This window comes from Schistocerca piceifrons, chromosome 2 (genome assembly GCF_021461385.2).
Source record: "Schistocerca piceifrons isolate TAMUIC-IGC-003096 chromosome 2, iqSchPice1.1, whole genome shotgun sequence".
Lineage (NCBI taxonomy): Eukaryota > Metazoa > Arthropoda > Insecta > Orthoptera > Acrididae > Schistocerca > Schistocerca piceifrons.
In genome coordinates, this window is record NC_060139.1 from 1109360181 (window position 1) to 1109432269 (window position 72089).

Genomic DNA, 72089 nt, shown 5'->3' on the forward strand with positions numbered 1-72089 from the left:
GGATGCAGTTTCTGTGTTTCATCGACAATAAGAAGGTCCAAGGGATACAGTAAACCTGAAGTGGAGCATCGGAATCTGAAACTATACTCAGAGGAGTGGTTCAAATCATAGAAAGTTAGAGACTCACTCCTATTGTACTTCAGTCGGTATTGTGCCTTTTGAATTTAATTCCGATGCAATTTCTATGTTTCATCGTCAATAAGAAGGTCTAAGAGATACAGTAAACCTTAAGTTAAGCATCGGAATCTGAAACTGGACTCACAGGAGACGTTCAACTCATAGAAAGTGAGAGTGTCAGTCGTCTTGTACTTAAATCGGCATTGTGATATTTGTATTAAATTCGGATGCAATTTCGGTGTTTAATTGTCAATAAGAAGGTCCAAGGTCCACATTAAACCTGAAGTGAAGCATCGGAACCTAAAACTGGACTCACACGAATGGTTTAAATCATAGAAAGTTAGAGTGTCAGTCATTCTGTACTTAAGTTGTCATTGAGCCTTTTGTATTAAATTCCGATGCAATTTCTGTGATTCATCGTCAATAAGAAGGTCCAAGGGATACAGTAAATCTGAAGTGAAGCATCGGAATCTAAAACTGGACTCACAGGAGAGGTTCAAATCATGGAATGTTAGAGTATCAGTCCTCTTTTACTTAAGTCGCATTGTGCCTTTTGTATTAAATTCTGATGCAATATCTGTGTTTCATCGTCAATAAGAAGGTCATAGGGATACAGTAATCCTGAAGTGAAACATCGGAATCTAAAACCATACTCACAGGAGAGGTTCAAATCATAGAAAGTGAGAGTGTCAGTCTACTTTTACTTAAGGCGGCATTGTGATTTTTGAATTTAATTCCGATGCAATTTCTGTATTTCATCGTCAATAAGAAGGTCCAAGAGATACAGTAAACCTGAAGTGAAGCATCGGAATCCAAAACTGGACTCACAGGAGACGTTCAAATCATAGAAAGTGAGAGTGTCAGTAGTTTGTACTTAAGTCGGCATTGTGCCATTTGTATTAAATTCGGATGCGATTTATGTGTTTCATTGTCAATAAGAAGGTCCAAGGGATACAGTAAACCTGAAGTGACGCATCGGAATCTAAAACTGGGCTCACAGGAGAGGTCCAAATCATCGAAAGTTAGAGTGTCAGTCCTCTTTTACTTAAGTCGGCATTGTGCCTTTTGTATTAAATTCCCACGCAATATCTGTGTTTCATCGTCAATAAGAATCTCCAAGGGATACAGTAAACCTGAAGTGATGCATCGGAATCTAAAACTGGACTCACAGGAGAGGTTCACATCGTAGAAAGTGAGTGTGCCAGTCGTCTTTTACTTAAGTCGGCATTGTGCCATTTGTATTAAATTCGGATCCAATTGCTGTGTTTCAACGTCGATAAGAAGGTGCAAGGTATACAGTAAACCTGAAGTGAAGCATCGGAATCTAAAACTGGACTCACAGGATAGGTTCAAGTCATAGAAAGTTAGAGACTCACTACTCTTGTACTTAAGTCGGCATTGTGCCTTTTGAATTTAATTCCGATGCAATTTCTGTGTTTCATCGTCAATAAGATGGTCCAACGGATACAGTAAACCTCAAGTGATGCATCGGAATCTAAAACTGGACTCACAGGAGAGGTTCAAGTCATAGAAAGTTAGAGTGTCACTCCTCATGTACTTAAGTCGGTATTGTGACTTTTGTATTAAATTCGGATGCAATTTCTGTGTTTCATCGCCAATAAGAAGGTCCAAGGGATACAGTAATCCTGAAGTGAAGCATCGGAATCTAAAACTGGACTCACAGGAGAGGTTCAAATCATAGAAAGTTAGAGTGTCAGTCCTCTTGTACTTAAGTCGGCATTGTGCGTTTTGAATTTAATTCCGATGCATTTTCTGTGTTTCATCGTCAATAAGAAGGTCCAAGGGATACAGTAAACCTTAAGTGAAACATCGGAATCTAAAACTGGACTCACAGAAGAGGTTCAAATCATGGACCGTTAGAGTATCAGTCCTCTTTTACTTAAGTCGGCATAGTGCCTTTTGTATTAAATGCCGATGCAATTACTGTGTTTCATCGTCAATTAGAAGGTGCAAGGTATACATTAAACCTGAAGTGAAGCATCGGAATCTAAAACTGGACTCACAGGAATGGTTCAAATCATAGATAGTTAGAGTGTCAGTCCTTCTGTACTTAAGTCTGCATTGTGCCTTTTGAATTTAATTACGATGCAATTTCTGTGTTTCATCGTCAATAAGAAGGTCCAAGGGATACAGTAAACCTGAAGTGAAACATCGGAATCTAAAACCATACTCACAGGAGAGGTTCAAATCATAGAAAGTGAGAGTGCCAGTCTTCTTTTACTTAAGTCGGCATTGTGATTTTTGAATTTAATTCCGATGCTATTTCTGTATTTCATCGTCAATAAGAAGGTCCAAGAGATACAGTAAACCTGAAGTGAAGCATCGGTATCTAAAACTGGACTCACAGGATAGGTTCAAATCAGAGAAAGTTAGAGAGTCACTCCTCTTGTACTTAAGTCGGTATTGTGCCTTTTGTATTAAATTCGGATGCAATTTCTGTGTTTCATCGTCAATAAGAAGGTCCCAGGGATACTGTAAACCTGAAGTGTAGCATCGGAATCTAAAACTGGACTCACAGGAGAGGTTCAAATCATAGAAAGTTAGAATATCAGTCCTCTTGTACTTAAGTCGTCATTGTACCTTTTGTATTAAATTCGGATGCAATTTCTGTGTTTGGTCGTCAATAAGAAGGTGCAAGGTATACAGTAAACCGGAAGTGAAGTATCGGAATCTAAAACTGGACTCACAGGGGAGGTTCAAATCATAGAAAGGTGGAGTGTCAGTCCTCTTGTACTTCAGTCGGCATTGTGCCTTTTGAATTTAATTCCGATGCCATTTCTGTGTTTCATTGTCAATAAGAAGGTCCAAGGGATACAGTAAACCTGAAGTGAAGCATCGGAATCTAAAACTGGACTCACAGAAGAGGTTCAAATCATAGAAAGTGATAGTGTCAGTATTCTTGTACTTAAGTCGGCATTGTGCCATTTGTATTAAATTCGGATGCAGTTTCTGTGTTTCATCGTCAATAAGAAGGTCCAAGGGATACAGTAAACCTGAAGTGAAGCATCGGAATCTAAAACTGGAGACAGAGGAGAGATTCAAATCATAGAAAGTTAGAGTGTCACTCCTCTTGTACTTAAGTCGGTATTGTGCCTTTTGTATTAAATTCGGATGCAATTTCTGTGTTTCATCGTCAATAAGAAGGTCCAAGGGATACAGTAAACCTTAAGTGAAGCATCGGAATTTGAAACTGGACTCACAGGAGAGGTTCAAATCATGGAATGTTAGAGTATCAGTCCTCTTTTACTTAAGTCGCATTGTGCCTTTTGTATTAAATTCTGATGGAATTTCTGTGTTTCATCGTCAATAAGAAGGTCCCAGGGATACAGTAATCCTGAAGTGAAGCATCGGAATCTAAAACTGGGCTCACAGGAGAGGTTCAAATCATAGAAAGTTAGAGTGTCAGTCCTCTTTTACTTAAGTCGGCATTGTGCTTTTTGTATTAAATCCCGATGCAATTACTGTGTTTCATCGTCAATGAGAAGGTGCAAGGTATACATTAAACCTGAAGTGAAACATCGGAATCTAAACCTGGACTCACAGGAATGGTTCAAATCATAGAAAGTTAGAGTGTCAGTCCTTCTGTACGTAAGTCGGCATTGTGCCTTTTGAATTTAATTACGATGCAATTTCTGTGCTTCATCGTCAATAAGAAGGTCCAAGGGAAACAGTAAACCTGAAATGAAGCATAGGAATCTAAAACTGGACTCACAGGAGAGGTGCAAAACATAGAAAGTGAGAGTGTCAGTCGTCTTTCACTTAAGTCGGCATTGTGTTTTTTGAATTTATTTCCGATGCAATTTCTGTGTTTCATCGTCAATAAGAAGGTCCAAGGGATACAGTAAACCTGAAGTGAAGCATCGGAATCTAAAACTGGACTCACAGGAGATTTTCAAATCAAAGAAAGTGAGAGTGTCAGTCCTCTTGTACTGAAGTCGGCCTTGTGCCATTTGTATTAAATTCGGATGCAGTATCTGTGTTTCATCGTCAATAAGAAGGTCCAAGGGATACAGTAAACCTGATGTGAAGCATCGGAATCTGAAACTGGACTCACAGGAGAGGTTCAAATCATAGAAAGTTAGAGACTCACTCCTATTGTACTTAAGTCGGTATTGTGCCTTTTGTATTAAATTCGGATGCAATTTCTGTGTTTCATCGTCAATAAGAAGGTCCAAGGGATACAGTAAACCTGATGTGAAGCATCGGAATCTAAAACTTGACTCACAGGAGAGGTTCAAATCATAGAAAGTTAGAATGTCAGTCCTCTTGTACTTAAGTCGGCTTTGTGCCTTTTGTATTAAATTCGGATGCAATTTCTGTGTTTCATCGTCAATAAGAAGGTGCAAGGTATACAGTAAACCAGAAGTAAAGCATCGGATCTAAAACTGGCCTCACAGGAGAGGTTCAAATCATAGAAAGTTAGAGTGTCAGTCATCTTGTACTTAAGTCGGCATTGTGCCTTTTTAATTTAATTCCGATGCAATTTCTGTGTTTCATCGTCAGTAAGAAGGTCCAAGGGATACAGTAAACCTGAAGTGAAACATCGGAATTTAAAACCATACTCACAGGAGGGGTTCAAATCATAGAAAGTGAGAGTGTCAATCTTCTTTTTACTTAAGTTGGCATTGTGATTTTTGAATTTAATTCCGATGCAATTTCTGTATTTCATCGTCAATAAGAAGGTCCAAGGGATACAGTAAACCTGAAGTGACGCATCGGAATCTAAAACTGGGCTCACAGGAGAGGTCCAAATCATCGAAAGTTACAGTGTCAGTCCTCTTTTACTTAAGTCGGCATTGTGTCTTTTGTATTAAATTCCGATGCAATTTCTGTGTTTCATCGTCAATAACAATGTCCAAGGGATACAGTAAACCTGAAGTGATGCATCGGAATCTAAAACTGGACTCACAGGAGAGGTTCAAATCGTAGAAGGTGAGTGTGTCAGTCGTCTTTTACTTAAGTCGGCATTGTGCCATTTGTATCAAATTCGGATCCAATTTCTGTGTTTCAACGTCGATAAGAAGGTGCAAGGTATACAGTAAACCTGAAGTGAAGCATCGGAATCTAAAACTGGACTCACAGGATAGGTTCAAATCATAGAAAGGTCGAGACTCACTCCTCTTGTACTTAACTCGGCGTTGTGCCTTTTGAATTTAATTCCGATGCAATTTCTGTGTTTCATCGTCAATAAGAAGGTCCAAGGGATACAGTAAACCTGAAGTGAAGCATCGGAATCTAAAACTGGACTCACAGGAGAGATTCAAATCATAGAAAGTGAAAGTGTCAGTCCTCTTTTACTGAAGTCGGCATTGTGCTTTTTGAATTTAATTCCGATGCAATTTCTGTGTTTCATCGTCAAAAAGAAGGCCTAAGGGATGCTGTAAACCTGAAGTGAAGCATCGGAATCTAAAATTGGACTCACAGGAGAGATTCAAATCATAGAAAGTTAGAGATTCACTCCTCTTGTACTTAAGTCGGTATTGTGCCTTTTGCATTAAATTCGGATGCAATTTCTGTGTTTCATCGTCAATAAGAAGGTCCAAGGGATACAGTAAACCATAAGTGAAGCATCGGAATCAGAAACTGGACTCACAGGAGAGGTTCAAATCATAGAATGTTAGAGTGTCAGTCCTCTTTTACTTAAGTCGGCATTGTGCCTTTTTAATTTAATTCCAATGCAATTTCTGTGTTTCATCGTCAATATGAAGGTCCAAGGTCCACAGTAAACCGGAAGTGAAGCATCGGAATCTAAAACTGGACTCACAGGAAAGGTTCAAATCATCGAAAGTTAGAGTGTCAGTCCTCTTGTACTTAAGTCGGCATTGTGCCATTTGTATTAAATTCGGATGCAATTTCTGTGTTTCGTCGTCAATAAAAAGGTCCAAGGGATACAGGAAACCTGAAGTGAAGCATCGGAATCTAAAATTGGACTCACAGGGGAGATTTAAATCATAGAAAGTTAGAGATGCACTCCTCTTGTACTTAAGTCAGTATTGTGCCTTTTGTATTAATTTCGGATGCAATTTCTGTGTTTCATCGTCAATAAGAAGGTCCAAGGCATACAGTAAACCTTAAGTGAAGCATCGGAATCTGAAAGTGGACTCACAGGAGAGGTTCAAATCATAGAATGTTAGTGTGTAAGTCCTCTTTTACTTAAGTCGGCATTGTGCCTTTTTAATTTAAATCCAATGCAATCTCTGTGTTTCATCGTCAATAAGAAGGTCCAAGGGATACAGTAAACCTGAAGTGAAACATCGGAATCTAAAGCCATACTCACAGGAGAGGTTCAAATCATGGAAAGTTAGAGTGTCAGTCCTCTTTTACATAAGTCGGCATTGTGCCTTTTGTATTAAATTCCGATGCGATTTCTGTGTTTCATCGTCTATAAGAAGCTCCAAGGAATCCAGTAAACCTGAAGTGAAACGTCGGAATCTAAAACTGGACTCACAGGAGATTTTCAAATCATAGAAAGTGATAGTGTCAGTCCTCTTGTAATTAAGACGGCATTTTGCCATTTGTATTAAATTCGGATGCAATTTCTGTGTTTCATCGTCAATAAGTAGGTCCAAGGGCTACAGTAAACCTGAAGTAAAGCATCGGAATCTAAAACTGGACTCACAGGAGCGGTTCAAATCATAGAAAGTTAGTGACTCACTCCTCTTGTACTTAAGTCGGTATTGTGCCTTTTGTATTAAATTCGGATGCAATCTCTGTGTTTCATCGTCAATAAGAAGGTCCAAGGGATACAGTAAACCTGAAGTGAAGCATCGGAATCTAAAACTGGAGTCACAGGAGAGATTCAAATCATAGACAGTTAGAGTGTCACTCCTCTTGTACTCAAGTCGGTATTGTGCCTTTTGTATTAAATTCGGATGCAATTTCTGTGTTTCATCGTCAATAAGAAGGTCCAAGGGATACAGTAAACCTTAAGTGAAGCATCGGAATTTGAAACTGGTCTCACGGGAGAGGTTCAAATCATGGAATGTTAGAGTTTCAGTCCTCTTTTACTTAAGTCGCATTGTGCCTTTTGTATTAAATTCTGATGCAATTTCTGTGTTTCATCGTCAATAAGAAGGTCCCAGGGATACAGTAATCCTGAAGTGAAGCATCGGAATCTAAAACTGGACTCACAGGAGAAATTCATATCATAGAAAGTCAGAGTGTCAGTCCTCTTTTACTTAAGTCGGCATTGTGCGTTTTGAATTTAATTCCGATGCAATTTCTGTGTTTCATCGTCAAAAAGAAGGCCCAAGGGATACAGTAAACCTGAAGTGAAGCATCGGAATCTAAAACTGGACTCACAGGAGAGGTTCAAATCATAGAAAGTGAGAGTGTCAGTCCTCTTGTACTTAAGTCGGCATTGTGCCATTTGTATTAAATTCGGATGCAGTTTCTGTGTTTCATCGTCAATAAAAAGGTCCAAGGGATACAGGAAACCTGAAGTGAAGCATCGGAATCTAAAATTGGACTCACAGGAGAGATTCAAATCATAGAAAGTTAGAGATTCACTCCTCTTGTACTTAAGTCGGTATTGTGCCTTTTGTATTAATTTCGGATGCAATTTCTGTGTTTCATCGTCAATAAGAAGGTCCAAGGGATACAGTAAACCTTAAGTGAAGCATCGGAATCTGAAGGTGGACTCACAGGAGAGGTTCAAATCATAGAATGTTAGTGTGTCAGTCCTCTTTTACTTAAGTCGGCATTGTGCCTTTTTAATTTAATTTCAATGCAATTTCTGTGTTTCATCGTCAATAAGAAGGTCCAAGGGATACAGTAAACCTGAAGTGAAACATCGGAATCTAAAACCATACTCACAGGAGAGGTTCAAATCATAGAAAGTTAGAGTGTCAGTCCTCTTTTACTTAAGTCGGCATTGTGCCTTTTGTATTAAATTCCGATGCGATTTCTGTGTTTCATCCTCAATAAGAAGCTCCAAGGAATACAGTAAACCTGAAGTGAAACGTCGGAATCTAAAACTGGACTCACAGGAGAGGTTCAAATCATAGAAAGTGAGAGTGTCAGTCCTCTTGTAATTAAGACGGCATTTTGCCATTTGTATTAAATTGGGATGCAATTTCTGTGTTTCATCGTCAATAAGTAGGTCCAAGGGATACAGTACACCTGAAGTGAAGCATCGGAATCTAAAACTGGAGTCACAGGAGAGATTCAAATCATAGACAGTTAGAGTGTCACTCCTCTTGTACTTAAGTCGGTATTGTGCCTTTTGTATTAAATTCGGATGCAATTTCTGTGTTTCATCGTCAATAAGAAGGTCCAAGGGATACAGTAAACCTTAAGTGAAGCATCGGAATTAAAAACTGGACTCACAGGAGAGGTTCAAATCATGGAATGTTAGAGTATCAGTCCTCTTTTACTTAAGTCGCATTGTGCCTTTTGTATTAAATTCTGATGCAATTTCTGTGTTTCATCGTCAATAAGAAGGTCCCAGGGATACAGTAATCCTGAAGTGAAGCATCGGAATCTAAAACTGGACTTACAGGAGAGGTTCAAATCATAGAAAGTTTGAGTGTCAGTCCTCTTGTACTTAAGTCTGCATTGTGCGTTTTGAATTTAATTCCGATGCAATTTCTGTGTTTCATCGTCAATAAGAAAGTCCATGGGAAACAGTAAACCTGAAATGAAACATCGGAATCTAAAACTGGACTCACAGGAGACGTGCAAATCATAGAAAGTGAGAGTGTCAGTCGTCTTTTACTTAAGTCGGCATTGTGCTTTTTGAATTTATTTCTGATGCAATTTCTGTGTTTCATCGTCAATAAGAAGGTCCAAGGGATACAGTAAACCTGAAGTGAATCATCGGAATCTAAAACTGGACTCACAGGAGAGGTTCAAATCATAGAAAGTGAGAGTGTCAGTCCTCTTGTACTGAAGTCGGTCTTGTGCCATTTGTATTAAATTCGGATGCAGTTTCTGTGTTTCATCGTCAATAAGAAGGTCCAAGGGATACAGTAAACCTGAAGTGAAGCATCGGAATCTAAAACTGGACTCACAGGAGAGGTTCAAATCATAGAAATTTAGAGACTCACTCCTATTGTACTTAAGTCGGTATTGTGCCTTTTGTATTAAACTCGGATGCAATTTCTGTGTTTCATTGTCAATAAGAAGGTCCAAGGGATACAGTAAACCTGAAGTGAAGCATCGGAATCTAAAACTGGACTCACAGGAGAGGTTCAAATCAGAGAAAGTTAGAGTGTCAGTCCTTCTGTACTTAAGTCGGCATTGTGCCTTTTGAATTTAATTCCGATGCAATTTCTGTGTTTCATCGTCAATAAGAAGGTCCAAGGGATACAGTAAACCTGAAGTGAAGCATCGGAATCTCAAACTTGACTCACAGGAGAGGTTCAAATCATCGAAAATTAGAGTGTCAGTTCTCTTTTACTTAAGTCGGCATTGTGCCTTTTGTATTAAATTCCGATGCAATTTCTGTGTTTCATCGTCAATAAGAATGTCCAAGGGATACAGTAAACCTGAAGTGATGCATCGGAATCTAAAACTGGACTCACAGGAGAGGTTCAAATCAGAGAATGTTAGAGTATCAATCCTCTTTTACTTAAGTCGCATTGTGCCTTTTGTATTTAACTCGGATGCAATTTCTCTGTTTCATCGTCAATAAGAAAATCCCAGGGATACAGTAATCCTGAAGTGAAGCATCGGAATCTAAAACTGGACTCACAGGAGAGGTTCAAATCATAGAAAGTTAGAGTGACAGTCCTTCGGTACATAAGTCGGCATTGTGCCTTTTGAATTTAATTCCGATGCAATTTCTAAGTTTCATCGTCAATAAGAAGGTCCAAGGGATACAGTAAACCTGAAGTGAAGCATCGGAATCTAAAACTGGAGTCACAGGAGATATTCAAATCATACAAAGTTAGAGTGTCACTCCTCTTGTACTTAAGTCGGTATTTTGCCTTTTGTATTAAATTCGGATGCAATTTCTGTGTTTCATCGTCAATAAGAAGGTACAAGGGATACAGTACACCTGAAGTGAAGCATCGGAATCTAAAACTGGAGTCACAGGAGAGATTCAAATCATAGACAGTTAGAGTGTCACTCCTCTTGTACTTAAGTCGGTATTGTGCCTTTTGTATTAAATTCGGATGCAATTTCTGTGTTTCATCGTCAATAAGAAGGTCCAAGGGATACAGTAAACCTTAAGTGAAGCATCGGAATTAAAAACTGGACTCACAGGAGAGGTTCAAATCATGGAATGTTAGAGTATCAGTCCTCTTTTACTTAAGTCGCATTGTGCCTTTTGTATTAAATTCTGATGCAATTTCTGTGTTTCATCGTCAATAAGAAGGTCCCAGGGATACAGTAATCCTGAAGTGAAGCATCGGAATCTAAAACTGGACTTACAGGAGAGGTTCAAATCATAGAAAGTTTGAGTGTCAGTCCTCTTGTACTTAAGTCTGCATTGTGCGTTTTGAATTTAATTCCGATGCAATTTCTGTGTTTCATCGTCAATAAGAAAGTCCATGGGAAACAGTAAACCTGAAATGAAACATCGGAATCTAAAACTGGACTCACAGGAGACGTGCAAATCATAGAAAGTGAGAGTGTCAGTCGTCTTTTACTTAAGTCGGCATTGTGCTTTTTGAATTTATTTCTGATGCAATTTCTGTGTTTCATCGTCAATAAGAAGGTCCAAGGGATACAGTAAACCTGAAGTGAATCATCGGAATCTAAAACTGGACTCACAGGAGAGGTTCAAATCATAGAAAGTGAGAGTGTCAGTCCTCTTGTACTGAAGTCGGTCTTGTGCCATTTGTATTAAATTCGGATGCAGTTTCTGTGTTTCATCGTCAATAAGAAGGTCCAAGGGATACAGTAAACCTGAAGTGAAGCATCGGAATCTAAAACTGGACTCACAGGAGAGGTTCAAATCATAGAAATTTAGAGACTCACTCCTATTGTACTTAAGTCGGTATTGTGCCTTTTGTATTAAACTCGGATGCAATTTCTGTGTTTCATTGTCAATAAGAAGGTCCAAGGGATACAGTAAACCTGAAGTGAAGCATCGGAATCTAAAACTGGACTCACAGGAGAGGTTCAAATCAGAGAAAGTTAGAGTGTCAGTCCTTCTGTACTTAAGTCGGCATTGTGCCTTTTGAATTTAATTCCGATGCAATTTCTGTGTTTCATCGTCAATAAGAAGGTCCAAGGGATACAGTAAACCTGAAGTGAAGCATCGGAATCTCAAACTTGACTCACAGGAGAGGTTCAAATCATCGAAAATTAGAGTGTCAGTTCTCTTTTACTTAAGTCGGCATTGTGCCTTTTGTATTAAATTCCGATGCAATTTCTGTGTTTCATCGTCAATAAGAATGTCCAAGGGATACAGTAAACCTGAAGTGATGCATCGGAATCTAAAACTGGACTCACAGGAGAGGTTCAAATCAGAGAATGTTAGAGTATCAATCCTCTTTTACTTAAGTCGCATTGTGCCTTTTGTATTTAACTCGGATGCAATTTCTCTGTTTCATCGTCAATAAGAAAATCCCAGGGATACAGTAATCCTGAAGTGAAGCATCGGAATCTAAAACTGGACTCACAGGAGAGGTTCAAATCATAGAAAGTTAGAGTGACAGTCCTTCGGTACATAAGTCGGCATTGTGCCTTTTGAATTTAATTCCGATGCAATTTCTAAGTTTCATCGTCAATAAGAAGGTCCAAGGGATACAGTAAACCTGAAGTGAAGCATCGGAATCTAAAACTGGAGTCACAGGAGATATTCAAATCATACAAAGTTAGAGTGTCACTCCTCTTGTACTTAAGTCGGTATTTTGCCTTTTGTATTAAATTCGGATGCAATTTCTGTGTTTCATCGTCAATAAGAAGGTACAAGGTATACAGTAAACCTTAAGTGAAGCATCGGAATTTGAAACTGGACTCACAGGAGAGGTTCAAATCATAGAATGTTAGAGTATCAGTCCTCTTTTACTTAAGTCGCATTGTGCCTTTTGTATTAAATTCGGATGCAATTTCTCTGTATCATCGTCAATAAGAAGGGCCCGGGGATACAGTAATCCTGAAGTGAATCAGCGGAATCTAAAACTGGACTCACAGGAGAGGTTCAAATCATAGAAAGTGAGAGTGTCAGTCCTCTTGTACTTAAGTCGGCATTGTGCCATTTGTATTAAATTCGGATGCAGTTTCTGTGTTTCATCGTCAATAAAAAGGTCCAAGGGATACAGGATACCTGAAGTGAAGCATCGGAATCTAAAATTGGACTCTCAGGAGAGATTCAAATCATAGAAAGTTAGAGATTCACTAATCTTGTACTTAAGTCGGTATTGTTCCTTTTGTATTAATTTCGGATGCAATTTCTGTGTTTCATCGTCAATAAGAAGGTCCAAGGGATACAGTAAACCTTAAGTGAAGCATCGGAATCTGAAGCTGGACTCACAGGAGAGGTTCAGATCATAGAATGTTAGTGTGTCAGTCCTCTTTTACTTAAGTCGGCATTGTGCCTTTTGTATTAAATTCCGATGCGATTTCTGTGTTTCATCCTCAATAAGAAGCTCCAAGGAATACAGTAAACCTGAAGTGAAACGTCGGAATCTAAAACTGGACTCACAGGAGAGGTTCAAATCATAGAAAGTGAGAGTGTCAGTCCTCTTGTAATTAAGACGGCATTTTGCCATTTGTATTAAATTCCGATGCAATTTCTGTGTTTCATCGTCAATAAGTAGGTCCAAGGGATACAGTAAACCTGAAGTGAAGCATCGGAATCTAAAACTGGAGTCACAGGAGAGATTCAAATCATAGACAGTTAGAGTGTCACTCCTCTTGTACTTAAGTCGGTATTGTGCCTTTTGTATTAAATTCGGATGCAATTTCTGTGTTTCATCGTCAATAAGAGGGTCCAAGGGATACAGTAAACCTTAAGTGAAGCATCGGAATTGGAAACTGGACTCACAGGAGAGGTACAAATCATGGAATGTTAGAGTATCAGTCCTCTTTTACTTAAGTCGCATTGTGCCTTTTGTATTAAATTCTGATGCAATTTCTGTGTTTCATCGTCAATAAGAAGGTCCCAGGGATACAGTAATCCTGAAGTGAAGCATCGGAATCTAAAACTGGACTTACAGGAGAGGTTCAAATCATAGAAAGTTAGAGTGTCAGTCCTCTTGTACTTAAGTCTGCATTGTGCGTTTTGAATTTAATTCCGATGCAATTTCTGTGTTTCATCGTCAATGAGACGGTCCATGGGAAACAGTAAACCTGAAATGAAACATCGGAATCTAAAACTGGACTCACAGGAGACGTGCAAATCATAGAAAGTGAGAGTGTCAGTCGTCTTTTACTTAAGTCGGCATTGTGCTTTTTGAATTTATTTCTGATGCAATTTCTGTGTTTCATCGTCAATAAGAAGTTCCAAGGGATACAGTAAACCTGAAGTGAAGCATCGGAATCTAAAACTGGACTCACAGGAGAGGTTCAAATCATAGAAAGTGAGAGTGTCAGTCCTCTTGTACTGTAGTCTGTCTTGTGCCATTTGTATTAAATTCGGATGCAGTTTCTGTGTTTCATCGTCAATAAGAAGGTCCAAGGGATACAGTAAACCTGAAGTGAAGCATCGGAATCTAAAACTGGACTCACAGGAGAGGTTCAAATCATAGAAATTTAGAGACTCACTCCTATTGTACTTAAGTCGGTATTGTGCCTTTTGTATTAAATTCGGATGCAATTTCTGTGTTTCATCGTCAATAAGAAGGACCAAGGGATACAGTAAACCTGAAGTGAAGCATCGGAATCTAAAACTGGACTCACAGGAGAGGTTCAAATCAGAGAATGTTAGAGTGTCAGTCCTTCTGTACTTAAGTCGGCATTGTGCCTTTTGAATTTAATTCCGATGCAATTTCTGTGTTTCATCGTCAATAAGAAGGTCCAAGGGATACAGTAAACCTGAAGTGAAGCATCGGAATCTCTAACTTGACTCACAGGAGAGGTTCAAATAATCGAAAATTAGAGTGTCAGTCCTCTTTTACTTAAGTCGGCATTGTGCCTTTTGTATTAAATTCCGATGCAATTTCTGTGTTTCATCGTCAATAAGAATGTCCAAGGGATACAGTAAACCTGAAGTGATGCATCGGCATCTACAACTGGACTCACAGGAGAGGTTCATATCGTAAAAAGTGAGTGTGTCAGTCGTCTTTTACTTATGTCGGCATTGTGCCATTTGTATTAAATTCGGATCCAATTTCTGTGTTTCAACGTCGATAAGAAGGTGCAAGGTATACAGTACACCTGAAGTGAAGCAACGGAATTTAAAACTGGACTCACAGGAGAGGTTCAAATCAGAGAAAGTTAGAGTGTCAGTCCTTCTGTACTTAAGTCGGTATTGTGCCTTTTGTATTAAATTCGGATGCAATTTCTGTGTTTCATCGTCAATAAGAAGGTCCAAGGGATACAGTAAACCTTAAGTGAAGCATCGGAATCTAAAACTGGAGTCACAGGAGAGGTTCAAATCATAGAAAGTTAGAGTGTCACTCCTCTTGTACTTAAGTCGGTATTGTGCCTTTTGTATTAAATTCGGATGCAATTTCTCTGTTTCATCGTCAATAAGAAGGTCCAAGGGATACAGTAAACCTGAAGTGAAGCATCGGATGAAATTTCTGTGTTTCATCGTCAATAAGAAGGTCCAAGGGATACAGTAAACCTTAAGTGAAGCATCGGGATTTGAAACTGGACTCACAGGAGAGGTTCAAATCATAGAATGTTAGAGTATCAATCCTCTTTTACTTAAGTCGCATTGTGCCTTTTGTATTTGACTCAGATGCAATTTCTCTGTTTCATCGTCAATAAGAAAACCCCAGGGATACAGTAATCCTGAAGTGAAGCATCGGAATCTAAAACTGGACTCACAGGAGAGGTTCAAATCATAGAAAGTTAGAGTGACAGTCCTTCGGTACTTAAGTTGGCATTGTGCCTTTTGAATTTAATTCCGATGCAATATCTAAGTTTCATCGTCAATAAGAAGGTCCAAGGGATACAGTAAACCTGAAGTGAAGCATCGGAATCTAAAACTGGAGTCACAGGAGATATTCAAATCATACAAAGTTAGAGTGTCACTCCTCTTGTACTTAAGTCGGTATTGTGCCTTTTGTATTACATTCGGATGCAATTTCTGTATTTCATCGTCAATAAGAAGGTCCAAGGGATACAGTAAACCTTAAGTGAAGCATCGGAATTGGAAACTGGACTCACAGGAGAGGTTCAAATCATGGAATGTTAGAGTATCAGTCCTCTTTTACTTAAGTCGCATTGTGCCTTTTGTATTAAATACTGATGCAATTTCTGTGTTTCATCGTCAATAAGAAGGTCCCAGGGATACAGTAATCCTGAAGTGAAGCATCGGAATCTAAAACTGGACTTACAGGAGAGGTTCAAATCATAGAAAGTTAGAGTGTCAGTCCTCTTGTACTTAAGTCTGCATTGTGCGTTTTGAATTTAATTCCGATGCAATTTCTGTGTTTCATCGTCAATAAGAAGGTCCAAGGGATACAGTAAACCTGAGGTGAAGCATCGGAATCTAAAACTGGCCTCACAGGAGAGGTTCAAATCATAGAAAGTTAGAGACTCACTCCTATTGTACTTAAGTCGGTATTGTGCCTTTTGTATTAAATTCGGATGCAATTTCTGTGTTTCATCGTCAATAAGAAGGTCCAAGGGATACAGTAAACCTGAAGTGAAGCATCGGAATCTAAAACTGGACTCACAGGAGAGGTTCAAATCAGAGAAAGTTAGAGTGTCAGTCCTTCTGTACTTAAGTCGGCATTGTGCCTTTTGAATTTAATTCCGATGCAATTTCTGTGTTTCATCGTCAATAAGAAGGTCCAAGGGATACAGTAAACCTGAAGTGAAGCATCGGAATCTCAAACTTGACTCACAGGAGAGGTTCAAATCATCGAAAATTAGAGTGTCAGTCCTCTTTTACTTAAGTCGGCATTGTGCCTTTTGTATTAAATTCCGATGCAATTTCTGTGTTTCATCGTCAATAAGAATGTCCAAGTGATGCATCGGAATCTAAAACTGGACTCACAGGAGAGGTTCAAATCGTAGAAAGTGAGTGTGTCAGTCGTCTTTTACTTATGTCGGCATTGTGCCATTTGTATTAAATTCGGATACAATTTCTGTGTTTCAACGTCGATAAGAAGGTGCAAGGTATACAGTACACCTGAAGTGAAGCAACGGAATCTAAAACTGGACTAACAGGAGAGGTTCAAATCAGAGAAAGTTAGAGTGTCAGTCCTTCTCTACTTAAGTCGGTATTGTGCCTTTTGTATTAAATTCGGATGCAATTTCTGAGTTTCATCGTCAATAAGAAGGTCCAAGGGATACAGTAATCCTGAAGTGAAGCATCGGAATCTAAAACTGGAGTCACAGGAGATATTCAAATCATACAAAGTTAGAGTGTCACTCCTCTTGTACTTAAGTCGGTATTGTGCCTTTTGTATTAAATTCGGATGCAATTTCTGTGTTTCATCGTCAATAAGAAGGTTCAAGGTATACAGTAAACCTTAAGTGAAGAATCGGAATTTGAAACTGGACTCACAGGAGAGGTTCAAATCATAGAATGTTAGAGTATCAGTCCTCTTTTACTTAAGTCGCATTGTGCCATTTGTATTAAATTCGGATGCAATTTCTCTGTTTCATCGTCAATAAGAAGGGCCCGGGGATACAGTAATCCTGAAGTGAATCATCGGAATCTAAAACTGGACTCACAGGAGAGGTTCAAATCATAGAAAGTGAGAGTGTCAGTCCTCTTGTACTTAAGTCGTCATTGTGCCATTTGTATTAAATTCGGATGCAGTTTCTGTGTTTCATCGTCAATAAAAAGGTCAAAGGGATACAGGAAACCTGAAGTGAAGCATCGGAATCTAAAATTGGACTCACAGGAGAGATTCAAATCATAGAAAGTTAGAGATTCACTCCTCTTGTACTTAAGTCGGTATTGTGCCTTTTGTATTAATTTCGGATGCAATTTCTGTGTTTCATCGTCAATAAGAAGGTCCAAGGGATACAGTAAACCTTAAGTGAAGCATCGGAATCTGAAGCTGGACTCACAGGAGAGGTTCAAATCATAGAATGTTAGTGTGTCAGTCCTCCTTTACATAAGTCGGCATTGTGCCTTTTTAATTTATTTCCAATGCAATTTCTGTGTTTCATCGTCAATAAGAAGGTCCAAGGGATACAGTAAACCTGAAGTGAAACATCGGAATCTAAAACCATACTCACAGGAGAGGTTCAAATCATAGAAAGTTAGAGTGTCAGTCCTCTTTTACTTAAGTCGGCATTGTGCCTTTTGTATTAAATTCCGATGCGATTTCTGTGTTTCATCCTCAATAAGAAGCTCCAAGGAATACAGTAAACCTGAAGTGAAACGTCGGAATTTAAAACTGGACTCACAGGAGAGGTTCAAATCATAGAAAGTGAGAGTGTCAGTCCTCTTGTAATTAAGACGGCATTTTGCCATTTGTATTAAATTCGGATGCAATTTCTGTGTTTCATCGTCAATAAGTAGGTCCAAGGGATACAGTAAACCTTAAGTGAAGCATCGGAATTGGAAACTGGACTCAAAGGAGAGGTTCAAATCATGGAATGTCAGAGTATCAGTCCTCTTTTACTTAAGTCGCATTGTGCCTTTTGTATTAAATTCTGATGCAATTTCTGTGTTTCATCGTCAATAAGAAGGTCCCAGGGATACAGTAATCCTGAAGTGCAGCATCGGAATCTAAAACTGGACTTACACGAGAGGTTCAAATCATAGAAAGTTAGAGTGTCAGTCCTCTTGTACTTAAGTCTGCATTGTGCGTTTTGAATTTAATTCCGATGCAATTTCTGTGTTTCATCGTCAATAAGAAGGTCCATGGGAAACAGTAAACCTGAAATGAAACATCGGAATCTAAAACTGGACTCACAGGAGACGTGCAAATCATAGAAAGTGAGAGTGTCAGTCGTCTTTTACTTAAGTCGGCATTGTGCTTTTTGAAGTTATTTCTGATGCAATTTCTGTATTTCATCGTCAATAAGAAGGTCCAAGGGATACAGTAAACCTGAAGTGAAGCATCGGAATCTAAAACTGGACTCACAGGAGAGGTTCAAATAATAGAAAGTGAGAGTGTCAAATCATAGAAAGTGAGAGTGTCAGTCCTCTTGTACTGAAGTCGGTCTTGTGCCATTTGTATTAAATTCGGATGCAGTTTCTGTGTTTCATCGTCAATAAGAAGGTCCAAGGGATACAGTAAACCTGAAGTGAAGCATCGGATCTAAAACTGGACTCACAGGAGAGGTTCAAATCATAGAAATTTAGAGACTCACTCCTATTGTACTTAAGTCGGTATTGTGCCTTTTGTATTAAATTCGGATGCAATTTCTGTGTTTCATCGTCAATAAGAGGGTCCAAGGGATACAGTAAACATGAAGTGAAGCATCGGAATCTAAAACTGGACTCACAGGAGAGGATCAAATCAGAGAAAGTTAGAGTGTCAGTCCTTCTGTACTTCAGTCGGCATTGTGCCTTTTGAATTTAATTCCAATGCAATTTCTGAGTTTCATCGTCAATATGAAGGTCCAAGGGACACAGTAAACCTGAAGTGAAGCATCGGAATCTCAAACTTGACTCACAGGAGAGGTTCAAATCATCGAAAATTAGTGTGTCAGTCCTCTTTTACTTAAGTCGGCATTGTGCCTTTTGTATTAAATTCCGATGCAATTTCTGTGTTTCATCGTCAATAACAATGTCCAAGGGATACAGTAAACCTGAAGTGATGCATCGGAATCTAAAACTGGACTCACAGGAGAGGTTCAAATCGTAGAAAGTGAGTGTGTCAGTCGTCTTTTACTTATGTCGGCATTGTGCCATTTGTATTAAATTCGGATCCAATTTCTGTGTTTCAACGTCGATAAGAAGGTGCAAGGTATACAGTACACCTGAAGTGAAGCAACGGAATCTAAAACTGGACTCACAGGAGAGGTTCAAATCAGAGAAAGTTAGAGTGTCAGTCCTTCTGTACTTAAGTCGGTATTGTGCCTTTTGTATTAAATTCGGATGCAATTTCTGTGTTCCATCGTCAATAAGAAGCTCCAAGGGATACAGTAAACCTTAAGTGAAGCATCGGAATCTAAAACTGGAGTCACAGGAGAGGTTCAAATCATAGAAAATTAGAGTGTCACTCCTCTTGTACTTAAGTCGGTATTGTGCCTTTTGTATTAAAGTCGGATTAAATTTCTGTGTTTCATCGTCAATAAGAAGGTCCAAGGGATACAGTAAACCTTAAGTGAAGCATCGGGATTTGAAACTGGACTCACAGGAGAGGTTCAAATCATAGAATGTCAGAGTATCAATCCTCTTTTACTTAAGTCGCATTGTGCCTTTTGTATTTAACTCGGATGCAATTTCTCTGTTTCATCGTCAATAAGAAAATCCCAGGGATACAGTAATCCTGAAGTGAAGCATCGGAATCTAAAACTGGACTCACGGGAGAGGTTCAAATCATAGAAAGTTAGAGTGACAGTCCTTCGGCACTTAAGTCGGCATTGTGCCTTTTGAATTTAATTCCGATGCAATTTCTAAGTTTCATCGTCAATAAGAAGGTCCAAGGGATACAGTAAACCTGAAGTCAAGCATCGGAATCTAAAACTGGAGTCACAGGAGATATTCAAATCATACAAAGTTAGAGTGTCACTCCTCTTCTACTTAAGTCGGTATTGTGCCTTTTTTATGAAATTCGGATGCAATTTCTGTGTTTCATCGTCAATAAGAAGGTACAAGGTATACAGTAAACCTTAAGTGAAGCATCGGAATTTGAAACTGGACTCACAGGAGAGGTTCAAATCATAGAATGTTAGAGTATCAGTCCTCTTTTACTTAAGTCGCATTGTGCCATTTGTATTAAATTCGGATGCAATTTCTCTGTTTCATCGTCAATAAGAAGTGCCCGGGGATACAGTAATCCTGAAGTGAATCATCGGAATCTAAAACTGGACTCACAGGAGAGGTTCAAATCATAGAATGTTAGAGTGTCAGTCCTCATGTACTTAAGTCGGCATTGTGCCTTTTGAATTTAATTCCGATGCAATTTCTGTGTGTCATCGTCAATAAGAAGGTCCAACGGATACAGTAAACCTGAAGTGAAACATCGGAATCTAAATCTGCACTCACAGGAGAGGTTCAAATCATAGAAAGTGAGAGTGTCAGTCCTCTTGTACTTAAGTCGGCATTGTGCTTTTTGAATTTTTTTCCGATGCAATTTCTGTGTATCACGTCAATAATAAGGTAAAAGGGAAACAGTAAACCTGAAATGAAGCATCGGAATCTAAAACTGGACTCACAGGAGAGGGTCAAATCATAGAAAGTGAGAGTGTCAGTCCTCTTTTACTTAAGTCGGCATTGTGCTTTTGAATTTTTTTCCGATGCAATTTCTGTGTTTCATCGTCAATAAGAAGGTCCAAGGGATACAGTAAACCTGAAGTGAAGCATCGGAATCTAAAACTGGACTCACAGGAGAGGTTCAAATCATTGAATGTGAGAGTGTCAGTCCTCTTGTACTGAAGTCGGCCTTGTGCCATTTGTATTAAATTCGGATGCAGTTTCTGTGTTTCATCGTCAATAAGAAGGTCCAAGGGATACAGTAAACCTGAAGTGAAGCATCGGAATCTAAAACTGGACTCACAGGAGAGGTTCAAATCACAGAAAGTTAGAGACTCACTCCTATTGTACTTAAGTCGGTATTGTGCCTTTTGTATTAAATTCGGATGCAATTTCTGTGTTTCATCGTCAATAAGAAGGTCCAAGTGATACAGTAAACCTGAGGTGAAGCATCGGAATCTAAAACTTGACTCACAGGAGAGGTTCAAACCATAGAAAGTTAGAATGTCAGTCCTCTTGTATTTAAGTCGGCATTGTGCCTTTTGAATGTAATTCCGATGCTATTTCTGTGTTTCATCGTCAATAAGAAGTTCCAAGGGATACAGTAAAACTGAAGTGAAACATCGGAATCTAAAACCATACTCACAGGAGACGTTCAAATCATAGAAAGTGAGAGTGTCAGTCCTCTTGTACTTAAGTCGGCATTGTGCCATATGTAATAAATTCGGTTGTAGTTTCTGTGTTTCATTGTCAATAAGAAGGTCCTAGGGATACAGTAAACCTGAAGTGACGCATCGGAATGTAAAACTGGGCTCACAGGAGAGGTTCAAATCATCGAAAGTTAGAGTATCAGTCCTCTTTTACTTAAGTCGCATTGTGCCTTTTGTATTTAACTCGGATGCATTTTCTCTGTTTTATCGTCAATAAGAAAATCCCAGGGATACAGTAATCCTGAAGTGAAGCATCGGAATCTAAAACTGGCCTCACAGGAGAGGTTCAAATCATAGAAAGTTAGAGTGTCAGTCCTTCTGGACTTAAGTCGGCATTGTGCCTTTTGAATTTAATTCCGATGCAATTTCTGTGTTTCATCGTCAATAAGAAGGTCCAAGGGATACAGTAAACCTGAAGTGAAGCATCGGAATCTAAAACTGGAGTCACAGGAGAGATTCAAATCATAGAGAGTGGGAGTGTCAGTCCTCTTGTACTTAAGTCGGCATTGTGCCATTTGTATTAAATTCCGATCCAGTTTCTGTGTTTCCTCGTCAATAAGAAGGTCCAAGGGATACAGTTAACCTGAAGTGAAGCATCGGAATCTAAAACTGGAATCACAGGAGAGTTTCAAATCATAGAAAGTTAGAGTGTCACTCCTCTAGTACTTAATTCGGTATTGTGCCTTTTGTAATAAATTCGGATGCAACTTCTGTGTTTCATCGTCAATAAGAAGGTCCAAAAGATACAGTACCCCTGAAGTGAAGCATCGGAATCTATAACTGGACTCACAGGAGACGCTCAAATCATAGAATGTGAGAGTGTCAGTCCTCTTGTACTTAAGTCGGCATTATGCCATTTGTTTTAAATTCGGATGCAATTTCAGTGTTTCATTGCCAATAAGAAGGTCTAAGGGATACAGTAAACCAGAAGTGAAGCATCGGAATCTAAAACTGGACTCACAGGAGAAGTTCAAATCATCGAAAGTTAGAGTGTCAGTCCTCTTTCACTTAAGTCGGCACTGTGCCTTTTGTGTTAAATTCCGATGCAATTTCTGTGTTTCATCGTGAATAAGAAGGTGCAAGGTATACATTAAACCTGAAGTGAAGCATCGGAATCCAAGACTGGGCTCACAGGAGAGGTTCAAATCATAGAAAGTTAGAGTGTCAGTCCTTCTGTACTTTAGTCGGCATTGTGCCTTTTGAATTTAATTCCGATGCAATTTCTGTGTTTCATCGTCAATAAGAAGGTCCAAGGGATTCAGTAAACCTGAAGTGAAGCATCGGAATCTAAAACTGGACTCACAAGAGAGGTTCAAATCATCGAAAGTTAGAGTGTCACTCCTCTTGTACTTAAGTCGGCATTGTGCCATTTGTATTAAATTCGGATGCAATTTCTCTGTTTCATTGTCAATAAGGAGGTCCAAGGGATACAGTAAACCTGAAGTGAAGCATCGGAATCTAAAACTGGACTCACAGGAGAGGTTCAAATCATCGAAAGTTAGAGTGTCAGTCCTCTTGTACTTAAGTCGGTATTGTGCCTTTTGTATTAATTGGGATGCAATTTCTCTGTTTCATCGTCAATAAGAAAATCCCAGGGATACAGTAATCCTGAAGTGAAGCATCGGAATCTAAAACCGGACCCACAGGAGAGGTTCAAATCATAGAAAGTTAGAGTGTCAGTCCTTCTGTACTTATGTCGGCATTGTGCCTTTTGAATTTAATTCCGATGCAATTTCTGTGTTTCATCGTCAATAAGAAGGTCCAAGGGATACAGTAAACCTGAAGTGAAGCATCGGAATCTAAAACTGGACTCACAGGAGAAGTTCAAATCATAGAAAGTGAGAGAGTCAGTCCTCTTTTACGTAAGTCGGCATTGTGCTTTTTGAATTTAATTCCGATGCAATTTCTGTGTTTCATCGTCAATAAGAAGGTCCAAGGGATACAGTAAACCTGATGTGAAGCATCGGAATCTAAAACCGGACCCACAGGAGAGGTTCAAACCATAGAAAGTTAGAATGTCAGTCCTCTTGTATTTAAGTCGGCATTGTGCCATTTGCATTAAATTCCGATCCAGTTTCTGTGTTTCATCGTGAATACGAAGGTCCAAGGGATACAGTAAACCTGAAGGGAAGCATCGGAATCTAAAACTGGGGTCACAGGAGAGATTCAAATCATAGAAAGTTAGAGTGTCACTCCTATTGTACTTAAGTCGGTATTGTGCCTTTTGTATTAAATTCGGATGCAATTTATGTGTTTCATCGTCAATAAGAAGGTCCAAGGTATACAGTAATCCTTAAGTGAAGCATCAGAATTTGAAACTGGACTCACAGGAGAGGTTCAAATCATAGAATGTCAAAGTATCAGTCCTCTTTTTTCTAATTCGCATGGTGCCTTTTGTATTAAATTCGGATGCAATTTCTCTGTTTCATCGTCAATAAGAAGGTCCCAGGGATACAGTAATCCTGAAGTGAAGCATCGGAATCTAAAACTGGACTCACAGGAGAGGTTCAAATCATAGAAACTTAGAGTGTCAGTCCTCTTGTACCTAAGTCGGCATTGTGCCTTTTGAATTTAATTCCGACGCAATTTCTGTGTATCATCATCAATAAGAAGGCCCAAGGGATACAGTAAACCTGAAGTGATACATCGGAATCTAAAACTGGACTCACAGGAGAGGTTCAAATCATAGAAAGTGAGAGTGTCAGTCCTCTTGAACTTAAGTCGCCATTTTGCCTTTTGAATTTAATTCCGATGCAATTTCTGTGTTTCATCGTCAATAAGATGGTCCAAGGGATACAGCAAAACCTGAAGTGAAACATCGGTATCTAAAACTATACTCACAGGAGAGGTTCAAATCATACAAAGTGAGAGTGACAGCCCTCTTTTACTTAAGTCGGCATTGTGATTTTTGAATTTAATTCCTAAGCAATTTCTGTGTTTCATCGTAAATAAGAAGGTCCAAGAGATACAGTAAATCTGAAGTGAAGCATCGGAATCTAAAACTGGTGTCACAGGAGAGGTTGAAATCACAGAAAGTTAGAGTGTCAGTCCTCTTGTACTTAAGTCGGCATTGTGCCTTTTGAATTTAATTCCGATGCAATTTCTGTGTTTCATCGTCAATAAGAAGGTCCAAGGGATACAGTAAACCTGAAGTGAAACATCGGAATCTAAAACTATACTCACAGGAGAGGTTCAAATCATACAAAGTGAGAGTGACAGCCCTCTTTTACTTAAGTCGGCATTGTGATTTTTGAATTTAATTCCGATGCAATTTCTATGTTTCATCGTCCATAAGAAGGTCCAAGAGATACAGTAAACCTGAAGTAAAGCATCGGAATCTAAAACTGGACTCACAGGAGACGCTCAAATCATAGAAAGTGAGAGTGTCAGTCCTCTTGTACTTAAGTCCGCATTGTGCCATTTGTATTAAATTCGGATGCAATTTCAGTGTTTCATTGTCAATAAGAAGGTCTAAGGGATACAGTAAACCTGAAGTGAGGCATCGGAGTCTAAAACTGGACTCACAGGAGAGGTTCAAATCATGGAAAGTTAGAGTGTCAGTCCTCTTTCACTTAAGTCGGCATTGTGCCTTTTGTGTTAAATTACGATGCAATTTCTGTGTTTCATCGTCAATAAGAAGGTGCAAGGAATACATTAAGCCTGAAGTGAAGCATCGGAATCCAAGACTGGACTCACAGGAGACGTTCAAATCATAGAAAGTTAGAGAGTCAGTCCTTCTGTACTTAAGTCGGCATTGTGCCTTTTGAATTTAATTCCGATGCAATTTCTGTGTTTCATCGTCAATAAGAAGGTCCAAGGGATACAGTAAACCTGAAGTGAAGCATCGGAATCTAAAACTGGGGTCACAGGAGAGATTCAAATCATAGAAAGTTAGAGTGTCACTCCTCTTGTACTTAAGTCGGTATTGTGCATTTTGTATTAAATTCGGATGCAATTTATGTGTTTCATCGTCTATAAGAAGGTCCAAGGTATACAGTAAACCTTAAGTGAAGCATCAGAATTTGAAACTGGACTCACAGGAGAGGTTCAAATCATAGAATGTCAGAGTATCAGTCCTCTTTTTTCTAATTCGCATTGTGCTTTTTGTATTAAATTCGGATGCAATTTCTCTGTTTCATCGTCAATAAGAAGGTCCCAGGGATACAGTAATCCTGAAGTGAAGCATCGGAATCTAAAACTGGACTCGCAGGAGAGGTTCAAATCATAGAAACTTAGAGTGTCAGTCCTTTTGTACTTAAGTCGGCATTGTGCCTTTTGAATTTAATTCCGATGCAATTTCTGTGTTTCATCGTCAATAAGAAAGCCCAAGGGATACAGCAAAACCTGAAGTGAAACATTGGTATCTAAAACTATACTCACAGGAGAGGTTCAAATCATACAAAGAGAGAGTGACAGCCCTCTTTTACTTAAGTCGGCATTGTGATTTTTGAATTTAATTCCGATGCAATTTCTGTGTTTCATCGTCAATAAGAAGGTCCAAGAGATACAGAAAACCTGAAGTGAAGCATCGGAATCTAAAACTGGACTCACAGGTACGCTCAAATCATAGAAAGTGAGAGTGTCAGTCCTCTTGTACTTAAGTCCGCATTGTGCCATTTGTATTAAATTCGGATGCTATTTCAGTGTTTCATTGTCAACAAGAAGGTCTAAGGGATACAGTAAACCTGAAGTGAAGCATCGGAATCTAAAACTGGACTCACAGGAGAGGTTCAAATCATAGAAAGTTAGAGTGTCAGTCCTCTTTCACTTAAGTCGGCATTGTGCCTTTTGTGTTAAATTCCGATGCAATTTCTGTGTTTCATCGTCAATAAGTAGGTGCAAGGAATACATTAAGCCTGAAGTGAAGCATCAGAATCCAAGGCTGGACTCACAGGAGAGGTTCAAGACATAGAAAGTTAGAGTGTCAGTCCTTCTTTACTTATGTCAGCATTGTGCCTTTTGAATTTAATTCCGATGCAATTTCTGTGTTTCATCGTCAATAAGAAGGTCCAAGGGATACAGTAATCCTGAAGTGAAGCATCGGAATCTAAACTGGACTCACAGGAGAGGTTCATATCATAGAAAGTGAGAGTGTCAGTCCTCTTTTACTTATGTCGGCGTTGTGCTTTTTGTATTTAATTTCGATGCAATTTCTGTGTTTCATCGTCAATAAGAAGGTACAAGGAATACAGTAAACCTGAAGTGAAGCATCGAAATCGAAAACTGGACTCACAGGAAAGGTTCAAATCATAGAAAGTAAGAGTGTCAGTCCCCTTGTACTTAAGTCGGCATTGTGCCTTTTGAATTTAATTCCGATGCAATTTCTGTGTTTCATCGTCAATAAGAAGGTCCAAGGGATGCAGCAAATCCTGAAGTGAAACATCGGAATCTAAAACTATACTCACAATAGAGGTTCAAATCATAGAAAGTGAGAGTGACAGCCCTCTTTTACTTAAGTCGGCATTGTGATTTTTGAATTTAATTCCGATGCAATTTCTGTGTTTCATCTTTAATAAGAAGGTCCAAGAGATACAGTAAACCTGAAGTGAAGCATCGGAATCTAAAGCTGGACACACAGGAGACGTTCATATCACAGAGAGTGAGAGTGTCAGTCCTCTTGTACTTAAGTCGGCATTGTGCCATTTCTATTAAATTCGGATGCAATTTCTGTGTTTCATTGTCAATAAGAGGGTCTAAGGGATACAGTAAACCAGGAGTGAAGCATCGGAATCTAAAACTAGACTCACAGGAGAGGTTCAAATCATCGAAAGTTAGGGTGTCAGTCCTCTTTTACTTAAGTCGGCATTGGGCATTTTGTATTAAATTCGGATGCAATTTCTGTGTTTCATCGTCAATAAGAAGGTGCAAGGTATACATTAAACCTGAAGTGAAGCATCGGAATCTAAAACTGGACTCACTGGAGAGGGTCAAACCATAGAAAGTTAGAGTGTCAGTCCGTCTGTACTTAATTCGGCATTGTGCCTTTTGAATTTAATTCCGATGCAATTTCTGTGTTTCATCGTCAATAAGAAGGTCCAAGGGATACAGTAAACCTGAAGTAAAGCACCGGGATCTAAAACTTGACTCACAGGAGAAGTTCAAATCATAGAAAGTGAGAGTGTCATTCCTCTTTTACTTAAGTCGCCATTGTGCTTTTCGTATTTAATTTCGATGCAATTTCTGTGTTTCATCGTCAATAAGAAGGTCCAAGGGATACAGCAAACCTTAAGTGAAGCATCGGAATTTGAAACTGGACTCACTGGAGAGGTTCAAATCATAGAATGTTAGAGTATCAGTCCTCTTTTACTTAAGTCGCATTGTGCCATTTGTATTAAATTCGGATGCAATTTCTCTGTTTCATCGTCAATAAGAAGTGCCCGGGGATACAGTAATCCTGAAGTGAATCATCGGAATCTAAAACTGGACTCACAGGAGAGGTTCAAATCATAGAATGTTAGAGTGTCAGTCCTCATGTACTTAAGTCGGCATTGTGCCTTTTGAATTTAATTCCGATGCAATTTCTGTGTGTCATCGTCAATAAGAAGGTCCAACGGATACAGTAAACCTGAAGTGAAACATCGGAATCTAAAACTGCACTCACAGGAGAGGTTCAAATCATAGAAAGTGAGAGTGTCAGTCCTCTTGTACTTAAGTCGGCATTGTGCTTTTTGAATTTTTTTCCGATGCAATTTCTGTGTTTCACGGCAATAAGAAGGTAAAAGGGAAACAGTAAACCTGAAATGAAGCATCGGAATCTAAAACTGGACTCACAGGAGAGGGTCAAATCATAGAAAGTGAGAGTGTCAGTCCTCTTTTACTTAAGTCGGCATTGTGCTTTTGAATTTTTTTCCGATGCAATTTCTGTGTTTCATCGTCAATAAGAAGGTCCGAGGGATACAGTAAACCTGAAGTGCAGCATCGGAATCTAACACTGGACTCACAGGAGAGGTTCAAATCATTGAATGTGAGAGTGTCAGTCCTCTTGTACTGAAGTCGGCCTTGTGCCATTTGTATTAAATTCGGATGCAGTTTCTGTGTTTCATCGTCAATAAGAAGGTCCAAGGGATACAGTAAACCTGAAGTGAAGCATCGGAATCTAAAACTGGACTCACAGGAGAGGTTAAAATCACAGAAAGTTAGAGACTCACTCCTATTGTACTTAAGTCGGTATTGTGCCTTTTGTATTAAATTCGGATGCAATTTCTGTGTTTATCGTCAATAAGAAGGTCCAAGGGATACAGTAAACCTGAGGTGAAGCATCGGAATCTAAAACTTGACTCACAGGAGAGGTTCAAACCATAGAAAGTTAGAATGTCTGTCCTCTTGTATTTAAGTCGGCATTGTGCCTTTTGAATGTAATTCCGATGCTATTTCTGTGTTTCATCGTCAATAAGAAGTTCCAAGGGATACAGTAAAACTGAAGTGAAACATCGGAATCTAAAACCATACTCACAGGAGACGTTCAAATCATAGAAAGTGAGAGTGTCAGTCCTCTTGTACTTAAGTCGGCATTGTGCCATATGTATTAAATTCGGTTGCAGTTTCTGTGTTTCATTGTCAATAAGAAGGTCCTAGGGATACAGTAAACCTGAAGTGACGCATCGGAATGTAAAACTGGGCTCACAGGAGAGGTTCAAATCATCGAAAGTTAGAGTATCAGTCCTCTTTTACTTAAGTCGCATTGTGCCTTTTGTATTTAACTCGGATGCATTTTCTCTGTTTCATCGTCAATAAGAAAATCCCAGGGATACAGTAATCCTGAAGTGAAGCATCGGAATCCAAAACTGGCCTCACAGGAGAGGTTCAAATCATAGAAAGTTAGAGTGTCAGTCCTTCTGGACTTAAGTCGGCATTGTGCCTTTTGAATTTAATTCCGATGCAATTTCTGTGTTTCATCGTCAATAAGAAGGTCCAAGGGATACAGTAAACCTGAAGTGAAGCATCGGAATCTAAAACTGGAGTCACAGGAGAGATTCAAATCATAGAGAGTGGGAGTGTCAGTCCTCTTGTACTTAAGTCGGCATTGTGCCATTTGTATTAAATTCCGATCCAGTTTCTGTGTTTCCTCGTCAATAAGAAGGTCCAAGGGATACAGTTAACCTGAAGTGAAGCATCGGAATCTAAAACTGGAATCACAGGAGAGTTTCAAATCATAGAAAGTTAGAGTGTCACTCCTCTAGTACTTAATTCGGTGTTGTGCCTTTTGTAATAAATTCGGATGCAACTTCTGTGTTTCATAGTCAATAAGAAGGTCCAAAAGATACAGTAAACCTGAAGTGAAGCATAGGAATCTATAACTGGACTCACAGGAGACGCTCAAATCATAGAATGTGAGAGTGTCAGTCCTCTTGTACTTAAGTCGGCATTATGCCATTTGTTTTAAATTCGGATGCAATTTCAGTGTTTCATTGCCAATAAGAAGGTCTAAGGGATACAGTAAACCAGAAGTGAAGCATCGGAATCTAAAACTGGACTCACAGGAGAAGTTCAAATCATCGAAAGTTAGAGTGTCAGTCCTCTTTCACTTAAGTCGGCACTGTGCCTTTTGTGTTAAATTCCGATGCAATTTCTGTGTTTCATCGTCAATAAGAAGGTGCAAGGTATACATTAAACCTGAAGTGAAGCATCGGAATCCAAGACTGGGCTCACAGGAGAGGTTCAAATCATAGAAAGTTAGAGTGTCAGTCCTTCTGTACTTTAGTCGGCATTGTGCCTTTTGAATTTAATTCCGATGCAATTTCTGTGTTTCATCGTCAATATGAAGGTCCAAGGGATTCAGTAAACCTGAAGTGAAGCATCGGAATCTAAAACTGGACTCACAGGAGAGGTTCAAATCATCGAAAGTTAGAGTGTCACTCCTCTTGTACTTAAGTCGGCATTGTGCCATTTGTATTAAATTCGGATGCAATTTTTCTGTTTCATTGTCAATAAGAAGTTCCAAGGGATACAGTAAACCTGAAGTGAAGCATCGGAATCTAAAACTGGACTCACAGGAGAGGTTCAAATCATCGAAAGTTAGAGTGTCACTCCTCTTGTACTTAAGTCGGCATTGTGCCATTTGTATTAAATTCGGATGCAATTTTTCTGTTTCATTGTCAATAAGAAGGTCCAAGGGATACAGTAAACCTGAAGTGAAGCATCGGAATCTAAAACTGGACTCACAGGAGAGGTTCAAATCATCGAAAGTTAGAGTGTCACTCCTCTTGTACTTAAGTCGGTTTTGTGCCTTTTGTATTAATTGGGATGCAATTTCTCTGTTTCATCGTCAATAAGAAAATCCCAGGGATACAGTAATCCTGAAGTGAAGCATCGGAATCTAAAACCGGACCCACAGGAGAGGTTCAAACCATAGAAAGTTAGAATGTCAGTCCTCTTGTATTTAAGTCGGCATTGTGCCATTTGCATTAAATTCCGATCCAGTTTCTGTGTTTCATCGTCAATACGAAGGTCCAAGGGATACAGTAAACCTGAAGGGAAGCATCGGAATCTAAAACTGGGGTCACAGGAGAGATTCAAATCATAGAAAGTTAGAGTGTCACTCCTATTGTACTTAAGTCGGTATTGTGCCTTTTGTATTAAATTCGGATGCAATTTATGTGTTTCATCGTCAATAAGAAGGTCCAAGGTATACAGTAATCCTTAAGTGAAGCATCAGAATTTGAAACTGGACTCACAGGAGAGGTTCAAATCATAGAATGTCAGAGTATCAGTCCTCTTTTTTCTAATTCGCATGGTGCCTTTTGTATTAAATTCGGATGCAATTTCTCTGTTTCATCGTCAATAAGAAGGTCCCAGGGATACAGTAATCCTTAAGTGAAGCATCGGAATCTAAAACTGGACTCACAGGAGAGGTTCAAATCATAGAAACTTAGAGTGTCAGTCCTCTTGTACCTAAGTCGGCATTGTGCCTTTTGAATTTAATTCCGACGCAATTTCTGTGTATCATCATCAATAAGAAGGCCCAAGGGATACAGTAAACCTGAAGTGATACATCGGAATCTAAAACTGGACTCACAGGAGAGGTTCAAATCATAGAAAGTGAGAGTGTCAGTCCTCTTGAACTTAAGTCGCCATTTTGCCTTTTGAATTTAATTCCGATGCAATTTCTGTGTTTCATCGTCAATAAGATGGTCCAAGGGATACAGCAAAACCTGAAGTGAAACATCGGTATCTAAAACTATACTCACAGGAGAGGTTCAAATCATACAAAGTGAGAGTGACAGCCCTCTTTTACTTAAGTCGGCATTGTGATTTTTGAATTTAATTCCTAAGCAATTTCTGTGTTTCATCGTAAATAAGAAGGTCCAAGAGATACAGTAAATCTGAAGTGAAGCATCGGAATCTAAAACTGGAGTCACAGGAGAGGTTGAAATCACAGAAAGTTAGAGTGTCAGTCCTCTTGTACTTAAGTCGGCATTGTGCCTTTTGAATTTAATTCCGATGCAATTTCTGTGTTTCATCGTCAATAAGAAGGTCCAAGGGATACAGTAAACCTGAAGTGAAACATCGGAATCTAAAACTATACTCACAGGAGAGGTTCAAATCATACAAAGTGAGAGTGACAGCCCTCTTTTACTTAAGTCGGCATTGTGATTTTTGAATTTAATTCCGATGCAATTTCTGTGTTTCATCGTCCATAAGAAGGTCCAAGAGATACTGTAAACCTGAAGTAAAGCCTCGGAATCTAAAACTGGACTCACAGGAGACGCTCAAATCATAGAAAGTGAGAGTGTCAGTCCTCTTGTACTTAAGTCGGTATTGTGCCTTTTGTATTAAATTCGGATGCAATTTATGTGTTTCATCGTCTATAAGAAGGTCCAAGGTATACAGTAAACCTTAAGTTAAGCATCAGAATTTGAAACTGGACTCACAGGAGAGGTTCAAATCATAGAATGTCAGAGTATCAGTCCTCTTTTTTCTAATTCGCATTGTGCTTTTTGTATTAAATTCGGATGCAATTTCTCTGTTTCATCGTCAATAAGAAGGTCCCAGGGATACAGTAATCCTGAAGTGAAGCATCGGAATCTAAAACTGGACTCACAGGAGAGGTTCAAATCATAGAAACTTAGAGTGTCAGTCCTTTTGTACTTAAGTCGGCATTGTGCCTTTTGAATTTAATTCCGATGCAATTTCTGTGTTTCATCGTCAATAAGAAAGCCCAAGGGATACAGTAAACCTGAAGTGAAACATCGGTATCTAAAACTGCACTCACAGGAGAGGTTCAAATCATAGAAAGTGAGAGTGTCAGTCTTCTTGAACTTAAGTCGCCATTTTGCCTTTTGAATTTAATTCCGATGCAATTTCTGTGTTTCATCGTCAATAAGATGGTCCAAGGGTTACAGCAAAACCTGAAGTGAAACATTGGTATCTAAAACTATACTCACAGGAGAGGTTCAAATCATACAAAGAGAGAGTGACAGCCCTCTTTTACTTAAGTCGGCATTGTGATTTTTGAATTTAATTCCGATGCAATTTCTGTGTTTCATCGTCAATAAGAAGGTCCAAGAGATACAGTAAACCTGAAGTGAAGCATCGGAATCTAAAACTGGACTCACAGGTACGCTCAAATCATAGAAAGTGAGAGTGTCAGTCCTCTTGTACTTAAGTCCGCATTGTGCCATTTGTATTAAATTCGGATGCTATTTCAGTGTTTCATTGTCAACAAGAAGGTCTAAGGGATACAGTAAACTTGAAGTGAAGCATCGGAATCTAAAACTGGACTCACAGGAGAGGTTCAAATCATAGAAAGTTAGAGTGTCAGTCCTCTCTCACTTAAGTCGGCATTGTGCCTTTTGTGTTAAATTCCGATGCAATTTCTGTGTTTCATCGTCAATAAGAAGGTGCAAGGAATACATTAAGCCTGAAGTGAAGCATCGGAATCCAAGGCTGGACTCACAGGAGAGGTTCAAGCCATAGAAAGTGAGAGTGTCAGTCCTCTTTTACTTAAGTCGGCGTTGTGCTTTTTGTATTTAATTTCGATGCAATTTCTGTGTTTCTTCGTCAATAAGAAGGTACAAGGAATACAGTAAACCTGAAGTGAAGCATCGAAATCGAAAACTGGACTCACAGGAAAGGTTCAAATCATAGAAAGTAAGAGTGTCAGTCCTCTTGTACTTAAGTCGGCATTGTGCCTTTTGAATTTAATTCCGATGCAATTTCTGTGTTTCATCGTCAATAAGAAGGTCCAAGGGATGCAGCAAATCCTGAAGTGAAACATCGGAATCTAAAACTATACTCACAATAGAGGTTCAAATCATAGAAAGTGAGAGTGACAGCCCTCTTTTACTTAAGTCGGCATTGTGATTTTTGAATTTAATTCCGATGCAATTTCTGTGTTTCATCGTCAATAAGAAGGTCCAAGAGATACAGTAAACCTGAAGTGAAGCATCGGAATCTAAAGCTGGACACACAGGAGACGTTCATATCACAGAGAGTGAGAGTGTCAGTCCTCTTGTACTTAAGTCGGCATTGTGCCATTTCTATTAAATTCGGATGCAATTTCTGTGTTTCATTGTCAATAAGAGGGTCTAAGGGATACAGTAAACCAGGAGTGAAGCATCGGAATCTAAAACTAGACTCACAGGAGAGGTTCAAATCATCGAAAGTTAGGGTGTCAGTCCTCTTTTACTTAAGTCGGCATTGGGCATTTTGTATTAAATTCGGATGCAATTTCTGTGTTTCATCGTCAATAAGAAGGTGCAAGGTATACATTAAACCTGAAGTGAAGCATCGGAATCTAAAACTGGACTCACTGGAGAGGGTCAAACCATAGAAAGTTAGAGTGTCAGTCCGTCTGTACTTAATTCGGCATTGTGCCTTTTGAATTTAATTCCGATGCAATTTCTGTGTTTCATCGTCAATAAGAAGGTCCAAGGGATACAGTATACCTGAAGTAAAGCACCGGGATCTAAAACTTGACTCACAGGAGAAGTTCAAATCATAGAAAGTGAGAGTGTCATTCCTCTTTTACTTAAGTCGCCATTGTGCTTTTCGTATTTAATTTCGATGCAATTTCTGTGTTTCATCGTCAATAAGAAGGTCCAAGGAATACAGTAAACCTGAAGTGAAGCATCGGAATCTAAAACTGGACTCACAGGAAAGGTTCAAATCATAGAAAGTAAGAGTGTCAGTCCTCTTGTACTTAAGTCAGCATTGTGCCTTTTGAATTTAATTCCGATGCAATTTCTGTGTTTCATCGTCAATAAGAAGGTCCAAGGGATACAGCAAATCCTGAAGAGAAACATCGGAATCTAAAACTATACTCACAATAGAGGTTTATATCTTAGAAAGTGAGAGTGACAGCCCTCTTTTACTTAAGTCGGCATTGTGATTTTTGAATTTAATTCCGATGCAATTTCTGTGTTTCACCGTCAATAAGAAGGTCCAAGAGATACAGTAAACCAGAAGTGAAGCATCGGAATCTATAACTGGACACACAGGAGACGTTCATATCATAGAAAGTGAGAGTGTCAGTCCTCTTGTACTTAAGTCGGCATTGTGCCATTTGTATTAAATTCGGATGCAATTTCTGTGTTTCATTGTCAATAAGAAGGTCTAAGGGATACAGTAAAACTGAAGTGAAGCATCGGAATCTAAAACTGGACTCACAGGAAAGGTTCAAATCATAGAAAGTAAGAGTGTCAGTCCTCTTGTACTTAGGTCGGCATTGTGCCTTTTGAATTTAATTCTGATGCAATTTCTGTGTTTCATCGTCAATATGAAGGTCCAAGGGATACAGCAAATTATGAAGTGAAACATCGGAATCTAAAACTATACTCACAATAGAGGTTTAAATCATAGAAAGTGAGAGTGACAGCCCTCTTTTACTTAAGTCGGCATTGTGATTTTTGTATTCAATTCGGATGCAATTTCTGTGTTTCATCGTCAATAAGAAGGTGCAAGGTATACATTAAACCTGAAGTGAAGCATCGGAATCTAAAACTGGACTCTCTGGAGAAGTTCAAACCATAGAAAGTTAGAGTGTCAGTCCGTCTGTACTTAAGTCGGCATTGTGCCTTTTGAATTTAATTCCGATGCAATTTCTGTGTTTCATCGTCAATAAGAAGGTCCAAGGGATACAGTAAACCTGAAGTGAAGCATCGGAATCTAAAACTGGACTTACAGGAAAGGTTCAAATCATCGAAAGTTAGAGTGTCAGTCCTCTTGTACTTAAGTCAGCATTGTGCCTTTTGAATTTAATTCCGATGCAATTTCTGTGTTTCATCGTCAATAAGAAGGTCCAAGGGATACAGCAAATCCTGAAGTGGAACATCGGAATCTAAAACTATACTCACAATAGAGGTTTAAATCATAGAAAGTGAAAGTGACAGCCCTCTTTTACTTAAGTTGGCATTGTGGTTTTTGAATTTAATTCCGATGCAATTTCTGTGTTTCACCGCCAATAAGAAGGTCCAAGAGATACAGTAAACCTGAAGTGAAGCATCGGAATCTAAAACTGGACACACAGGAGACGTTCATATCATAGAAAGTGAGAGTGTCAGTCCTCTTGTACTTAAGTCGGCATTGTGCCATTTGTATTAATTTCGGATGCAATTTCTGTGTTTCATTGTCAATAAGAAGGTCTAAGGGATACAGTAAAACTGAAGTGAAGCATCGGAATCTAAAACTGGACTCACAGGAGAGGTTCAAATCATCTTAAGTTAGAGTGTCAGTCCTCTTTTACTTAAGTCGGCATCTTGCATTTTGTATTAAATTCCGATGCAATTACTGTGTTTCATCGTCAATAAGAAAGTCCAAGGGATACAGTAAACCTGAAGTGAAGCATCGGAATCTAAAACTGGACTCACAGGAGAGGTTCAAATCATAGAAAGTGAGAGTGTCAGTCCTCTTTTACTTAAGTCGGCATTGTGCTTTTTGAGTTTAATTCCGATGCAATTTCTGTGTTTCATCGTCAATAAGAAGGTCCAAGGAATACAGTAAACCTGAAGTGAAGCATCGGAACCTAAAACTGGACTCACAGGAGAGATTCAAATCATAGAAAGTGAGAGTGTCAGTCCTCTTGTACTTAAGTCGGCATTGAGCAATTGTATTAAATTCGGATGCAATTTCAGTGTTTCATCGTCAATAAGAAGGTCCAAGGGATACAGTTTACCTGAAGTGAAGCATCGGAATCTAAAACTGGACTCACAGGAGAGGTTCAAATCATAGAATGTTAGAGAGTCAGTCCTCTTGTACTGAAGTCGGCATTGTGCCTTTTGAATTTAATTCCGGTGCCATCTCTGTGTTTCATTGTCAATAAGAAGGTCCAAGGGATACAGTAAACCTGAAGTGAAGCATCGGAATCTAAAACTGGACTCACAGGAGAGGTTCAAATCATAGAAAGTGAGAGAGTCAGTCCTCTTTTACCTAAGTCGGCATTGTGCTTTTTGAATTTAATTCCGATGCAATTTCTGAGTTTCATCGTCAATCAGAAGGTCCACGGGATACAGTAAACCCGAAGTGAAGCATCGGAATCTAAAACTGGACTCACAGAAGAGGTTCAAATCATAGAAAGTGAGAGTGCCAGTCCTCTTGTACTTATGTCGGCATTGTGCCATTTGTATTAAATTCGGATGCAGTTTCTGTGTTTCATCGGCAATAAGAAGGTCCAAGGTATACAGTAAACCTGAAGTGAAGCATCGGAATCTAAAACTGGAGTCACAGGAGAGATTCAAACCATAGAAAGTTAGAGTGTCACTCCTCTTGTACTTAAGTCGGTATTGTGCGTTTTGTATTAAATTCGGATGCAATTTCTGTGTTTCATCGTCAATAAGAAGGTCCAAGGGATACAGTAAACCTTCAGTGAAGCATCTGAATTTGAAACTGGACTCACAGGAGAGGTTCAAATCATAGAATGTTAGAGTATCAGTCCTCTTTTACTTAAGTCGCATTGTGCCTTTTGTATTAATTTCGGATGCAATTTCTCTGCTTCATCGTCAATAAGAAGGTCCCAGGGATACAGTAATCCTGAAGTGAAGCATCGGAATCTAAAACAGGACTCACAGGAGAGGTTCAAATCATAGAAAGTTAGAGTGTCAGTCCTCTTGTACTTAAGTCGGCATTGTGCCTTTTGAATTTAATTCCGATGCAATTTCTGTGTTTCATCGTCAATAAGAAGGTCCAAGGGATACTGTAAACCTGAAGTGAAGCATCGGAATCTAAAACTGGACTCACAGGAGAGGTGTCAATCATAGAAAGTTAGAGACTCACTCCTATTGTGCTTAAGTCGGTATTGTGCCTTTTGTATTAAATTCGGATGCAATTTCTGTGTTTCAAAGTCAATAAGAAGGTCCAAGGGATACAGTAAACCTGAGGTGAAGAATCGGAATCTAAAACTGGAATCACAGGAGACGTTCGAATCATAGAAAGTGAGAGTGTCAGTCCTCTTGAACTTAAGTCGGCATTGTGATATTTGTATTAAATTCAGATGCAATTTCTGTGATTCATTGTCAATACGAAGGTCCAAGGTCCACAGTAAACCTTGAGTGAAGCATCGGAATCTAAAACTGGACTCACAGGAGAGGTTCAAATCATCGAAAGTTAGAGTGTCAGTCCTCTTTTACTTATGTCGGCATTGTGCCTTTTGTATTAAATTCCGATGCAATTACTGTGTTTCATCGTCAATAAGAAGGTGCAAGGTATACATTAAACCTGAAGTGAAGCATCGGAATATAAAACTGGACTCACAGGAAAGTTTCAAATCATAGAAACTTAGAGTGTCAGTCCTTCTGTACTTAAGTCGGCATTGTGCCTTTTGAATTTAATTACGATGCAATTCTGTGTTTCATCGTAAATAAGAAGGTCCAAGGGAAACAGTAAACCTGAAATGAAGCATCGGAATCTAAAACTGGACTCACTGGAGAGGTGCCAATCATAGAAAGTGAGAGTGTCAGTCCTCTTTTACTTAAGTCAGCATTGTGCTTTTTGAATATATTTCCGATGCAATTTCTGTGTTTCATCGTCAATAAGAAGGTCCAAGAGATACAGTAAACCTGAAGTGGAGCATCGTAATCTAAAACTGGACTCACAGGAGAGGTTCAAATCGTAGAAAGTGAGAGTGTCAGTCGTCTTTTACTTAAGTCGGCATTGTGCTTTTTGAATTTAATTCCGATGCAATTTCTGTGTTCCATCGTCATTAAGAAGGTCCAAGGGATACAGTAAACCTTAAGTGAAGCACCGGAATCTGAAACTGGACTCACAGGAGAGGTTCAAATCATAGAAAGTGAGAGTGTCACTCCTCTTGTACTTAAGTCGGCATGGTGCAATTTGTATTAAATTCGGATGCAATTTCTGTGTTTCATTGTCAATAAGAAGGTCCAAGGGATACAGTAAACCTGGAGTGACGCATCGGAATCTAAAACTGGGCTCACAGGAGAGGTTCAAATCATCGAAACTTAGAGTGTCAGTCCTCTTTTACTTAAGTCGGCATTGTGCCTTTTGTATTAAATTCCGATGCAATTTCTGTGTTTCATCGTCAATAAGAAGGGCCAAGGGATATAGTAAACCTGAAGTGATGCATTGGAATCTAAAACTGGACTCACAGGAGAGGTTCAAATCGTAGAAAGTGAGAGTGTCAGTCGTCTTTTACTTAAGTCGGCATTGTGCCATTTGTATTAAATTCGGATCCAATTTCTGTGTTTCAACGTCGATAAGAAGGTGCACGGTATACAGTAAACATGAAGTGAAGCATCGGAATCTAAAACTGGACTCACAGGAGAGGTGCAAATAATCGAAAGTTAGAGTGTCAGTCCTCTTTTACTTAAGTCGGCATTGTGCCTTTTGTATTAAATTCCGATGCAATTTCTGTGTTTCATCGTCATTAAGAAGGTCCAAGGGATACAGTAAACCTTAAGTGAAGCACCGGAATCTGAAACTGGACTCACAGGAGAGGTTCAAATCATAGAAAGTGAGAGTGTCATTCCTCTTTTACTTAAGTCGCCATTGTGCTTTTCGTATTTAATTTCGATGCAATTTCTGTGTTTCATCGTCAATAAGAAGGTCCAAGGAATACAGTAAACCTGAAGTGAAGCATCGGAATCTAAAACTGGACTCACAGGAAAGGTTCAAATCATAGAAAGTAAGAGTGTCAGTCCTCTTGTACTTAAGTCAGCATTGTGCCTTTTGAATTTAATTCCGATGCAATTTCTGTGTTTCATCGTCAATAAGAAGGTCCAAGGGATACAACAAATCCTGAAGAGAAACATCGGAATCTAAAACTATACTCACAATAGAGGTTTATATCATAGAAAGTGAGAGTGACAGCCCTCTTTTACTTAAGTCGGCATTGTGATTTTTGAATTTAATTTCGATGCAATTTCTGTGTTTCACCGTCAATAAGAAGGTCCAAGAGATACAGTAAACCAGAAGTGAAGCATCGGAATCTAAAACTGGACACACAGGAGACGTTCATATCATAGAAAGTGAGAGTGTCAGTCCTCTTGTACTTAAGTCGGCATTGTGCCATTTGTATTAAATTCGGATGCAATTTCTGTGTTTCATTGTCAATAAGAAGGTCTAAGGGATACAGTAAAACTGAAGTGAAGCATCGGAATCTAAAACTGGACTCACAGGAAAGGTTCAAATCATAGAAAGTAAGAGTGTCAGTCCTCTTGTACTTAAGTCGGCATTGTGCCTTTTGAATTTAATTCTGATGCAATTTCTGTGTTTCATCGTCAATATGAAGGTCCAAGGGATACAGCAAATTATGAAGTGAAACATCGGAATCTAAAACTATACTCACAATAGAGGTTCAAATCATAGAAAGTGAGAGTGACAGCCCTCTTTTACTTAAGTCGGCATTGTGATTTTTGTATTCAATTCGGATGCAATTTCTGTGTTTCATCGTCAATAAGAAGGTGCAAGGTACACATTAAACCTGAAGTGAAGCATCGGAATCTAAAACTGGACTCACTGGAGAAGTTCAAACCATAGAAAGTTAGAGTGTCAGTCCGTCTGTACTTAAGTCGGCATTGTGCCTTTTGAATTTAATTCCGATGCAATTTCTGTGTTTCACCGCCAATAAGAAGGTCCAAGAGATACAGTAAACCTGAAGTGAAGCATCGGAATCTAAAACTGGACACACAGGAGACGTTCATATCACAGAAAGTGAGAGTGTCAGTCCTCTTGTACTTAAGTCGGCATTGTGCCATTTGTATTAATTTCGGATGCAATTTCTGTGTTTCATTGTCAATAAGAAGGTCTAATTGATACAGTAAAACTGAAGTGAAGCATCGGAATCTAAAACTGGACTCACAGGAGAGGTTCAAATCATCTTAAGTTAGAGTGTCAGTCCTCTTTTACTTAAGTCGGCATCTTGCATTTTGTATTAAATTCCGATGCAATTACTGTGTTTCATCGTCAATAAGAAGGTGCAAGGTATACATTAAACCTGAAGTGAAGCATCGGAATCTAAAAATGGACTCACCGGAGAGGTTCAAACCATAGAAAGTTAGAGTGTCAGTCCGTCTGTACTTAAGACGGCATTGTGCCTTTTGAATTTAATTCCGATGCAATTTCTGTGTTTCATCGTCAATAAGAAAGTCCAAGGGATACAGTAAACCTGAAGTGAAGCAACGGAATCTAAAAATGGACTCACAGGAGAGGTTCAAATCATAGAAAGTGAGAGTGTCAGTCCTCTTTTACTTAAGTCGGCATTGTGCTTTTTGAGTTTAATTCCGATGCAATTTCTGTGTTTAATCGTCAATAAGAAGGTCCAAGGAATACAGTAAACCTGAAGTGAAGCATCGGAACCTAAAACTGGACTCACAGGAGAGATTCAAATCATAGAAAGTGAGAGTGTCAGTCCTCTTGTCCTTAAGTCGGCATTGAGCAATTGTATTAAATTCGGATGCAATTTCAGTGTTTCATCGTCAATAAGAAGGTCCAAGGGATACAGTTTACCTTAAGTGAAGCATCGGAATCTAAAACTGGACTCACAGGAGAGGTTCAAATCATAGAATGTTAGAGTGTCAGTCCTCTTGTACTGAAGTCGGCATTGTGCCTTTTGAATTTAATTCCGGTGCCATCTCTGTGTTTCATTGTCAATAAGAAGGTCCAAGGGATACAGTAAACCTGAAGTGAAGCATCGGAATCTAAAACTGGACTCACAGGAGAGGTTCAAATCATAGAAAGTGAGAGAGTCAGTCCTCTTTTACCTAAGTCGGCATTGTGCTTTTTGAATTTAATTCCGATGCAATTTCTGAGTTTCATCGTCAATCAGAAGGTCCACGGGATACAGTAAACCCGAAGTGAAGCATCGGAATCTAAAACTGGACTCACAGAAGAGGTTCAAATCATAGAAAGTGAGAGTGCCAGTCCTCTTGTACTTATGTCGGCATTGTGCCATTTGTATTAAATTCGGATGCAGTTTCTGTGTTTCATCGGCAATAAGAAGGTCCAAGGTATACAGTAAACCTGAAGTGAAGCATCGGAATCTAAAACTGGAGTCACAGGAGAGATTCAAACCATAGAAAGTTAGAGTGTCACTCCTCTTGTACTTAAGTCGGTATTGTGCGTTTTGTATTAAATTCGGATGCAATTTCTGTGTTTCATCGTCAATAAGAAGGTCCAAGGGATACAGTAAACCTTCAGTGAAGCATCTGAATTTGAAACTGGACTCACAGGAGAGGTTCAAATCATAGAATGTTAGAGTATCAGTCCTCTTTTACTTAAGTCGCATTGTGCCTTTTGTATTAATTTCGGATGCAATTTCTCTGCTTCATCGTCAATAAGAAGGTCCCAGGGATACAGTAATCCTGAAGTGAAGCATCGGAATCTAAAACAGGACTCACAGGAGAGGTTCAAATCATAGAAAGTTAGAGTGTCAGTCCTCTTGTACTTAAGTCGGCATTGTGCCTTTTGAATTTAATTCCGATGCAATTTCTGTGTTTCATCGTCAATAAGAAGGTCCAAGGGATACTGTAAACCTGAAGTGAAGCATCGGAATCTAAAACTGGACTCACAGGAGAGGTGTCAATCATAGAAAGTTAGAGACTCACTCCTATTGTGCTTAAGTCGGTATTGTGCCTTTTGTATTAAATTCGGATGCAATTTCTGTGTTTCAAAGTCAATAAGAAGGTCCAAGGGATACAGTAAACCTGAGGTGAAGAATCGGAATCTAAAACTGGAATCACAGGAGACGTTCGAATCATAGAAAGTGAGAGTGTCAGTCCACTTGAACTTAAGTCGGCATTGTGATATTTGTATTAAATTCAGATGCAATTTCTGTGATTCATTGTCAATACGAAGGTCCAAGGTCCACAGTAAACCTTGAGTGAAGCATCGGAATCTAAAACTGGACTCACAGGAGAGGTTCAAATCATCGAAAGTTAGAGTGTCAGTCCTCTTTTACTTATGTCGGCATTGTGCCTTTTGTATTAAATTCCGATGCAATTACTGTGTTTCATCGTCAATAAGAAGGTGCAAGGTATACATTAAACCTGAAGTGAAGCATCGGAATATAAAACTGGACTCACAGGAAAGTTTCAAATCATAGAAACTTAGAGTGTCAGTCCTTCTGTACTTAAGTCGGCATTGTGCCTTTTGAATTTAATTACGATGCAATTCTGTGTTTCATCGTAAATAAGAAGGTCCAAGGGAAACAGTAAACCTGAAATGAAGCATCGGAATCTAAAACTGGACTCACTGGAGAGGTGCCAATCATAGAAAGTGAGAGTGTCAGTCCTCTTTTACTTAAGTCAGCATTGTGCTTTTTGAATATATTTCCGATGCAATTTCTGTGTTTCATCGTCAATAAGAAGGTCCAAGAGATACAGTAAACCTGAAGTGGAGCATCGTAATCTAAAACTGGACTCACAGGAGAGGTTCAAATCGTAGAAAGTGAGAGTGTCAGTCGTCTTTTACTTAAGTCGGCATTGTGCTTTTTGAATTTAATTCCGATGCAATTTCTGTGTTTCATCGTCATTAAGAAGGTCCAAGGGATACAGTAAACCTTAAGTGAAGCACCGGAATCTGAAACTGGACTCACAGGAGAGGTTCAAATCATAGAAAGTGAGAGTGTCACTCCTCTTGTACTTAAGTCGGCATGGTGCAATTTGTATTAAATTCGGATGCAATTTCTGTGTTTCATTGTCAATAAGAAGGTCCAAGGGATACAGTAAACCTGGAGTGACGCATCGGAATCTAAAACTGGGCTCACAGGAGAGGTTCAAATCATCGAAACTTAGAGTGTCAGTCTTCTTTTACTTAAGTCGGCATTGTGCCTTTTGTATTAAATTCCGATGCAATTTCTGTGTTTCATCGTCAATAAGAAGGGCCAAGGGATACAGTAAACCTGAAGTGATGCATCGGAATCTAAAACTGGACTCACAGGAGAGGTTCAAATCGTAGAAAGTGAGAGTGTCAGTCGTCTTTTACTTAAGTCGGCATTGTGCCATTTGTATTAAATTCGGATCCAATTTCTGTGTTTCAACGTCGATAAGAAGGTGCACGGTATACAGTAAACATGAAGTGAAGCATCGGAATCTAAAACTGGACTCACAGGAGAGGTGCAAATAATCGAAAGTTAGAGTGTCAGTCCTCTTTTACTTAAGTCGGCATTGTGCCTTTTGTATTAAATTCCGATGCAATTTCTGTGTTTCATCGTCAATAAGAAGGTGCAAGGTATACATTAAACCTGAAGTGAAGCATCGGAATCTAAAACTGGACTCACTGGAGAGGTTCAAACTATAGAAAGTTAGAGTGTCAGTCCGTCTGTACTTATGTCGGCATTGTGCCTTTTGAATTTAATTCCGATGCAATTTCTGTGTTTCATCGTCAATAAGAAGGTCCAAGGGATACAGTAAACCTGAAATGAAGCACCGGAATCTAAAACTGGGCTCACAGGAGAGGTTCAAATCATAGAAAATGACAGTGTCAGTCCTCTTGTACTTAAGTCGCCATTGAGCAATTGTATTAAATTCGGATGCAATTTCTGTGTTTCATCGTCAATAAGAAGGTCCAAGGGATACAGTAAACCTGAAGTGAAACATCGGAATCTAAAACTGGACTCACAGGAGAGGTTCAAATCATAGAAAGTGAGAGTGTGAGTCCTCTTTTACTTAAGTCGGCATTGTGCCTTTTGAATTCAATTCCGATGCAATTTCTGTGTTACATCGTCAATAGGAAGGTCCAAGGGATACAGTAAACCTGAAGTGAAACATCGGAATCTAAAACTGGACTCACAGGAGAGGTTCAAATCATAGAAAGTGAGAGTGTCAGTCCTCTTTACTTAAGTCGGCATTGTGAATTTTGAATTTAATTCCGATGCAATTTCTGTGTTTCATCGTCAATAAGAAGGTCTAAGAGATACAGTAAACCTGAAGTGAAGCCTCGGAATCTAAAACTGGACTTACAGGAGACGTTCAAATCATAGAAAGTGAGAGTGTCAGTCCTCTTGTACTTAAGTCGGCATTGTGATATTTGTATTAAATTCGGATGCAATTTCTGTGTTGCTTCGTCAATAAGAAGGTCCAAGGGATACAGTAAACCTGAAGTGATGCATCGGAATCTGAAACTGGACTCACAGTAGAGGTTCAAATCATAGAAAGTGAGAGTGTCAGTCCTCTTGTACTTAAGTCTGCATTAAGCCATTCGTATTAAATTCGGATGCAGTTTCTGTGTTTCATCGTCAATAAGCAGGTCCAAGGGATACAGTAAACCTGAAGTGAAGCATCGGAATCTAAAACTGGACTCACAGGAGAGATTCAAATCATAGAATGTTAGAGTGTCACTCCTCTTGTACTTAAGTCAGTATTGTGCCTTTTGTATTAAATTCGGATACAATTTCTGTGTTTCATCGTCAATAAGAAAGTCCAAGGGATATAGTAATCCTTAAGTGAAGCACCGGAATCTGAAACTGGACTCACAGGAGAGGTTCAAATCATAGAATGTTAATCAGTCCTCTTTTACTTAAGTCGGCATTGTGCATTTTGTATTAAATTCGGATGCCATTTCTGTGTTTCATCGTAAATAAGAAGGTCCAAGGGATACAGTAATCGTGAAATGAAGCATCGGAATCTAAAACTGGACTCACAGGACAGGATCAAATCATAGAAAATGAGAGTGTCAGTCCTCTTGTACTTAAGTCGTCATTGTGCAATTTGTATTAAATTCGGATGCAATATCTGTGTTTCATTGTCAATAAGAAGGTCCAAGGGATACAGTAAACCTGAATTAACGCATCGGAATCTAAAACTGGGCTCACAGGAGAGGTTCAAATCATCGAAAGTGAGAGTGTCAGTCCTCTTGTACTTAAGTCGGCATTGTGCCATTTGTATTAAATTCGGATGCAGTTTCTGTGATTCATCGTCAATAAGAAGATCCAAGGGATACAGTAAACCTGAAGTGAAGCATCGGAATCTAAAACTGGAGTCACAGGAGAGATTCAAATCATAGAGAGTGTCACTCCTGTTGTACTTAAGTCGGTATTGTGCCTTTTGTATTAAATTCGGATGCAATTTCTGTGTTTCATCGTCAATAAGATGGTCCAAGGGATACAGTAAACCTTAAGTGAAGCATCGGAATTTGAAACTGGACTCACAGGAGAGGTTCAAATCATAGAATGTTAGAGTATGAGTCCTCTTTTACTTAAGTCGCATTGTGCCTTTTGTTCTAAATTCGGATGCAATTTCTCTGTTTCATCGTCAATAAGAAGGTCCCAGGCATACAGTAATCCTGAAGTGAAGCATTGGAATCCAAAACTGGACTCACAGGAGAGGTTCAAATCATAGAAAGTTAGAGTGTCAGTCCTCTTGTACTTAAGTCGGCATTGCGCCTTTTGAATTTAATTCCGATGCAATTTCTGTGTTTCATCGTCAATAAGAAGGTCCAAGGGATACAGTAAACCTGAAGTGAAACATCGGAATCTAAAACTGGACACACAGGAGAGGTTCAAATCATACAAAGTGAGAGTGTCAGTCCTCTTGTACTTAAGTCGGCATTGTGCTTTTTGAATTTAATTCCGATGCAATTTCTGTGTCACATCGTCAATAGGAAGGTCCAAGGGATACAGTAAACCTGAAGTGAAACATCGGAATCTAAAACTATACTCACAGGAGAGGTTCAAATCATAGAAAGTGAAAGTGTCAGTCCTCTTTTACTTAAGTCGGAATTGTGAAATTTGAATTTAATTCCGATGCAATTTCTGTGTTTCATCGTCAATAAGAAGGTCTAAGAGATACAGTAAACCTGAAGTGAAGCATCGGAATCTAAAACTGGACTCACAGGAGACGTTCAAATCATAGAAAGTGAGAGTGTCAGTCCTCTTGTACTTACGTCGGCATTGTGATATTTGTATTAAATTCGGATGCAATTTCTGTGTTTCATTGTCAATAAGAAGGTCCAAGGTCCACAGTAAACCTGAAGTGAATCATCGGAATCTAAAACTGGACTCATAGGAGAGGTTCAAATCATCGAAAGTTAGAGTGTCAGTCCTCTTTTACTTAAGTCGGCATTGTGCCTTTTGTATTAAATTCCGATGCAATTACTGTGTTTCATCGTCAATAAGAAGGTGCAAGGTATACATTAAACCTGAAGTGAAGCATAGGAATCTAAAACTGGACTCACAGGAAAGGTTCAAATCACAGAAAGTTAGAGTGTCAGTCCTTCTGTACTTAAGTCGGCATTGTGCCTTTTGAATTGGATTACGATGCAATTTCTGTGTTTCATCGTCCATAACAAGGTCCAAGGGAAACAGTAAACCTGAAATGAAGCTTCGGAATCTAAAACTGGACTCACAGGAGAGGTGCCAATGATAGAAAGTGAGAGTGTCAGTCCTCTTTTACTTCAGTCGGCATTTTGCTTTTTGAATTTATTTCCGATGCAATTTCTGTGTTTCATCGTCAATAAGAAGGTCCAAGGTATACAGTAAACCTGAAGTGAAGCATCGGAATCTAAAACTGGACTCACAGGAGAGTTCAAATCATAAAAAGTGAGAGTGTCAGTCCTTCTGTACTGAAGTCGGCCTTGTGCCATTTGTATTAAATTCGGATGCAGTTTCTGTGTTTCATCGTCAATAAGAAGGTCCAAGGGATACAGTAAACCTGAAGTGAAGCATCGGAATCTAAAACTGGACTCAGAGGAGAGGTTCAAATCATGGAAAGTTAGAGACACACTCCTATTGTACTTAAGTCGGTATTGTGCCTTTTTTATTAAATTCGGATGCAATTTCTGTGTTTCATCGTCAATAAGAAGGTCCAAGGGATACAGTGAACCTGAGGTGAAGCATTGGAATGTAAAACTTGACTCACGGGAGAGGTTCAAATCATAGAAAGTGAGAGTGTCAGTCCTCTTGTACTTAAGTCGGCATTATGCCATTTGTATTAAATTCGGATGCAGTTTCTGTGTTTCATCGGCAATAAGAAGGTCCAAGGGATACAGTAAACCTGAAGTGAAGCATCGGAATCTAAAACTTGACTCACGGGAGTGGTTCAAATCATAGAAAGTGAGAGTGTCAGTCCTCTTGTACTTAAGTCGGCATTATGCCATTTGTATTAAATTCGGATGCAGTTTCTGTGTTTCATCGTCAATAAGAAGGTCCAAGGGATACAGTAATCCTTAAGTGAAGCACCGGAATGTGAAACTGGACTCACAGGAGAGGTTCAAATCATAGAATGTTAATCAGTCCTCTCTTACTTAAGTCGGCATTGTGTATTTTGGATTAAATTCGGATGCCATTTCTGGGTTTCATCGTAAATAAGAAGGTCCAAGGGATACAGTAATCCTGAAATGAAGCATCGGAATCTAAAACTGGACTCACAGGACAGGTTCAAATCATAGAAAGTGAGAGTTTCAGTCCTCTTGTACTTAAGTCGGCATTGTGCAATTTGTATTAAATTCGAATGCAATTTCTGTGTCTCATCGTCAATAGGAAGGTCCAAGGGAAACAGTAAACCTGTAATGAAGCATCGGAATCTAAAACTGGACTCACAGGAGAGGTACAAATCATAGAAAGTGAGAGTGTCAGTCCTCTTTTACTTACGTCGGCACTGTGCTTTTTGAATTTATTTCCGATGCAATTTCTGTGTTTCATCGTCAATAAGAAGGTCCAAGGGATACAGTAAACCTGAAGTGAAGCATCGGAATCTAAAACTGGACTCACAGGAGAGGTTCAAATCGTAGAAAGTGAGAGTGTCAGCCCTCTTTTAGTGAAGTCGGCCTTGTGCCATTTGTATTAAATTCGGATGCAGTATCTGTGTTTCATCGTCAATAAGAAGGTCCAAGGGATACAGTAAAGCTGAAGTGAAGCATCGGAATCTAAAACTGGACTCACAGGAGAGGTTCAAATCATAGAAAGTTAGAGACTCACTCCAATTTTACTTAAGTCGGCATTGTGCCTTTTGTATTAAATTCGGATGCAATTTCTGTGTTTCATCGTCAATAAGAAGGTCCAAGGGATACAGTAAACCTGAGGTGAAGCATCGGAATCTAAAACTTGACTCACAGGAGAGGTTCAAATCATAGAAAGTGAGAGCGTCAGTCTTCTTTTACTTAAGTCGGCATTGTGCATTTGAATTTAATTCCGATGCAATTTCTGTGTTTCATCGTCAATAAGAAGGTCCAAGGGATACAGTAAACCTGACGTGAAACATCGGAATCTAAAACCATACTCACAGGAGAGGTTCAAATCATAGAAAGTGAGAGTGTCAGTCTTCTTTTACTTAAGTCGGCATTGTGATTTTTGAATTTAATTCCGATGGAATTTCTGTGTTTCGTCGACAATAAGAAGGTCCAAGGGATACAGTAAACCTGAAGTGAAGCATCGGAATCTAAAACTGGGCTCACAGGAGAGGTTCAAATCATCGAAAGTGAGAGTGTCAGTCCTCTTGTACTTAAGTCGGCATTGTGCCATTTGTATTAAATTCGGAAGCAGTTTCTGTGTTTCATCGTCAATAAGAAGATCCAAGGGATACAGTAAACCTGAAGTGAAGCATCGGAATCTAAAACTGGAGTCACAGGAGCGATTCAAATCATAGAAAGTTAGAGTGTCACTCCTGTTGTACTTAAGTCGGTATTGTGCCTTTTGTATTAAATTCGGATGCAATCTCTGTGTTTCATCGTCAATAAGAAGGTCCAAGGGATACAGTTAACCTTAAGTGAAGCATCGGAATTTGAAACTGGACTCACGGGAGAGGTTCAAATCATAGAATGTTAGAGTATGAGTCGTCTTTTACTTAAGTCGCATTGTGCCTTTTGTACTAAATTCGGATGCAATTTCTCTGTTTCATCGTCAATAAGAAGGTCCCAGGCATACAGTAATCCTGAAGTGAAGCATTGGAATCCAAAACTGGACTCACAGGAGAGGTTCAAATCATAGAAAGTGAGAGTGTCAGTCCTCTTGTACGTAAGTCGGCATTGTGCTTTTTGAATTTAATTCCGATGCAATTTCTGTGTCACTTCGTCAATAGGAAGGTCCAAGGGATACAGTAAACCTGAAGTGAAACATCGGAATCTAAAACTGGACTCACAGGAGCGGTTCAAATCATAGAAAGTGAGAGTGTCAGTCCTCTTTTACTTAAGTCGGCATTGTGGCATTTGTATTAAATTCGGATGCAATATCTGTGTTTCATTGTCAATAAGAAGGTCCAAGGGATACAGTAAACCTGAAGTGACGCATCTGAATCTAAAACTGGGCTCACAGGAGAGGTTCAAGTCATCGAAATTTAGAGTGTCAGTTCTCTTTTACTTAAGTTGGCATTGTGCCTTTTGTATTAAATTCCGATGCAATTTCTGTGTTTCATCGTCAATAAGAATGTCCAAGGGATACAGTAAACCTGAAGTGATGCATCGGAATCTAAAACTGGACTCACAGGAGAGGTTCAAATCGTAGAAAGTGAGAGTGTCAGTCGTCTTTTACTTAAGTCGGCATTGTGCCATTTGTATTAAACTACGATCCAATTTCTGTGTTTCAACGTCGATAAGAAGGTGCAACGTATACAGAAAACCTGAAGTGAAGCATCGGAATCTAAACTGGACTCACAGGAGAAGTTCAAATCATAGAAAGTTAGAGTGTCAGTCCTTCTGTACTTAAGTCGGCATTGTGCCTTTTGAATTTAATTCCGATGCAATTTCTATGTTTCATCGTCAATAAGAAGGTCCCAGGTATACTGTAAACCTGAAGTGAAGCATCGGAATCTAAAACTGGAGTCACAGGAGAGGTTCAAATCATAGAAAGTGAGAGTGTCAGTCCTCTTTTACTTAAGTCGGCATTGTGCATTTTGAATTTAATTCCGATGCAATTTCTGTGTTTCATCGTCAATAAGAAGGTCCAAGGGATACAGTAAACCTGAAGTGATGCATCGGAATCTGAAACTGGACTCACAGGAGAATTTCAAATCATAGAAAGTGAGAGTGTCAGTCCTCTTGTACTTAAGTCTGCATTATGCCATTTGTATTAAATTCGGATGCAGTTTCTGTGCTTCATCGTCAATAAGAAGGTCCAAGGGATACAGTAAACCTGAAGTGAAGCATCGGAATCTAAAACTGGACTCACAGGAGAGATTCAAATCATAGAAAGTTAGAGTGTCACTGCTCTTGTACTTAAGTCAGTATTGTGCCTTTTGTATTAAATTCGGATGCAATTTCTGTGTTTCATCGTCAATAAGAAAGTCCAAGGGATACAGTAATCCTTAAGTGAAGCACGGGAATCTGAAACTGGACTCACAGGAGAGGTTCAAATCATAGAATGTTAATCAGTCCTCTTTTACATAAGTCGGCATTGTGCATTTTGTATTAAATTCGGATGCCATTTCTGTGTTTCATCGTAAATAAGAAGGTCCAAGGGATACAGTAATCCTGAAATGAAGCATCGGAATCTAAAACTGGACTCACAGGACAGGTTCAAATCATAGAAAGTGAGAGTTTCAGTCCTCTTGTACTTAAGTCGGCATTGTGCAATTTGTATTAAATTCGGATGCAATTTCTGTGTTTCATTGTCAATTAGAAGGTCCAACGGATACAGTAAACCTGAAGTGACGCATCGGAATCTAAAACTGGGCTCACAGGAAAGGTTCAAATCATCGAAAGTGAGAGTGTCAGTCCTCTTGTACTTAAGTCGGCATTGTGCCATTTGTATTATATTCGGATGCAGTTTCTGTGTTTCATCGTCAGTAAGGAGGTGCAAGGGATACAGTAAACCTGAAGTGAAGCATCGGAATCTAAAACTGGAGTCACAGGAGAGATTCAAATCGTAGAAAGTTAGAGTGTCACTCCTCTTGTACTTAAGTCGGCATTGTGCATTTTGAATTTAATTCCGATGCAATTTCTGTGTTTCATCGTCAATAAGAAGGTCCAAGGGATACAGTAAACCTGAAGTGATGCATCGGAATCTGAAACTGGACTCACAGGAGAGGTTCAAATCATAGAAAGTGAGAGTGTCAGTCCTCTTTTACTTAAGTCGGAATTGTGAAATTTGAATTTAATTCCGATGCAATTTCTGTGTTTCATCTTCAATAAGAAGGTCTAAGAGATACAGTAAACCTGAAGTGAAGCATCGGAATCTAAAACTGGACTCACAGGAGACGTTCAAATCATAGAAAGTGAGAGTGTCAGTCCTCTTGTACTTAAGTCGGCATTGTGATATCTGTATTAAATTCGGATGCAATTTCTGTGTTTCATTGTCAATAAGAAGGTCCAAGGTCCACAGTAAACCTGAAGTGAATCATCGGAATCTAAAACTGGACTCACAGGAGAGGTTCAAATCATCGAAAGTTAGAGTGTCAGTCCTCTTTTACTTAAGTCGGCATTGTGCCTTTTGTATTAAATTCCGATGCAATTACTGTGTTTCATCGTCAATAAGAAGCTGCAAGGTATACATTAAACCTGAAGTGACGCATCGGAATCTAAAACTGGACTCACAGGAAAGGTTCAAATCACAGAAAAGTTAGAGTGTCAGTCCTTCTGTACTTAAGTCGGCATTGTGCCTTTTGAATTGGATTACGATGCAATTTCTGTGTTTCATCGTCAATAAGAAGGTCCAAGGGATACAGTAAACCTGAGGTGAAGAATCGGAATATTAAACTTGATTCACGGGAGAGGTTCAAATCATAGAAAGTGAGAGTGTCAGTCCTCTTGTACTTAAGTCGGCATTGTGGCATTTGTATTAAATTCGGATGCAATATCTGTGTTTCATTGTCAATAAGAAGGTCCAAGGGATACAGTAAACCTGAAGTGACGCATCTGAATCTAAAACTGGGCTCACAGGAGAGGTTCAAGTCATCGAAAGTTAGAGTGTCAGTTCTCTTTTACTTAAGTCGGCATTGTGCCTTTTGTATTAAATTCCGATGCAATTTCTGTGTTTCATCGTCAATAAGAATGTCCAAGGGATACAGTAAACCTGAAGTGATGCACCGGAATCTAAAACTGGACTCACAGGAGAGGTTCAAATCGTAGAAAGTGAGAGTGTCAGTCGTCTTTTACTTAAGTCGGCATTGTGCCATTTGTATTAAATTGGGATCCAATTTCTGTGTTTCAACGTCGATAAGAAGGTGCAAGGTATACAGAAAACCTGAAGTGAAGCATCGGAATCTAAAACTGGACTCACAGGGGAAGTTCAAATCATAGAAAGTTAGAGTGTCAGTCCTTCTGTACTTAAGTCGGCATTGTGCCTTTTGAATTTAATTCCGATGCAATTTCTAAGTTTCATCGTCAATAAGAAGGTCCCAGGTATACTGTAAACCTGAAGTGAAGCATCGGAATCTAAAACTGGACTCACAGGAGATGTTCAAATCATAGAATGTTAATCAGTCCTCTTTTACTTAAGTCGGCATTGTGCATTTTGTATTAAATTCGGATGCCATTTCAGTGTTTCATCGTAAATAAGAAGGTCCAAGGGATACAGTAATCCTGAAATGAAGCATCGGAATCTAAAACTGGACTCACAGGACAGGTTCAAATCATAGAAAGTGAGAGTTTCAGTCCACTTGTACTTAAGTCGGCATTGTTCAATTTGTATTAAATTCGGATGCAATTTCTGTGTTTCATTGTCAATAAGAAGGTCCAACGGATACAGTAAACCTGAAGTGACGCACCGGAATCTAAAACTGGGCTCACAGGAAAGGTTCAAATCATCGAAAGTGAGAGTGTCAGTCCTCTTGTACTTAAGTCGGCATTGTGCCATTTGTATTAAATTCGGATGCAGTTTCTGTGTTTCGTCGTCAGTAAGAAGGTGCAAGGGATACAGTAAACCTGAAGTGAAGCATCGGAATCTAAAACTGGAGTCACAGGAGAGATTCAAATCATAGAAAGTTAGAGTGTCACTCCTCTTGTACTTAAGTCGGCATTGTGCATTTTGAACTTAATTCCGATGCAATTTCTGTGTTTCATCGTCAATAAGAAGGTCCAAGGGATACAGTAAACCTGAAGTGATGCATCGGAATCTGAAACTGGACTCACAGGAGAGGTTCAAATAATAGAAAGTGAGAGTGTCAGTCCTCTTTTACTTAAGTCGGAATTGTGAAATTTGAATTTAATTCTGATGCAATTTCTGTGTTTCATCGTCAATAAGAAGGTCTAAGAGATACAGTAAACCTGAAGTGAAGCATCGGAATCTAAAACTGGACTCACAGGACAGGTTCAAATCATAGAAAGTGAGAGTGTCAGTCGTCTTTTACTTATGTCGGCACTGTGCTTTTTGAATTTATTTCCGATGCAATTTCTGTGTTTCATCGTCAATAAGAAGGTCCGAGGGATACAGTAAACCTAAAGTGAAGCATCGGAATCTAAAACTGGACTCACAGGAGAGGTTCAAATCGTAGAAAGTGAGAGTGTCAGCCCTTTTGTACTGAAGTCGGCCTTGTGCCATTTGTATTAAATTCGGATGCAGTTTCTGTGTTTCATCGTCAATAAGAAGGTCCAAGGGATACAGTAAACCTGAAGTGAAGCATCGGAATCTAAAACTGGACTCACAGGAGAGGTTCAAACCATAGAAAGTTAGAGACTCACTCCTATTGTACTTAAGTCGGCATTGTGCCTTTTGTATTAAATTCGGATGCAATTTATGTGTTTCATCGTCAATGAGAAGGTCCAAGAGATACAGTAAACCTGAGGTGAAGCATCGGAATCTAAAACATGACTCACAGGAGTGGTTCAAATCATAGAAAGTTAGAATATCAGTCCTCTTGTACTTAAGTCGGCTTTGTGCCTTTTGTATTAAATTCGGATGCAATTTCTGTGTTTCATCGTCAATAAGAAGGTGCAAAGTATACAGTAAACCAAAAGTAAAGCATCGGAATCTGAAACTGGACTCAGAGATGAGGTTCAAATCATAGAAAGTTAGAGTGTCAGTCTTCTAGTACTTAAGTCGGCATTGTGCATTTTGAATTTAATTCCGATGCAATTTCTGTGTTTCGTCGACAATAAGAAGGTCCAAGGGAAACAGTAAACCTGAAGTGAAGCATCGGAATCTAAAACTGGACTCACAGGAGAGGTTCAAATCAAAGAAAGTTAGAGTGTCAGTCCTCTTTTACTTAAGTCGTCATTGTGCATTTTGAATTTCATTCCGATGCAATTTCTGTGTTTCATCGTCAATAAGAAGGTCCAAGGGATACGGTAAACCTGAAGTGATGCATCGGAATCTAAAACTGGACTCACAGGAGAGATGCAAATCATAGAAAGTTAGAGTGTCACTCCTCTTGTACTTAAGTCGGTGTTGTGCCTTTTGTATCAAATTCGGATGCAATTTCTGTGTTTCATCGTCAATAGGAAGGTCCAAGGGATACAGTAATCCTGAAATGAAGCATCGGAATCTAAAACCGGACTAGCAGGAGAGGTTCAAATCATAGAAAGTTAGAGTGTCAGTCCTCTTTTACTTAAGTCAGCATTGTGCCTTTTGTACTAAATTCCGATGCGATTTCTGGGTTTCAACGTCAATAAGAAGGTGCAATGTATACAGTAAACCTGAAGCGAAGCATCGGAATCTAAAACTGGACTTACAGGACAGGATCAAATCATAGAAAGTGAGAGTGTCAGTCCTCTTGTACTTAAGTCGGCATTGTACCATTTGTATTAAATTCGGATGCATTTTCTGTGTTTCATTGTCAATAAGAAGGTCAAAGGGATACAGTAAACCTGAAGTGACGCATCGGAATGTAAAACTGGGCTCACAGGAGAAGTTCAAATCATCGAAAGTTAGAGTGACAGTCCTCTTTTACTTAAGTCGGCATTGTGCCTTTTGTATTAAATTCCGATGCAATTTCTGTGTTTCATCGTCAATAAGAAGGTCCAAGGGATACAGTACACCTAAAGTGATGCATCGGAATCTAAAACTGGACTCACAGGAGAGGTTCAAATCGTAGAAAGTGAGAGTGTCAGTCGTCTTTTACTTATGTCGGCATTGTGCCATTTGTATTAAATTCGGATCCAATTTCTGTGTTTCAACGTCGGTAAGAAGGTGCAAGGTATGCAGGAAACCTGAAGTGGAGCATCGGAATCTAAAACTGGACTCACAGGAGCGGTTCAAATCATAGAAAGTTAGTGTGTCAGTCCTTCTGTACTTAAGTCGGCATTGTGCCTTTTGAATTTAATTCCGATGCAATTTCCGTGTTTCATCGTCAATAAGAAGGTCCAAGGGATACAGTAAACCTGAAGTTAAGCATCGGAATCTAAAACTGGACTCACAGGAGAGGTTCAAATCATATAAAGTGAGAGTGTCAGTCCTCTTTTACTGAAGTCGGCATTGTGCATTTTGAATTTAATTCCGATGCAATTTCTGTGTTTCATCGTCAATAAGAAGGTCCAACGGATACAGTAATTCTGAAGTGATGCATCGAAATCTAAAACTGGACTCACAGGAGAGGTTCAAATCATAGAAAGTGAGAGTGTCAGTCCTCTTGTACTTAAGTCGGCATTGTGCCATTTGAATTTAATTCCGATGCAATTTCTGTGTTTCATCGACAATAAGAAGGTCCAAGGGATACAGCAAAACCTGAAGTGAAACATCGGAATCTATAACTATACTCACAGTAGAGGTTCAAATCATAGAAAGTGAGAGTGACAGCCCTCTTTTACTTAAGTCGGCATTGTGATTTTTGAATTTAACTCCGATGCAATTTCTGTTTCATCGTCAATAAGAAGGTCCAAGAGATACAGTAAACCTGAAGTGAAGCATCGGAATCTAAAACTGTACTCACAGGAGACGTTCGTATCATAGAAAGTGAGAGTGTCAGTCCTCTTGTACTTAAGTCGGCATTGTGCATTTTGTATTAAATTCGGATGCAATTTCTGTGTTTCATTGTCAATACGAAGGTCTAAGAGATACAGTAAACCTGAAGTGAAGCATCGGAATCTAAATCTGGACTCACAGGAGAGGTTAAAGTCATCGAAAGTTAGAGTGACAGTCCTCTTTTACTTAAGTCGGCATTGTGCCTTTTGTATTAAAATCCGATGCAATTTCTGTGTTTCAGCGTCAATAAGAAGGTCCAAGGGATACAGTAAACCTGAAGTGATGCATCGGAATATAAAACTGGACTCACAGGAGAGGTTCAAATCGTAGCAAGTGAGACTGTCAGTCGCCTTTTACTTAAGTCGGCATTGTGCCATTTGTATTATATTCGGATCCAATTTCTGTGTTTCAACGTCGATAAGAAGGTGCAACGTATACAGTAAACCTGAAGTGAAGCATCGGAATCTAAAACTGGACTCACAGGAGAGGTTTAAATCATAGACAGTTAGAGTGTTAGTCCTTCTGTACTTAAGTCGGCATTGTGCTTTTTGAATTTAATTCCGATGCAATTTCCGTGTTTCATCGTCAATAAGAAGGTCCAAGGGATACAGTAAACCTGAAGTGAAGCATCGGAATCTAAAACTGGACTCACAGTAGAGGTTCAAATCATAGAAAGTGAGAGTGTCAGTCCTCTTTTACTTAAGTCGGCATTGTGCATTTTGAATTTAATTCCGATGCAATTTCTGTGTTTCATCGTCAATAAGAAGGTCCAAGGGATACAGTAAACCTGAAGTGATGCATCGGAATCTAAAACAGGACTCACAGGAGAGGTTCAAATCATAGAAAGTGAGAGTGTAAGTCCTCTTGTACTTAAGTCGGCATTATGCCATTTGCATTAAATTCGGATGCAGTTTCTGTGTTTCATCGTCAATAAGAAGGTCCAAGGTATACAGTTAACCTGAAGTGAAGCATCGGAATCTAAAACTGGACTCACAGGAGAGGTTCAAATCATAGAAAGTTAGAGTGTCAGTCCTCTTTTACTTAAGTCGGCATTGTGCATTTTGAATTTAATTCCGATGCAATTTCTGTGTTTCATCGTCAATAAGAAGGTCCAAGGGATACAGTAAACCTGAAGTGATGCATCGGAATCTAAAACTGGACTCACAGGAGAGGTTCAAATCATTGAAAGTGAGAGTGTCAGTCCTCTTGTACTTAAGTCGGCATTATGCCATTTGTATTAAATTCGGATGCAGTTTCTGTGTTTCATCGTCAATAAGAAGGTCCAAGGGATACAGTAAACCTGAAGTGAAGCATCGGAATCTAAAACTGGACTCACAGGAGGGATTCAAATCATAGAAAGTTAGAGTGTCACTCCTCTTGTACTTAAGTCGGTGTTGTGCCTTTTGTATTAAATTCGGATGCAATTTCTGTGTTTCATCGTCAATAAGAAGGTCCAAGGGATACAGTAAACCTTAAGTGAAGCACCGGAATCGGAAACTGGACTCAGAGGAGAGGTTCAAATCATAGAAGGTTAGAGTATCAGTCCTCTTTTACTTAAGTCGGCATTGTGCCTTTTGTATTAAATTTGGATGCAATTTCTGTGTTTCATCGTCAATAAGAAGGTCCAAGGGATAGAGTAATCCTGAAATGAAGCATCGGAGTCTAAAACTGGACTTACAGGACAGGTTCAAATGATAGTAAGTTAGAGTGTCAGTCCTCTTTTACTTAAGTCGGCATTGTGCCTTTTGTATTAAATTCCGATGCGATTTCTGGGTTTCATCAACAATAAGAAGGTGCAATGTATACAGTAAACCTGAAGCGAAGCATCGGAATCTAAAAATGGACTTACAGGACAGGTTCAAATCATAGAAAGTGGGAGTGTCAGTCCTCTTGTACTTAAGTCGGCATTATGCCATTTGTATTAAATTCGGATGCAATTTCTGTGTTTCATTGTCAATAAGAAGCTCCAAGGGATACAGTATACCTGAAGTGACGCATCGGAATCTAAAACTGGGCTCACAGGAGAGGTTCAAATCATAGAAAGTGAGAGTGTCAGTCCTTTTGTACTTAAGTCGGCATTGTGCCATTTGTATTAAATTCGGATGCAATTTCTGTGTTTCATAATCAATAAGAAGCTCCAAGGGATACAGTAAACCTGAAGTGACGCATCGGAATCTAAAACTGGGCTCACAGGACAGGTTCAAATCATAGAAAGTGAGAGTGTCAGTCCTCTTGTACTTACGTCGGCATTGCGGCATTTGTATTAAATTTGGATGCAATTTCTGTGTTTCATTGTCAGTAAGAAGCTCCAAGGGATACAGTAAACCTGAAGTGACGCATCGGAATCTAAAACTTGGCTCAAAGGAGAGGTTCAAATCATCGAAAGTTAGAATGTCAGTGCTCTTTTGCTTGAGTCGGCATTGTGCATTTTGTATTAAATTCCGATGCAATTTCTGTGTTTCATCGTCAATAAGAAGGTCCAAGGGATACAGTAAACCTGAAGTGATGCATCGGAATCTAAAACTGGACTCACAGGAGAGGTTCAAATCGTATAAAGTGAGAGTGTCAGTCGTCTTTTACTTAAGTCGGCATTGTGCCATTTGTATTAAATTCAGATCCAATTTCTGTGTTTCAACGTCGATAAGATGGTGCAACGTATTCAGTAAACCTGAAGTGAAGCATCGGAATCTAAAACTGGACTCACAGGAGAGGTTCAAATCATAGACAGTTAGTTTGTTCGTCCTTCTATACTTAAGTCGGTATTGTGGCTTTTGAATTTAATTCCGATGCAATTTCCATGTTTCATCGTCAATAAGAAGGTGCAAGGGATACAGTAAACCTGAAGTGAAGCATCGGAATCTAAAACTGGACTCACAGGAGAGGTTCAAATCATAGAAAGTGAGAGTGTCAGTCCTCATTTACTTAAGTCGGCATTGTGCATTTTGAATTTAATTCCGATGCAATTTCTGTGTTTCATCGTCAATAAGAAGGTCCAAGGGATACAGTAAACCTAAAGTGATGCATCGGAATCTAAAACTGGACTCACAGGAGAGCTTCTAATCGTAGAAAGTGAGAGTGTCAGTCGTCTTTTACTTATGTCGGCATTGTGCCATTTGTATTAAATTCAGATCCAATTTCTGTGTTTCAACGTCGATAAGAAGGTGCAAGGTATACAGTAAACCTGAAGTGAAGCATCGGAATCTAAAACCTGACTCACAGGAGAGGTTCAAATCATAGAAAGTGAGAGTGTCAGTCCTCTTTTAGTTTAGTCGGCATTGTGCATTTTGAATTTAATTGCCATGCAATTTCTGTGTTTCATCGTCAATAAGAAGGTCCAAGGGATACAGTAAACCTGAAGTGATGCATCGAAATCTAAAACTGGACTCACAGGAGAGGTTCAAATCATACAAAGTGAGAGTGTCAGTCCTCTTGTACTTAAGTCGGCATTGTGCCATTTGAATTTAATTCCGATGCAATTTCTGTGTTTCATCGTCAATAAGAAGGTCCAAGGGATACAGCAAAACCTGAAGTGAAACATCGGAATCTATAACTATACTCACAGTAGAGGTTCAAATCATAGAAAGTGAGAGTGACAGCCCTCTTTTACTTAAGTCGGCATTGTGATTTTTGAATTTAACTCCGATGCAATTTCTGTTTCATCGTCAATAAGAAGGTCCAAGAGATACAGTAAACCTGAAGTGAAGCATCGGAATCTAAAACTGTACTCACAGGAGACGTTCGTATCATAGAAAGTGAGAGTGTCAGTCCTCTTGTACTTAAGTCGGCATTGTGCATTTTGTATTAAATTCGGATGCAATTTCTGTGTTTCATTGTCAATACGAAGGTCTAAGAGATACAGTAAACCTGAAGTGAAGCATCGGAATCTAAATCTGGACTCACAGGAGAGGTTCAAATCATCGAAAGTTAGAGTGACAGTCCTCTTTTACTTAAGTCGGCATTGTGCCTTTTGTATTAAATTCCGATGCAATTTCTGTGTTTCAGCGTCAATAAGAAGGTCCAAGGGATACAGTAAACCTGAAGTGATGCATCGGAATATAAAACTGGACTCACAGGAGAGGTTCAAATCGTAGCAAGTGAGACTGTCAGTCGCCTTTTACTTAAGTCGGCATTGTGCCATTTGTATTATATTCGGATCCAATTTCTGTGTTTCAACGTCGATAAGAAGGTGCAACGTATACAGTAAACCTGAAGTGAAGCATCGGAATCTAAAACTGGACTCACAGGAGAGGTTTAAATCATACACAGTTAGAGTGTTAGTCCTTCTGTACTTAAGTCGGCATTGTGCTTTTTGAATTTAATTCCGATGCAATTTCCGTGTTTCATCGTCAATAAGAAGGTCCAAGGGATACAGTAAACCTGAAGTGAAGCATCGGAATCTAAAACTGGACTCATAGTAGAGGTTCAAATCATAGAAAGTGAGAGTGTCAGTCCTCTATTACTTAAGTCGGCATTGTGCATTTTGAATTTAATTCCGATGCAATTTCTGTGTTTCATCGTCAATAAGAAGGTCCAAGGGATACAGTAAACCTGAAGTGATGCATCGGAATCTAAAACTGGACTCACAGGAGAGGTTCAAATCATAGAAAGTGAGAGTGTAAGTCCTCTTGTACTTAAGTCGGCATTATGCCATTTGTATTAAATTCGGATGCAGTTTCTGTGTTTCATCGTCAATAAGAAGGTCCAAGGTATACAGTAAACCTGAAGTGAAGCATCGGAATCTAAAACTGGACTCACAGGAGAGGTTCAAATCATAGAAAGTTAGAGTGTCAGTCCTCTTTTACTTAAGTCGGCATTGTGCATTTTGAATTTAATTCCGATGCAATTTCTGTGTTTCATCGTCAATAAGAAGGTCCAAGGGATACAGTAAACCTGAAGTGATGCATCGGAATCTAAAACTGGACTCACAGGAGAGGTTCAAATCATAGAAAGTGAGAGTGTCAGTCCTCTTGTACTTAAGTCGGCATTATGCCATTTGTATTAAATTCGGATGCAGTTTCTGTGTTTCATCGTCAATAAGAAGGTCCAAGGGATACAGTAAACCTGAAGTGAAGCATCGGAATCTAAAACTGGACTCACAGGAGGGATTCAAATCATAGAAAGTTAGAGTGTCACTCCTCTTGTACTTAAGTCGGCATTGTGCCTTTTGTATTAAATTTGGATGCAATTTCTGTGTTTCATCGTCAATAAGAAGGTCCAAGGGATAGAGTAATCCTGAAATGAAACATCGGAGTCTAAAACTGGACTTACAGGACAGGTTCAAATGATAGAAAGTTAGAGTGTCAGTCCTCTTTTACTTAAGTCGGCATTGTGCCTTTTGTATTATATTCCGATGCGATTTCTGGGTTTCATCAACAATAAGAAGGTGCAATGTATACAGTAAACCTGAAGCGAAGCATCGGAATCTAAAAATGGACTTACAGGACAGGTTCAAATCATAGAAAGTGAGAGTGTCAGTCCTCCTGTACTTAAGTCGGCATTATGCCATTTGTATTAAATTCGGATGCAATTTCTGTGTTTCATTGTCAATAAGAAGCTCCAAGGGATACAGTGAACCTGAAGTGACGCATCGGAATCTAAAACTGGGCTCACAGGAGAGGTTCAAATCATAGAAAGTGAGAGTGTCAGTCCTTTTGTACTTAAGTCGGCATTGTGCCATTTGTATTAAATTCGGATGCAATTTCTGTGTTTCATAATCAATAAGAAGCTCCAAGGGATACAGTAAACCTGAAGTGACGCATCGGAATCTAAAACTGGGCTCACAGGACAGGTTCAAATCATAGAAAGTGAGAGTGTCAGTCCTCTTGTACTTAAGTCGGCATTGCGGCATTTGTATTAAATTTGGATGCAATTTCTGTGTTTCATTGTCAGTAAGAAGCTCCAAGGGATACAGTAAACCTGAAGTGACGTATCGGAATCTAAAACTTGGCTCACAGGAGAGGTTCAAATCATCGAAAGTTAGGATGTCAGTGCTCTTTTGCTTGAGTCGGCATTGTGCCTTTTGTATTAAATTCCGATGCAATTTCTGTGTTTCATCGTCAATAAGTAGGTCCAAGGGATACAGTTAACCTGAAGTGATGCATCGGAATCTAAAACTGGACTCACAGGAGAGGCTCAAATCGTATAAAGTGAGAGTGTCAGTCGTCTTTTACTTAAGTCGGCATTGTGCCATTTGTATTAATTCAGATCCAATTTCTGTGTTTCAACGTCGATAAGATGGTGCAACGTATACAGTAAACCTGAAGTGAAGCATCGGAATCTAAAACTGGACTCACAGGAGAGGTTCAAATCATAGACAGTTAGTTTGTTCGTCCTTCTATACTTAAGTCGGTATTGTGGCTTTTGAATTTAATTCCGATGCAATTTCCGTGTTTCATCGTCAATAAGAAGGTGCAAGGGATACAGTAAACCTGAAGTGAAGCATCGGAATCTAAAACTGGACTCACAGGAGAGGTTCAAATCATAGAAAGTGAGAGTGTCAGTCCTCATTTACTTAAGTCGGCATTGTGCATTTTGAATTTAATTCCGATGCAATTTCTGTGTTTCATCGTCAATAAGAGGGTCCAAGGGATACAGTAAACCTGAAGTGAAGCACCGGAATCTGAAACTGGACTCACAGGAGAGGTTCAAATCATAGAATGTTAGAGTATCAGTCCTCTTTTACTTAAGTCGGCATTGTGCCTTTTGTATTAAATTTGGATGCAATTTCTGTGTTTCATCGTCAACAAGAAGGTCCAAGGGATACAGTAATCCTGAAATGAAGCATCGGAATATAAAACCGGACTCACAGGAGAGGTTCAAATCATAGAAAGTTAGAGTGTCAGTCCCCTTTTACTTAAGTCGGCATTGTACCTTTTGTATTAAATTCCGATGCGATTTCTGGGTTTCATCGTCTATAAGAAGGTGCAATGTATACAGTAAACCCGAAGCGAAGCATCGGAATCAAAAACTGGACTTACAGGACAGGTTCAAATCATAGAAAGTGAGAGTGTCAGTCCTCATTTACTTAAGTCGCCATTGTGCCATTTGTATTACATTCGGATGCAGTTTTGTGTTTCATTGTCAATAACAAGCTCCAAGGGATACAGTAAACCTAAAGTGACGCATCGGAATCTAAAACTGGGCTCACAGGAGAGGTTCAAATCATCGAAAGTTAGAATGTCAGTCCTCTTTTACTTAAGTGGGCATTGTGCCTTTTGTATTAAATTCCGATGCAATTTCAGTATTTCATCGTCAATAAGAAGGTCCAAGGGATACAGTAAACCTAAAGTGATGCATCAGAATCTAAAACTGGACTCACAGGAGAGCTTCTAATCGTAGAAAGTGAGTGTGTCAGTCGTCTTTTACTTATGTCGGCATTGTGCCATTTGTATTAAATTCAGATCCAATTTCTGTGTTTCAACGTCGATAAGAAGGTGCAAGGTATACAGTAAACCTGAAGTGAAGCATCGGAAACTAAAACTGGACTCACAGGAGAGGTTCAAATCATAGAAAGTGAGAGTGTCAGTCCTCTTTTAGTTTAGTCGGCATTGTGCATTTTGAATTTAATTGCCATGCAATTTCTGTGTTTCATCGTCAATAAGAAGGTCCAAGGGATACAGTAAACCTAAAGTGATGCATCGAAATCTAAAACTGGACTCACAGGAGAGGTTCAAATCATACAAAGTGAGAGTGTCAGTCCTCTTGTACTTAAGTCGGCATTATGCCATTTGTATTAAAATCGGATGCTGTTTCTGTGTTTCATCGTCAATAAGAGGGTCCAAGGGATACAGTAAACCTTAAGTGAAGCATCAGAATCTGAAACTGGACTCACAGGAGTGGTTCAAATCATAGAATGTTAGAGTATCAGTCCTCCTTTACTTAAGTCGGCATTGTGCCTTTTGTATTAAATTCGGATGCAATTTCTGTGCTTCATCGTCAATAAGAAGGTCCAAGGGGTACAGTAATCCTGAAGTGAAGCATCGAAATCTAAAACCAGACTCACAGGAGAGGTTCAAATCATAGAAAGTTAGAGTGTCAGTCCTCATTTACTTAAGTCGGCATTGTGCCTTTTGTAATAAATTCCGATTCGATTTCTGGGTTTCATCGTCAATAAGAAGGTGCAATGTATACAGTAAACCTGAAGCGAAGCATCGGAATCTAAAACTGGACTCACAGAAGAGGTTCAAGTCATAGAAAGTGAGAGCGTCAGACCACTTGTACTTAAGTAGGCATTGAGGGATTTGTATTAAATTCGGATGCAATTTCTGTGTTTCATCGTCAATAAGAAGGTCCAAGGGATACAGTAAACCTGATGTGAAGCATCGGAATCTAAAAGTGGACTCACAGGAGAGGTTAAAATCATAGTAAGTGAGACTGTCAGTCCACTTGTAATTAAGACGGCATTATGCCATTTGTATATACATTCGGATGCAATTTCTGTGTTTCATCGTCAATAAGAAGGTCCAAGGGGTACAGTAAACCTGAAGTGAAGCATCGGAATCTAAAACTGGACTCACAGGAGAGGTTCAAATCTTAGAACGTGTGAGTGTCAGTCCTCTTGTACTTAAGTCGGGATTATGCCTTTTGAATTTAATTCCGATGTAATTTCTGTGTTTCATCGTCAATAAGAAGGTCCAAGGGATACAGCAAAACCTGAAGTGAAACATTGGAATCTAAAATTATACTCACAATAGAGGTTCAAATCATAGAAAGTGAGAGTGACAGCCCTCTTTTACTTAAGTCGGCATTGTGATTTTTGAATTTAATTCCGATGCAATTTCTGTGTTTCATCGTGAATAAGAAGGTCCAAGAGATACAGTAAACCTGAAGTGAAGCATCGGAATCTAAAACTGGACTCACAGGAGACGTTGATATCATAAAAAGTGAGAGTGTCAGTCCTCTTGTACTTAAGTCGGCATTGTGCATTTTGAATTTAATTCCGATGCAATTTCTGTGTTTCATCGTCAATAAGAAGGTCCAAGGGATACAGTAAACCTGAAGTGAAGCACCGGAATCTGAAACTGGACTCACAGGAGAGGTTCAAATCATAGAATGTTAGAGTATCAGTCCTCTTTTACTTAAGTCGGCATTGTGCCTTTTGTATTAAATTTGGATGCAATTTCTGTGTTTCATCGTCAACAAGAAGGTCCAAGGGATACAGTAATCCTGAAATGAAGCATCGGAATCTAAAACCGGACTCACAGGAGAGGTTCAAATCATAGAAAGTTAGAGTGTCAGTCCCCATTTACTTAAGTCGGCATTGTACCTTTTCTATTAAATTCCGATGCGATTTCTGGGTTTCATCGTCTATAAGAAGGTGCAATGTATACAGTAAACCCGAAGCGAAGCATCGGAATCAAAAACTGGACTTACAGGACAGGTTCAAATCATAGAAAGTGAGAGTGTCAGTCCTCATTTACTTAAGTCGCCATTGTGCCATTTGTATTACATTCGGATGCAATTTTGTGTTTCATTGTCAATAACAAGCTCCAAGGGATACAGTAAACCTGAAGTGACGCATCGGAATCTAAAACTGGGCTCACAGGAGAGGTTCAAATCATCGAAAGTTAGAATGTCAGTCCTCTTTTACTTAAGTGGGCATTGTGCCTTTTGTATTAAATTCCGATGCAATTTCAGTGTTTCATCGTCAATAAGAAGGTCCAAGGGATACAGTAAACCTAAAGTGATGCATCGGAATCTAAAACTGGACTCACAGGAGAGCTTCTAATCGTAGAAAGTGAGAGTGTCAGTCGTCTTTTACTTATGTCGGCATTGTGCCATTTGTATTAAATTCAGATCCAATTTCTGTGTTTCAACGTCGATAAGAAGGTGCAAGGTATACAGTAAACCTGAAGTGAAGCATCGGAATCTAAAACTGGACTCACAGGAGAGGTTCAAATCATAGAAAGTGAGAGTGTCAGTCCTCTTTTAGTTTAGTCGGCATTGTGCATTTTGAATTTAATTGCCATGCAATTTCTGTGTTTCATCGTCAATAAGAAGGTCCAAGGGATACAGTAAACCTGAAGTGATGCATCGAAATCTAAAACTGGACTCACAGGAGAGGTTCAAATCATACAATGTGAGAGTGTCAGTCCTCTTGTACTTAAGTCGGCATTATGCCATTTGTATTAAAATCGGATGCAGTTTCTGTGTTTCATCGTCAATAAGAGGGTCCAAGGGATACAGTAAACCTTAAGTGAAGCATCGGAATCTGAAACTGGACTCACAGGAGTGGTTCAAATCATAGAATGTTAGAGTATCAGTCCTCTTTTACTTAAGTCGGCATTGTGCCTTTTGTATTAAATTCGGATGCAATTTCTGTGCTTCATCGTCAATAAGAAGGTCCAAGGGGTACAGTAATTTTGAAGTGAAGCATCGGAATCTAAAACCAGACTCACAGGAGAGGTTCAAATCATAGAAAGTTAGAGTGTCAGTCCTCATTTACTTAAGTCGGCATTGTGCCTTTTGTAATAAATTCCGATTCGATTTCTGGGTTTCATCGTCAATAAGAAGGTGCAATGTATACAGTAAACCTGAAGCGAAGCATCGGAATCTAAAACTGGACTCACAGAAGAGGTTCAAGTCATAGAAAGTGAGAGCGTCAGACCACTTGTACTTAAGTAGGCATTGAGGGATTTGTATTAAATTCGGATGCAATTTCTGTGTTTCATCGTCAATAAGAAGGTCCAAGGGATACAGTAAACCTGATGTGAAGCATCGGAATCTAAAAGTGGACTCACAGGAGAGGTTAAAATCATAGAAAGTGAGACTGTCAGTCCACTTGTAATTAAGACGGCATTATGCCATTTGTATATACATTCGGATGCAATTTCTGTGTTTCATCGTCAATAAGAAGGTCCAAGGGGTACAGTAAACCTGAAGTGAAGCATCGGAATCTAAAACTGGACTCACAGGAGAGGTTCAAATCTTAGAACGTGTGAGTGTCAGTCCTCTTGTACTTAAGTCGGGATTATGCCTTTTGAATTTAATTCCGATGTAATTTCTGTGTTTCATCGTCAATAAGAAGGTCCAAGGGATACAGCAAAACCTGAAGTGAAACATCGGAATCTAAAACTATACTCACAATAGAGGTTCAAATCATAGAAAGTGAGAGTGACAGCCCTCTTTTACTTAAGTCGGCATCGTGATTTTTGAATTTAATTCCGATGCAATTTCTGTGTTTCATCGTGAATAAGAAGGTCCAAGAGATACAGTAAACCTGAAGTGAAGCATCGGAATCTAAAACTGGACTCACAGGAGACGTTGATATCATAAAAAGTGAGAGTGTCAGTCCTCTTGTACTTAAGTCGGCATTGTGCAATTTGTATTAAATTCGGATGCAATTTCTGTGTTTCATTGTCAATAAGAAGGTCTAAGGGATACAGTAAACCTGAAGTGAAGCATCGGAATCTAAAACTGGACTCACAGGAGAGGTTCAAATCATAGAAAGTTAGAGTGTCAGTCCTCTTGTACTTAAGTCGGCATTGAGCCATTTGTATTAAATTCGGATGCAATTTCTGTGTTTCATCGTCAATAAGAAGGTGCAAGGGATACAGTTTACCTGAAGTGAAGCATCGGAATCTAAAACTGGACTCACAGGAGAGGTTCAAATCATAGAAAGTTAGAGTGTCAGTCCTCTTGTACTGAAGTCGGCATTGTGACTTTTGAATTTAATTCCGATGCAATTTCTGTGTTTCATCGTCAATAAGGAGGTCCAAGGGATACAATAAACCTGAAGTGAAGCATCGGAATCTAAAACTGGACTCACAGGAGAGGTTCAAATCATAGAAAGTGAGAGTGTCAGTCCTCTTGTAGTTAAGTCGGCATTGTGCCATTTGTATTAAATTCGGATGCAGTTTCTGTGTTACATCGTCAATAAGAAGGTCCAAGGGATATAGTAAACCTGAGGAGAATCATCGGAATCTAAAACTGGACCCACAGGAGAGGTTCAAATCATAGAAAGTGAGAGTGTCAGTCCTCTTTTACTTAAGTCGGCATTGTGTTTTTGAATTTAATTCCGATGCATTTTCTGTGTTTCATCGTCAATAAGATGGTCCAAGGGATACAGTAAACCTTAAGTGAAGCATCGGAATCTGCAACTGAACTCACAGGAGAGGTTCAAATCATAGAATGTTAGAGTATCAGTCCTCTTTTACGTAAGTCGGCATTGTGCCTTTTGTATTAAATTCAGATGCAATTTCTGTGTTTCATCGTCAATAAGAAGGTCCAAGGGATACAGTAATCCTGAAGTGAAGCATCGTAATCTAAAACCGGACTCACAGGAGAGGTTCAAATCATAGTAAGTTAGAGTGTCAGTCCTCTTTTACTTAAGTCGGCATTTTGCTTTTTGTATTAAATTCCGTTGCGATATCTGGGTTTCATCGTCTATAAGAAGGTGCAATGTATACAGTAAACCTGAAGCGAAGCATCGGAATCTAAAACTGGACTTACAGGACAGGTTCAAATCATAGAAAGTGAGAGTGTCAGTCCTCTTGTACTTAAGTCGCCATTGTGCCATTTGTATTAAATTCGGATGCAGTTCTGTGTTTCATTGTCAATAAGAAGCTCCAAGGGTTACAGTAGACCTGAAGTGACGCATCGGAATCTAAAACTATGCTCACAGGAGAGGTTCAAATCATCGAAAGTTAGAATGTCTGTCCTGTTTTACTTAAGTCGGCATTGTGCCTTTTGTATTAAATTCCGATGCAATTTCTGTGTTTCATCGTCAATAAGAAGGTCCAAGGGATACAGTAAACCTAAAGTGATGCATCGAAATCTAAAACTGGACTCACAGGAGAGGTTCAAATCGTAGAAAGTGAGACCGTCAGTCGTCTTTTACTTATGTCGGCATTGTGCCATTTGAATTAAATTCGGATCCAATTTCTGTGTTTCAACGTCGATAAGAAGGTGCAAGGTATACAGTAAACCTTAAGTGATGCATCGGAATCTGAAACTGGACTCACAGGAGTGGTTCAAATCATAGAATGTAAGAGTATCAGTCCTCTTTTACTTAAGTCGGCATTGTGCCTTTCGTATTAAATTCGGATGCAATTTCTGTGTTTCATCGTCAATAAGAAGGTCCAAGGGATACAGTAATCCTGAAGTGAAGCATCGTAATCTAAAACCGGACTCACAGGAGAGGTTCAAATCATAGTAAGTTAGAGTGTCAGTCCTCTTTTACTTAAGTCGGCATTTTGCTTTTTGTATTAAATTCCGTTGCGATATCTGGGTTTCATCGTCTATAAGAAGGTGCAATGTATACAGTAAACCCGAAGCGAAGCATCGGAATCAAAAACTGGACTTACAGGACAGGTTCAAATCATAGAAAGTGAGAGTGTCAGTCCTCATTTACTTAAGTCGCCATTGTGCCATTTGTATTACATTCGGATGCAATTTTGTGTTTCATTGTCAATAACAAGCTCCAAGGGATACAGTAAACCTGAAGTGACGCATCGGAATCTAAAACTGGGCTCACAGGAGAGGTTCAAATCATCGAAAGTTAGAATGTCAGTCCTCTTTTACTTAAGTGGGCATTGTGCCTTTTGTATTAAATTCCGATGCAATTTCAGTATTTCATCGTCAATAAGAAGGTCCAAGGCATACAGTAAACCTAAAGTGATGCATCGGAATCTAAACTGGACTCACAGGAGAGCTTCTAATCGTAGAAAGTGAGAGTGTCAGTCGTCTTTTACTTATGTCGGCATTGTGCCATTTGTATTAAATTCAGATCCAATTTCTGTGTTTCAACGTCGATAAGAAGGTGCAAGGTATACAGTAAACCTGAAGTGAAGCATCGGAATCTAAAACTGGACTCACAGGAGAGGTTCAAATCATAGAAAGTGAGAGTGTCAGTCCTCTTTTAGTTTAGTCGGCATTGTGCATTTTGAATTTAATTGCCATGCAATTTCTGTGTTTCATCGTCAATAAGAAGGTCCAAGGGATACAGTAAACCTAAAGTGATGCATCGAAATCTAAAACTGGACTCACAGGAGAGGTTCAAATCATACAAAGTGAGAGTGTCAGTCCTCTTGTACTTAAGTCGGCATTATGCCATTTGTAATAAATTGGATGCAGTTTCTGTGTTTCATCGTCAATAAGAGGGTCCAAGGGATACAGTAAACCTTAAGTGAAGCATCGGAATCTGAAACTGGACTCACAGGAGTGGTTCAAATCATAGAATGTTAGAGTATCAGTCCTCCTTTACTTAAGTCGGCATTGTGCCTTTTGTATTAAATTCGGATGCAATTTCTGTGCTTCATCGTCAATAAGAAGGTCCAAGGGGTACAGTAATCCTGAAGTGAAGCATCGGAATCTAAAACCAGACTCACAGGAGAGGTTCAAATCATAGAAAGTTAGAGTGTCAGTCCTCATTTACTTAAGTCGGCATTGTGCCTTTTGTAATAAATTCCGATTCGATTTCTGGGTTTCATCGTCAATAAGAAGGTGCAATGTATACAGTAAACCTGAAGCGAAGCATCGGAATCTAAAACTGGACTCACAGAAGAGGTTCAAGTCATAGAAAGTGAGAGCGTCAGACCACTTGTACTTAAGTAGGCATTGAGGGATTTGTATTAAATTCGGATGCAATTTCTGTGTTTCATCGTCAATAAGAAGGTCCAAGGGATACAGTAAACCTGATGTGAAGCATCGGAATCTAAAAGTGGACTCACAGGAGAGGTTAAAATCATAGAAAGTGAGACTGTCAGTCCACTTGTAATTAAGACGGCATTATGCCATTTGTATATACATTCGGATGCAATTTCTGTGTTTCATCGTCAATAAGAAGGTCCAAGGGGTTCAGTAAACCTGAAGTGAAGCATCGGAATCTAAAACTGGACTCACAGGAGAGGTTCAAATCTTAGAACGTGTGAGTGTCAGTCCTCTTGTACTTAAGTCGGGATTATGCCTTTTGAATTTAATTCCGATGTAATTTCTGTGTTTCATCGTCAATAAGAAGGTCCAAGGGATACAGCAAAACCTGAAGTGAAACATCGGAATCTAAAATTATACTCACAATAGAGGTTCAAATCATAGAAAGTGAGAGTGACAGCCCTCTTTTACTTAAGTCGGCATTGTGATTTTTGAATTTAATTCCGATGCAATTTCTGTGTTTCATCGTGAATAAGAAGGTCCAAGAGATACAGTAAACCTGAAGTGAAGCATCGGAATCTAAAACTGGACTCACAGGAGACGTTGATATCATAAAAAGTGAGAGTGTCAGTCCTCTTGTACTTAAGTCGGCATTGTGCATTTTGAATTTAATTCCGATGCAATTTCTGTGTTTCATCGTCAATAAGAAGGTCCAAGGGATACAGTAAACCTGAAGTGAAGCACCGGAATCTGAAACTGGACTCACAGGAGAGGTTCAAATCATAGAATGTTAGAGTATCAGTCCTCTTTTACTTAAGTCGGCATTGTGCCTTTTGTATTAAATTTGGATGCAATTTCTGTGTTTCATCGTCAACAAGAAGGTCCAAGGGATACAGTAATCCTGAAATGAAGCATCGGAATCTAAAACCGGACTCACAGGAGAGGTTCAAAATCATAGAAAGTTAGAGTGTCAGTCCCCGTTTACTTAAGTCGGCATTGTACCTTTTGTATTAAATTCCGATGCGATTTCTGGGTTTCATCGTCTATAAGAAGGTGCAATGTATACAGTAAACCCGAAGCGAAGCATCGGAATCAAAAACTG